The following is a 67,964-nucleotide window of genomic DNA, read 5'->3' on the forward strand; positions in this document are numbered from 1 at the left end:
CTCACGCTGCACCATGGACCATGAGCCCCTACCTGCGGTGGCCCTGCCCACCTCTTTTCTTTTCTCAGTTAGGCCTCTCTGGGGGTTCTTGCAATCTCAGTTCCTCTTCCTGGCCTGCTGTTGGCTTTGAAACAACATTGACAATTTCTTACTCTCGTCATTGCTCGCTAGATTGTAGATACTGGGAGGGTGGGGCTTGTGCCTGTCTTGGGTGGGGCTTGTGCCTGTCCTCTCTGTCCCCTCAGGATCTGGTACACAACAGATGCTCAATAAAGGTCTGTCCAGATCTGAGTGGAGCAAGGGTGTCCCTCCCTGCAGCTCAGCGGCTTTGTGGACAGGGCGATAGGCCCACAGGGGTTGTCCTGGTCCCGCCCCGGGCTCACCTGCTTAAGGAAACAGGAACTGCCTGGGGCCTCGCCCTGATGACGTGTGGACCCTGAACTGAAACTCAGGCACCTGCAGGCGGCACGGGCACAGCCAGAGCGAGGGCCTCGGCCACCCGGAGGTCTCCCAGGTATGTTCCCTGGGTGGGGACTCCTCAGTCAACCACATGCCCACCGATGCTGGGTGAGGCTGGGCCCCTGAGAGTCTCAGCCCCAACCCAGTCCTAGAAGACAGAGCAGGGGGACCAGGCTGGGCCAGGGGGGGTGATGGGGCTGGTGGGACCAGAGAAGGCTGAGCAATTTTCTGGAGGCACCAGCGGTGACCATTGGAAAATGGAGCTGGCGTCGGGAAAAGAGCATTTCTGGCAAAGAACAGCAACAGTGTGGAGGGGAAAGAAAACCCAGTTGGTTTGGTCCAGTGGATAGAGCGTCGGCCTGTGTTCTGAAGGGTCTTAGGTTGGATTCCAGTCAAGGGCACATGCCTGGGTTGGGGTTCGATCCTCAGCAGGGGGCGTGCAGGAGGCAGCCAATGATTCTCTCTCATCATTGCTCTCTCTCTCTCTCTCTCTCTCTCTCTCTCTCTCTCTCTCTCTCTCTCCTCTCTCTCTCTTCCTCTCTGAATCAATAAAAAATACATTTTTTAAAAAAATAGAGAGAATGTGATCACTTTGGAGTAGAACAGAGATGCTGCTAGGGGATGAGGAGGTGGGAGGCTCCAGAGCCAGGGCCGGGAATTTGAAACGCAGTGTGGCCTCACTCATCACTAAACCATCTATTCATCAGCGCACACCCTGCACCCTCCACTGTGCTGATGCTGAGGACCCAGAAAAATCCAAAAAGGGTCTAGCCTGGGCCTAGACCCTGGGCACCCCTCATATGGGAGAGACAGAACCAAACACACACACTCCAGCTCCCTTAGGCAAGGCTAGGCCAGAGGCAAGCATTGTGGGGAAGGTGGGGGACATAGAAGGTGCCAGGGTTTTATCTCAAGGAAAAGGCAGGAAAGCTGCATGGAGGAGGGGATATTTTTGCTGGGTCTTGAGGGGTCAGTAGGAGGTCTCCCAGATAGAAGAAAGACCGAGCCTGTAAACTAGGGGTGTCGAACTCAATCAGAGAAGGGGCCAAAATCTAAAATCCAGCCTAAATCGCGGGCCGAATGGTTTACTGAACAGTCATAAACTGTCATTGTGATGGAAACGCAGCGGAGTGCAGTGATGACACCTTGGTGCGGGCCACATTGCAAGGCCTGGTGGGACGGATTTGGCCCGAGGGCCTTGTGTTTGACACATGTGCTGTAAACATTACCCCGTGCTGGGTCGCTACTGGACTCATGGACATTTATTATACGTACAGGTGTCTTGTGCTGGTCTCTTCCAATCAATACTAATGTTGTGGTTGGATTAGCCCTCGAGGCCTGGGTTCAAGCCCCCGCTCCCCCACTCTGCGGCTGTGTGATCTTGGGCTTCTCTGTGCCTGTATTTTCAACTGCGATTTGGGGAGAATGATGACTTTTTAAAAAATATATATGGCTCTTACTGTGATTTCAAGATGCCCTTCAAGCAATAGTCATCAGGAAACTTAAATAAATAAATAAATAAATAAAAGGTTTATTTATTACTTAAGGACCTGGACATTTATACGGCACGCTTGGGGCCACGCAGCGAGATCGGAGGCAGAGCAAGCGTGCACATGGGCAAGTAGCCCACATGGTCAATTATTGAAAGCAACCAAGATGGCTAAAACCAAGGAGGCTCCCTGGCTCTTCCGGCGAGTGGCTGGCAATGTTTGCCGAGATCGCCATCACTGAAATGGATGCCTCCACAATCAAAGCTTCAGCCAGGCACTCGCGTTACAAAAAAAGAAAAAATAAATAAAAGAGAAACCCCACACACACTGTCAGGGCTTACACAGCACTAGGTAAATGTCATCACTCTCATGCCAAAACCGTTTTTGGCTCAGTGGATAGAGCACATGTGTCAAACACAAGGCCCGCGGGCCAAATCCGTCCCGCCAGGCCTTGCAATGTGGCCCGCACCGCACTGTCATCACTGCACTCCACTGCGTTTCCATCACAATGACAGTTTATGACTGTTCAGTAAACCATTCAGCCCGCGATTTAGGCTGGATTTTAGATTTTGGCCCCTTCTCTGATTGAGTTCGACACCCCTAGGATAGAGCATCAGCCTGCAGACCGAAAGGCCCTGGGTACAGTTCTGGTCAAGGGCATGTACCTTGGTTGCGGGCACATCCCCAGTACGGGGTGTGCAAGAGGCGGCTGATTGATGTTTCTAATTCTATCCCTCTCTCTTCCTCTCTGTAAAAATCAATTATATATTAATATATTTTATTGATTTTTTATAGAGAGGAAGGGAGAGAGTTAGAAACATCGATGAGAGAGACACATTGATCAGCTGCCTCCTGCACACCCCCACTGGGAATGTGCCCGCAACCAAGGTACATGCCCTTGCCCAAAATTGAACCTGGGACCCTTCAGTCTGCAGGCCGACGCTCTATCTACTGAGCCAAACCGGTTTTGGCTAAAATATATATTTTTTAAAAGTCATCATTCTCCCCAAATCGCAGTCGAAAATGCAAGCACCGAGAAGCCCAAGATCACACAGCCACGGAGTGGGGGAGCGGGGGCTTGAACCCAGGCCTTGATTGCAGGCTCTTCACCACTTTGTCACCTACCTTATTACCCGTGGCTTTCATAGAGCCCCTTTCCCTGGCCCCAGAATTCCTGTGGGTCGCTCCCCGAAGGGTGTGTTTGTGTGTTTCCATGGGTCTTCTGGCAGGAGGAAGTCAATATTGACTGGGCTGGTCAACAGGGCCCCTCGCTGTGGAAACGGCCTGGTAACAGTGACCTTCCACAGGGCTGAACAATTAGATCTGGTCAGGGTGGGGGTGGGGCCGGTGTGGGGTCAAAGTTAGGGCGGGTATGAGGGTCCACCCAGCAGGGCACAGCCTTTCTGCTGGCTTTCCACAAGCGTGAGACTGGGGAATTGGCACTGTTTTTCTCTCTGTTTCCCATCTCTGTGTCGTTAGCTCACCCAGTCCAGGGGTTCCTGAGCTTGCAGTGATTGAGAACGGGCGTAAATTAGCCGTGCACCGGACACATTCTAGGTGGGCCCTCTTTGACTGCCCCCACGCCTGGTGACACTGGTGGCAGAGGCAACTGTTTGGGTCACCCCTCTGTGGTGTTTAAGGCCATCATGGCACCCCGTTACGGCACCCACGGGGTGTCCGCTATTTCATGCGTTCGCTTGTCATTTGGACGTCTCCACATCCCACCAGGGACATTGGTCGTTACTTAGTATTTAAATAAATCCAGTTCTTGCCGAAACCGGTTTGGCTCAATGGATAGAGCATCGGCTTGGGGACTGAAAGGTCCCGGGTTCGATTCCGGTCAAGGGCATGTACCTTGGTTGCGGGCATATCCCCAGTAGGGGGTGTGCAAGAGGCAGCTGATCGATGATTCTCTCTCATCGATGTTTCTAATTCTCTATCTCTCTCCCTTCCTCTCTGTACAAAATCAATAAAATATATTTAAAAAAAAAATCCAGTTCTTAAACGTAAATGCATGTATCTATAAGGACAGTTTTCTAACACTTGCAGTAACGAAATAATAATATTCTTATTCGTCCCTTTTGTTCTCATGATTTCATTGTTTTTTTTACTCTGACCTCATTGTATTCTTATTATTTCCTTTTATTCTTTTTTGTTTAGTTAATTCTCACCTGTAGATATTTTTTTCCCATTGATTTTTAGAAAGAGAAGAAGGGAGGGGGGAAGAGGGAGAGAGATACATGGATGTGAGAGAGGCATGTCAATGGGTGGCCTCCTGCACGCACCTTGACCAGAGCTGGAATAGAACCTGCAACCCAGGTAGGTGCCCTTGACAGGGAATCCAACTGGAGACACCCTTGCGTGGGCCTACGCTCTATCCACTGAGCAACACTGGCCAGGGCTTTCCTTTTAATCTTTTATTCTTACTATCCTTGGAGGGTTTTTGGGAGAAAATCGATAAGTGAACATGCATAACATGCCAGCATGTAGTAGGTGCTCAAGAAACACAAGCCAGTTTCAAGCCTGTTGCTCTGTCCAGCCTGGAGGGCGTCTCCAAAGAGGAGGCACCACGAGCTGCAAGAATCAGGGACGTGGACCAGGCCTGACTCTCTCTCCTCCTTTCTGCCCCCAGGTGCCCCCTTCCCTCTCGGGAAGCCATGACAGAGGCCCGAAAGCTGCCCCCGCCGCTGCCCCCACGGCTGGCCTGGTTCGTGCAGACACAGGTGGGCCAGCTGGCCCCAGGAGGAGTCCCTTCGTGGTTCCACGGCGCCATCTCCAGAGAGTGAGGACCACCCCCACTTTCCACCCTGCCTCCCACCCTCTTTGTCTGCCCCCCACCTGGGCGGGCTTCCACTGTGGAATTCCGCGCTCAGCTCACCTACCTGTGTGTTAAGAAGATGAAAGGGCTTTGGAGTTTCGGGCTTGAACCTTGCCTCCTCCGGACTTGCTGTGTGCCCTTGGGCAAGTTATCTTCCCTCTCTGGACCTTGGCTTTCTCTATACAAGTGGCCACAAGACAGAACTCTCTCCTTACCCGCCGCCCCTAGACCCCTCACTAGGCCAGGAATCACCAATCAATGATGGCAGGACGCAGGGTCAGAATCCTTCTTGAGGCTGAACTCCTCTCAGTCTATCGGGTATATGGCTAACATGCACTTCCTTTTTTTTTTTTTTCTTTCAATATATTTTATTGATTTTTTACAGAGGAAGGGAGAGGGATAGAGAGCCAGAAACATCGATGAGAGAGAAACATCAACCCCCCCACCGGGGATGTGCCCACAACCAATGTACATGCCCTTGCCAGGAATCGAACCTAGGACCCTTCAGTTCGCAGGCCGACACTCTATCCACTGAGCCAAACTGGTTTTGGCTAACATGCACTTTCTACATTGAACTGAGCTCTGAGGAGATGAACAAACTCACCTACTTAGTCACCCCAGGGCCCGGCTCTACATAAATGGAGAAAGGAACATTTCTTGCCACCCTTGACACTTAGGAGATTGAGAGAACATTGCAAAAGCCAAGAGAGACAGGACTGGACATGGTTTCTGAGTTCTGGGGCATGCCAGGAAGATAACATGAGCCATACATTGCAATTTTAAAGATTCTAGTAGCTATATTAAGAGAAGCAGAAAGAAACAGTTAATATTAATCACATCTTTTGTTTAACCCAGCATATCCATTATATTATCATTTCAACAAGTACATATTCCTCTATTTGTACTGCTCTTTATTTTTTAAAATTTTTATAATTAAAAATGTTTAAATTGCAATTGACATACCATATTATATTAGTTTCAGGTGTACAACATAGGGATTAGACATTTATATAACTTAAGAAGTGATTACCCCAGTAAGTCCAGTAACCATCTGACACCAGATACTGCATAGTTATTACAATATTTTTTACTATATTTCCTATGCTGTGTACTGAGACTTTAAAATCTGGTGTGTGTTGTATGCTAAAAGCACATCTTGATTCAGACCAGCCGCATTTTGTTGTTGTGGTTAATCCTCACCCAAAGTTATTTTTTTCCCATTGATTTTAGAGAGAGTGGAAGGGAGGGGGAGAGACAGAAAGAGAAACATTGATGTGTCATGAGACACACCGGGACCGGGGATTGAGCCCCTCAGTCGGTGGGCTGATGCTCTAACCATTGAGCAACCTGGCTAGGGCAAGACCAGCCACATTTTAAACACTCAGTAGCCACCTGTGGGCAATGGTCCCGGTCCTGGACAACACGGGTCCAAAGGCTCCCCATAGCGGGCCACTCTCTGCGCGGCACCAGGAAACAGTAACAATGATAGTAATCCAGTTTAGAGGTGCCAACTCTGAGTCCTTTATATAACTTTTGACTCCTCAAAAATTTAACTACAGCCATTCCCCAGTATCCCTGGGGATTGGTTCCAGGACTCCCCATGGATACCAAAATCTACCAGATGCTCAAGTCCCCTCCATAAGAGGGTGTAGGTCAAGGCTCTCCACATCCATGGATTCCCAACCTCAGACCAAAAATACTATACAGAAGGCCAACTTGTATATTTATTGGGGGAAAATATCTGCTTGGACCTGGCAGGTCAGTTCAAGGGACAAGTGTGCTGACAGTGAACACCGTGAAAGCACGCACCACGCGGAAGTTCTCAGGGTGCACGCGTTTTGTCTGTCCTCACCTCGGCCCTGGGCGTGAGGGCGTTCTGTCCCCATGAGGAAGCTGAGGTCAGCAAGGGACTGACCTCACCAGGGGTCACACCGGGAGTGAACGGCAGAGCTGGGTTTGGATCTCAAACGCATCTGGAAACAGCTCCTGCTTTGTTACCTGTCATCCTCAGACCCACCCAGAGGTGCCTTCCTGAGTGGATTCCAGGCATTGGAAGGCAGGCAGGGGCTGTGGGCCCTGGGGCCAAGGTCCTCAGAGGCCTTCGCCACCTCTGGGGGCACACCTGAATATTCCAAAGTCTGAAACAACAACAAAAAAATATATTTTAGGTCTTTGCTCAGTCCTGGGAGGGTCAGGGCAGAACACTGGGCAGCCAGCCCTCAGCCTCTCCCACCTGTGTGTGCCTTCCCAGGGACGCCGAGAATCTGCTGGAGTCGCAGCCCCTGGGATCCTTTCTCATCAGGGTCAGTCACAGTCACGTGGGCTACACACTCTCCTACAAGTAAGGCCTGGGCTTGGGGACAGCGGGCTCTGGGCTTCCTTGGAGGGGTGCTGGGGGTGAGAGGCTTGGGGATCTTCGTGTCACAGGTTTCAAGAGCAACTGGTGTGACGTTCTGGTCTGACCTGGCTGAAGAGTGAGCAGCTGCAGGTCTGGCTGTATCCAGCAGAGACTGGGGTCTGTGGTAGTGAAGACCGTGTGTCTGAGAACAGGAGCTGCTAGAGGGCCTGAGCCTGGCTCCTGCCCTTTCCCTAACCATCCACCTCCCTCTGCCATCTGCTGGGCAGCACCCTGACTCCGCCAAGGAGAATGTGCTGGAAACTCAGGCAGTCCAGCTACGTGGGGCTTCAAAGCCTGATCTGACAATCCCAGTGAGAGGACTCAGCAGAACAAACTACTTTTTTTTTTTTTTAAATAAATTTATTGATTTTGTACAGAGAGGAAGGGAGAGAGATAGAGTTAGAAACTTCGATGAGAGAGAGTCATCGATCAGCTGCCTCTTGCACACCCCCTACTGGGGATATGCCTGCAACCAAAGTACATGCCCTTGACCGGAATCAAACCCGGGACCCTTCAGTCCCCAAGCCGACGCTCTATCCATTGAGCCAAACCGGTCTCAGCCAAACTACTTTCTGAAAGAATTCCAGGCCTAATGAATGAAAACACACACACACACACACACACACACACACACACACACACAAACCACCCAACGGTTCCATTACGGAATTACCCTCAGTGGGGAAACCTCAGCACCTGAGTCAAACAATACAAGGCTTGGTTCTGCCCCTTACACGCCGTGACCAGGGACACGTTACTCCACCTTCCTGCCCCTCCCTCAATGTCCTCCTCTCAGACACAGGATGCTAAAATGAATTGTCTTGACAGGAGGATTAAAACCTATAGGAAGCGCATCGCAGGCCATTCGTAAATGCACCCGTTCATTAATGGAGCAGAGGCCAGGCCCCGAGCCTCCGGCTGGAGCCTGATGACGTTTTCATGATCATTTCTATTGATCATTCACCCCTAGCTAGGCATGGAGCTAAGCTTTCCCTGAAGTTCCTTGGTTTCATCTTCATAAGGATTCCTGAGGTCAGTCTTCGTAGCCCCACATGACAGATGGGGAAACTGAGGCACCTACCAAATGTCACGTGGCTAACGAGTAGAGAAGCTTACGTAGGAACCTGTGAGGTCGGGCTGCAGCCCTGATGCTGCCAGTTCAAGGACTTGGGGGCGGGCGGGGGGGTGGGGGAGGCGGGGGGAGCAGGATGTCCCAGCCCCGGCCGTGTCTCCGCAGAGCCCGGAGCTGCTGCCGCCACTTTATGGTGAAGCTGCTGGACGATGGGAGCATGCTGATCCCCGGGGAGGACAAGGTCCACGCCTCGCTGGACGCCCTGGTCACCTTTCACCAGCGGTGGCCGCTGAGGCCGCACGGGGAGCTGCTGGGGCAGCCCTGTCCGCAGGTGAGGGCTGGGACCCGGGGGGGCGGTGGCTGTCTTCCCAGGGGCTGAGCCTCCACACTTATTGTAGTCCCCTTCCTTCTCCTGTGATTCTGTCCCCGGCCCCCCAAGGCCCCACTACCCCCGGGCCTCAGTTTCCCCTCAGGCTGATGTTTCACGTGGCCCGCAAACTCACGAGTCAACAGAGCCAAATGTCAGCAGGATGACAATGGAAATTTCTTTGGAGAGCCAAATTTTTTACACTTAAACTTCTTCTAACGCCACTTCTTCAAAATAGACTCGCCCAGGCCGTGGTATTTTGTGGAAGAGCCACACTCGAGGGGCCAGAGAGCCACAGTTTGCGGACCACGGCCCTAGCTGACCTATAGGACTAGCATAAGCCTCAGAGGGGCAGACCTCCTGATAAGGGTTTACGGGCAGGGCCTAGGCCCACAGTGCGCTCAGCGGAGCAGGCTTTGTTATAGGTTTGTGGGTGGAAGCAGCTTCTGAGCTCCAACTCCCAGGGTCTGGGGACCCCAGCCCCGCCCCCGTCCCCTCCATGGGGCTGAGCTGCAGGTCCCCTCTGTCCGCAGAAGGATCCAGAGAACGTGGACTACGAGGATCTCTTCCTTCACTACGAGGCACTGGCTGAGGAAGCTGCCAGCCCCGCCCCTGGTCCCCGGGAACATCAGAAACCTTCTTCCCGTCCAGTGGCTGCCCCCAAGGAGGTATGTGACAGGACGCTGGCACCTCCAGCCGGGGGCAGGGGAGGGGCCGGAGCAGAGGTGGCCAACAGCTGCCAGGGGCTTTTAGAAGGAAGATAAGACCCTGTAGCTCTGAGCTTAAAACCTTCCAGTGATTTCCCAAGGCACCAAGGTTAAAATCCTGACGGCAGGCCGAGTTCCTCCTTCTGCCCATCACCAGCCCAGCTTCAAGCATCGTCAGGGCCTTTGCACGTGCTGTGCTGTATGCTCTGCCCCAAATTTCCCAGCCTGGCTTCTCCCATCAATCAGTTCTTCAAGTGTCTCCCTCCCATCTCCAGACCTAAGGTCCTCCCCCCACCACCTTCTCCAGCACATCACCTTATTTATTTGCAACAGAGCACCTCTCGAAAATTTGAAGTCTTGTTTACTTACAGGTTTTCATGTTTCCTATCTGCCTACTCGCTCCTTTATCACCACTTAGGGGTGAGGGAACTGGGGTATTTATCCTCCAGATTCCCCCAGTCATTGGTCAAATACTATTCCTGGGAGATTTGATTCTCTGGCCCTTCTGCTCTGCCATGTGGACGCAGTGGGCACTGGTGGCCAGAGAAGGCCCCCAGGCAGAGTCCCTGCCGTTGGCATTTGGGAGTGGAGCTGGGAGCAAAGAGGATATGGTGGGGCCTGGCCAGTTTGGCCCAGTGGGTAGGACATCGGCCTACCGACTGAAGGGTCTCAGGTTCAATTCCAATCAAGGGTACGTACCTTGGTTGCAGGCTCCATCCCCAGTACTGTTTAGGGCCTGTACAGAAGGCAACTAATCGATGTGCCTCTCTCACATCAATGGTTCTCTCTCTCTCTGTTTCTCTCTCTTTCTTCCACTCTCTTAGAAAAAAAAAAAAAAATCAATGGCAAAATATCCTCAGGTGAGCATTAACAACAACAACAACAACAAAAAGCAAACAAATAAAGGACAGGGCCCGGCTGGCGTGACTCAGTGGCTGAGCATCAACCTATGAACCAGGAGGTCATGGTTCGATTCCCAGTCAGGGCTCATGCCTGGGTTGCAGGCTCGATTCCCAGTGTGGGGCACGCAGGAAGCAGCTGATCCATGATTCTCTCTCATCATTGGTGTTTCTATCTCTCTCTCTCCCCCCTCTCTCTTCCTCTCTGAAATCAATAAGAAACATATTAAAAGAATAAAAAGAGGATATGGGTGGGCCATGAACAGCACCTGCCACCCATGCCCATGGCCTGCACTTGGCCTGAACGGGGGAGCCCAGAGGTCAGCTCTACCGCCTGAGGGCCGCCTGCCGGCCTCTGTGTGGCCTTCGAGGCCCAGGCCGTCAGAAGCTGCGATGGGAGGGACAGTTCTGTCCTCGAATGGATGAGGCAGTTACTAGTTCACGACTCGTGAAAATCAGATGAAACTCAGATTTCCGAGTCCAAAAGTTTTATTGGAACCGGGCCCACTCCCATGACAACAGCAGAGCTGAGCAGTGAGAGCCGGGAGGGCCTGCAGAGCGGAAGCTGTTCGCTCCCTGGTCCTTCACAGAGAAGATTAGCTGCCTCCAGGGGAGGGAGTGAAGCCGGTTTCAGAAATGGAAAGGGTGGGGCCTGAGATCAGGTTTGGGGGTTCACCCGGGGACGTTTCTCGGCCCCAGGGCATCTGGGTGGAGCCCCGGAGGGTCCCAGGGTCCGGGCAGAGTCGGGGTGCTGGGGGATGCTGGCCCAGGTCTCACCGGCTCTTGGTTTCAGGCCTCCACAAAGCCAGCCGTGCTGCCCTGGCAGAAGGAAAGGACGCCGTCCGCAGCCATGGACAGAGCGCCCGCCGAGGCAGCTGCTTCCTCCTGCCCCCCCAAGGCCCCTCTGGAGGAGGCCTGCCAGAAGCTCTGGAGGAACCTCAAGACCCTCCCTCAGACGGGCAAGAAGGTCCAGCAGCAGCTGAAGTCCCACCTGGCCACCGCGAGCTCGCCGTCACTCCGGGACGCCGGGCGATCGCAGGCGACTCGCGGCTCAGCGCCCGGAGCGGCCGATGCGGCCTGGGACACTAACGTCTACACGGACCCCTTTGTGGCCGCGTCCCCCGCGGGCCCCTCACGGCCTCAGGCTCGGAGAGACAGAGGGAACGCCTCCGGGAAGGCCTCAAGGTCCGTCAGCTGGAGCGAGGTGACCCCGAAGAGCAGGGGCTGGCACCAAGCAATAGTGAGGGCCCTGTCCTCGCAGGCGTCCCGATCGGAGCCGAGGGGCTTGGCCGAACCCCCGGAGGACTGGGTCCCCGAGGAGTACCGCCCACCGCCACCCTTCGCCCCTGGGTACTGCTAGCGAAGAGGTTCGCCCTGGCTCTGGTGCCAGGGGCTGCTCACACCCGGACCCCTTGCCTTCTGCCCACCAGCATGCTGGGGCCTGAGAAATGTCATAATGACGATGCTTAGGTCTGGTTCTGCACTTGCCAGGGGGGGCCTGGTTATGTGAAGAAGAAGAAGGAGGAGGAGGAGGAGGAGGAGGAGAGAGGAGGAGGAGGAGGAGGAGGAGGAGGAGGAGGAGGAGGCGGCCAAAACCGGTTTGGCTCAGTGGATAGAGCGTCGGCCTGTGGACTGAAAGGTCTTGGGTTAGATTCCGGTCAAGGGCATGTGCCTTGGTTGCGGGCACATCCCCAGTGGGGGGTGTGCAAGAGGCAGCTGATCGATGTTTCTCTCTCATTGATGTTTCTAACTCTCTATCCCTCTCTCTTCCTCTCTGTAAAAAATCAATAAAACATTTTTTTAAAAAAAAGGAGGAGGAGAAGAATTAGTTAATAAGTTACAGCAAGGATCTGTGACACCTACTGTGTGCCAGTCCCACCCCGAGACACTCTGTGATTTTTTTTACTCTGTTGTGTCCAGATTTCGTGATCCCCAAAGCCCACCAGGGAGCTGAGTCCGATGCAATAGCAGAAAACCTGTATTTCGGACTAGTTCGAGCTCTGTCCCACTTACACCAACAATGGCGTGGTGGGAGAGAGGAAGAATTTCAACAGATCAATGGGTTTTATAGGGGTGGTGATGTCACTGCTTTGGCTGACCCCGATTGGTTGGGTGAGGGCTACGTTCCAGTTACAAAATGGAGGATCAGGAGTTAGCCCGCCCTCTCATTCCTGCCTCTGAGCAGACCCATCGGGTAGGCACCTCCTGCACATTTCAAAGGAGAGCCAGCTTCTGAGAGGAGGAGAGGCACGGCAAGGTCACCATGGTCACAGTCTGCTGGGTGTCAGCGCCAGGGTTGGAGGTCATGTCATTTGGAGTCCTTTCGCCCCCAGCCCCTGCACCCGGGCTCAGCTCTCCCTTCTGGACATGCCTCCCTCCCAGGTTCTCATGCAAACGAAGGAGGTGAGACTTGTGGAGGGCGTGGTGCACACCAACGTCAGCTTTAGGAGAAGCGAATGTGTCCTTTGCTTTAGAAAAGGGAGAGGCAGCTCTATCCAGCTCAGTGGATAGAGCGTCGGCCTGCGGACTGAAGGGTCCCAGGTTCGATCCAGGTCAAGGGCATGTACCTTGGTTTCGGGCACATCTCCAGTGTGGGGTGTGCAGGAGGCAGCTGGTCGATGTTTCTCTCTCATCGATGTTTCTAACTCTCTCTCCCTCTCCCTTCCTCTCTGTCAAAAATCAATAAAATACATTTAAAAAATAAATAAAAATGGAGAGGCAGCCTGGGACTGTGGTTGAGGCGGACTCTGCAGGGGGAATCCTGGGTTGCACGGCTGTGTGACCTTTGATGAGTCACTAGGTCTCTCTGGGCCTATTTCCTCAGCTGGAAAATGTGGAGAAGAGTAGGACTCTCCCCTTGTTCAGGAAAAGCCGTAGGATGTATGTAAATCCTAGGGCTTTGGTACACAGTACTAGGTGCTTTTGGTGCACAGGAGAAGTTTAGGGTGGGAGTGGGTTCTCTAGAAATGCTACCTGGGTTCGGTGGGGGCGGGGGTCTGGAAGGTCCCGGGGGCTGCTCTCAGTTGCCCCACTCAAAATGACCACTGTGTAGACTGAGTGGGGCCATAGATGGGGCCCCTGGGGTGGCCGCTGGCAGAGTGGGTGTGGGGCTTCCCAAATCCACAGGGTGTAGAGCTCTGGGATCTGGAGTGAGCTGAGCCAGGAGTCAAGTCCTCCTCCACAGAGACTTGAGGTGTGGTCTTGGGCAAGTCATTCTGTTCCCTCTGAATGAAGTGTGACTGGCTCTCGGCCAGCCCTCCCGGGATCCAATGAGATGGCCGAGGGGCGGGTGCTTCATAAACGTTAAAGTGCTGTGCCTGTCTCAGTGAGTGGCATGCCTGGCACCCCCGCAGAGGCCTCCCCTGGCAGCTTGAATAAATAAGCGAGAGTTGCCAGGCCGGTGTGGCTCAGTGGTTGAGCATCAATCTATGAACCGGGAGGTCATGGTTCAATTCCCAGTCAGGACACATGCCCAGGTTGTGGGCTCCATCCTCAATGTGGGGTGTGCAGGAGACAGCCAATCAATGATTCTCTCTCATATTGATGTCTCTCTCTCTCCCTTCCTCTCTGAAATCAATAAAAAAAATTAATATATAACTAACTAAATAAATAAGCAAGTAGTTAAACCTTCAGTCCCTTTGAAGAATTCAGGGATTGAGGAAAAAGGGGACTAGGGTTTGTCCTTGGGGGGCCCTGGGGTGGGACAGCATGCCTCATCTGCACACCTCATTTCTGCTCACCAAACGCACAGCCAAGCACCCCAGCCTTCACAGTGGGGGAAAGATCTGGAAGTTAGATTCTTCCTTTCTCAATCAGGGAGTCAGTAGCCCAGAGAGGGTGCAGCCACACCCAGGCTCACACGGGGAGAGCAGAGGTGGGCTCCCAGGTCTCCTCCCCGCCATCCACCAGGCTTAAGGCAGGGATGTGTTTATTCCCAGAGTCCAGATTCCACGGTGGGATGAGGGGTCGCCCTGCCCTTCTCCGGCCCGGCTCCTCCTCCATGTTCTCAGATGCGGATGTGGAAGGTGCTGTGTGCAGAGAGGAAAGGATCAGTGTCATCAGGCAGAGGCCGCCCTCCTGCACCTTCTCCCAGCACTCCGGCGGGGAGTCCCCCCCATACCCCTCCCCCGCCAGACGTCACATGGGAAGATGGGCCTCCTCCTCCAGAAGCCCTAGGCTGTGGCTCTCCTGACCCCGTCCCCCGGGGGTTGGGAGCAGATCTCTGAGTCAGTTCACATTCACACTGGCCGTAGGACTCTGAGTGAGTGACTGCCCCTGCCTGGGCCTCAGTCTGCTCCCCTGTGAAGTGGGGATAATAGCTGTCTCCCCCTCATAGGGCTGTATTGAGGGCTGAGAGTGGGACACCCAGAAAGTGTCATTATTCGTGTCTCCATCTGCCAGGGGACCAGGGCAGAGAAAGGAAGCCCTTGGTGCCTATAAAGACACCACCAATAAGAAGAGCCACGCCAGCAACCACAGCACAGTTATTGAGCACCTACTGTGTGCCAGGCACTGCTCTACATTTGTTCTGTGGACTAACTCAGGGGTCAGCCAGCTTTTTTTTTCTGGAAAGGGCCAAATAGTTGGAATGCTCAATGACTAAGCTCTGCCTTATAACTTGAAAGCAGCCATAGACAATGTACACAACAGGGCATGGCTGTGTGCCAGTAAAACGATCGCGTGACCTGGACATTTCAATTCCATGTCACTTTCATGTGTCAGGGCGTCTTATTATTCTTTGATTCCTGCCACCACCACCACCCCAACCATTTAAAAATACAATTTAAAAATGATCCTTGCCAAAACCTGTTTAGCTCAGTAGATAGAGCGTCGGCCTGCGTACTGAAAGGTCCCAGGTTCGATTCCGGTCAAGGGCATGTACCTTGGTTTTGGGCACATCCTCGATTGAGGATGTGCAGGAGGCAGCTGGTCGATGTTTCTCTCATCGATAATTCTAACTCTCTATCCCTCTCCCTTCCTCTCTGTAAAAAATCAATAATAAAATATACATTTTTAAAAACTATTCTTAGCTCTTGGGAGATACAAAAAACTGGGTCCACCTCCTGCACTAACTCATGCAACCCTTGCTATCCACTCTACAGTGGGAGCTCTGACTCTCCCCAGGGCTGCCAAATACCGCTGTGCAGACTGTTCACTGCGAGGTGTTCAGGCAAGTAGGGCTGACCACCCACAGGAGGTGCCCTGGGGTTCCTAATTATCCCTGGCTCACAGGGGCAGGGACTGAGGCCAGGGAGGCTGGGAAAGCTCACAAATGAAGGAAGGAAGGAACTTTCACAAACGGAGTCTATGAACTAGTTCCATAAGATCTGACACACGTGGAAATGGACTGTGGGGGGTGGCAGGAAGGTCACCTGAGGAAGTCAGGCGCCCGCAGGATCATGTTTTGGAAGTCTTCCAGGGACAGCCGCCCGTCGTGGTCCCCGTCGGCCTCATCCAGCACCTTCTCGCACACCAGGCTCACCTCCTCGGCGCTCAGCTCCCCCCGCGTCAGCTTGGTCACCGTCTGCTCCAGGTCCCACATGCAGATGTAGTCGTCGTTGTTAAAGTCTACACGGCAGAACGGATGGAGATGTGGGGCAGGCAGACCGCGGGCGGCAGGCAGGCTATGCCAGCAGGGGCATATCTCGTCTCCGTATTACGGAGGAGGAAACTGAGGCACTGGAGGGAACCCCGGGCCCTCAGAGGTAAACTGGGTCTTGCTTTGAATTGGGCAGGGACAAGTTCATTCATTTGTACATTCAACAAGTACTTGTTGAGCACGTATGATGCGCCAGGTAATCTGATACCTTTTTTTTCATTCATTCATCACTCATCAGTTATTGAGCACCTATTTTGTGGCAGGCACTATGCTAAATTTTCATTCATTCATTCAAGTTATTTATTGAGCACTTCTGTACCAGGCACCATGATACCTGCTTTTCATTCATTCACTCACTTAGCAAGTATTTACGTAATGCCTACTATGTCCCAGGCACAGGAAACGGATGGTGAACTAAACAGACACTGTTGCCGCCCTGGGTCTCCTCAGAGAGAAAGTCAATAAGAAGTGGACAGATCGATGAACAAGAAATTAAGCAGCATTATCCCATCTTCCTAGCAGAGAAATAAAATGGGGTTGGAGAACAACTGGGGGTGGGATCTACTTTTGACCAAGACTTCAAGATAAGAAGGAGCCAGGAGAAAGGTGTTCTGGGCAGAGGACAGAGCAGAGGCAAAGGCTGGAGGCAGACAGAGTGGGGCATGTTGAAGAAGGAGCGAGGCTGGTGTGGCTGGAATTGAGGCAGCAAGGAGGTGAAGGCGGGAGGTATGGGGTGGGTGGAAGACAGGACCACGTTGGGCTTTGGAGTCCTTGGGGAGACACTGTGATGGCCGGGCAGCCTCTGGCCCTGGGCTTGGTCTTGTGTCCACTCCCCACCGTGCAGCTTTTACCGCCGCCCTGCACACACCATAGATTTTGAAAGCATAGTAGGCTTTGAGGTCACGGGGAGCCATTTCACTCATCACAGAAAACATGTCCAGGAAGTTGTCCAAGGTCATGTGGCCATCCCCATCCTCGGAGAAGACCTGGGCAATCCTCTGGCGGAACGGGTTGTCCTGGGAACAGGAAGCGGGGAAGCCATCACTGATGAGGCTCTCAGGCTCCATGTGGTCTCCCTCTCAGTACCCATCTTCTTGGGAACCTCCAAGTACCCCCACCAAGACTCCCTCCCTCTTAGGGTCCCTGGAAAGGACTTCAGGCACTTCCACTCTCTGCCCCTGTGGTCTGGGTGGTGCTGTTCCTACTCCCAGCTACAGAGACAGCCACATGACCCTGCTAAGGACTATCAGAGATTTCCATTCACCTGGTCACCGGGATTGACTCTGGGAGAGGCATGTGACTTAAACTGGCCAATTAGAAGCTGCCCTGAGATTTTTTTTTTAAATTGGGATGAAAGGACCTGCTTTCTGCTGGTTGCAGAGCTGACAGGAGGAAATCTGGATACTAGACATTCCCTTTACCACCTCAAGAGGAAGGGCTGATTAGAACAGAAGCCTCTCCCTGGGGGAGCTGAGAGATGGAAGAAGATTCCTAAGCCTATCCTAAGAGACCCTGGTTCCAGCTGTATGGATGGACTTTTTGTAAATGTGATCAAACCCATTCTGTCCCTCTTGAATGAGGTTTTTGTTCCTTAAGATACAATAATATCTATGCACAGCCACTCACTCCACAAGTCCCTTTTAGAGATACAAACCATGTGTTGAATATACAGCTGAGCAGAACTTGCATGTAGCTGTTCCTACCATGAACAGAACTAATGTTCCCTGAGTACTAGCCATGCAACAGGCCTCGTACTAAGCCCTTTACCTGCATTATCCTGTCTCATCCTCCCAGCAACCCAGGGTTCGAATCCTATCTACGTCACATCCTGGCTGTGTGGCCCTGAACAAATGTCTTAAACTCTCTGAACCTCGGATTTCTCATCCATCAAATGGGAATAATTGCAGCACCCACCACCTCCCAAAAATGCAGCAAAGGGCATCGCTACTGTTTATCCCTGCCCCCCCTCCCCCATTGCCTCAGCATACCTTCAGCTCGGGCATGGTGCCGATGAGCTCGTACGGCACCTTCACGTCGGGGCAGCTGGTATAGTCCAGAGGGACCAGCTGGGGGGCCAGGTCCTGGTAGCGGTAGAAGAGCCTGGTGCAGGGATGGAAACACCGGGCTGGGTTGGGAGGTGATGGGAGGAAGAGGACTTGACCGTCCTCTCTCACTTGCAGCTGCTCACTCCAGGCTGAAAGATGTTGGGTTCCTAAGAGCCATCAGCCCTGGACCTGGCCTTCAGGCTCACAGCCACCTCTACCTCCCAGGGATCACAGCCAAGGTAGAAAGAGGGCCCTAGGGGGTGGAGGGAAAGGTGGGTGGGTGGGAAGTAATCAACCAAGAACCTTGCATGCATATATACAAGGCCTATGGCAGCAGACAATGGGATGGTGAGGGCCTGGGGGAGGGGGGAGGGGTGGGCTGGAGGTGGTCAATGGGGGAAAATAGGAGACATACGTAATACTTTCAACAATAAAGAATTGTTTAACCATCTCCCCCAACACACACCAAGAAGTAAGAGGGCTCTAAAGCTCAGGGAGACCTGACTGGGGAAAGCAAGCCAGGGAGGAGGAGAAAGGAGGAGGAGAAAGGACTTCCTGCAGGAGGAGGCATTGGTGCTGGGCTTTGAAGCATGAATAGGAGCTCACCACGTCTATTGGGTGGGCATAAGGGAAAGTGCTTAAGGTCATTCCACAACCAGCATCTGGAGGATCTGAGCCAACCTATGAAACTCTGGACATTATCACATTATTGGCAAGTTCATGCCTCCAAAGTCCCCCATCCTCACACTTTGCTTCTCTCCCTCCATAATGAGGAGCAGAGTTCCCTCAATGGGGCAAAGCAAAGACAGAGGCTAAAATCCAGGCTTTGAAAGGGTGACTGACGTGCACTTCAGAAAACACCAAGTGACATGCACACAGCCTAGCCTGGGAGGCCAGCTCCCCACACTGATGGCCTCACCTGGTGATGCCATACGGTCACTAGAGGAGCATGCTGAGCAGCAGCCTGGTAGAGACCATCTTTGATGAGTGAGGGGTCCCCAAGCTTCTAGGGAATGTCTCAGAAGGGGACAGGAGTCCCTGGGTCAAAGGAAGACTAGGCACGCAAGGAGGGAGCATCTGGAATTCAGTCACGACCACCCAGTCCCTTCTTCAGGTTTCCTCAGGGAACAGCCTGAGTTCGGGTCTCTGTATGGACTTGAGCAAGTCCCCCTAATCCTCTGAGCTTCCATTAGTCTGTCTAACACATGAGAAGCTTGGGACAGACGACATGCCAGCCCTCAAGCTCCTTGGGAGTTGGCCCATCGGCAAAGCCAGGGTCAGCGGCCCCTGTCCCAGCCTCAGTTTCCCATCGGTAATTCGATAACGATGGCCAGGGTGACCCTGCCAACTGCCCTCGCCCAGACAATGGGGCTCACTCATGAAAGGTGTGCCCATCAATAATGGATGCCCTGTGCCCACATAATTGGACCCTTGGCCTCCATCGCTCTGCAGCCAAACCCTGGGAAGCTTGGGTTTCACAGTTCCAAGTCCTGGGTCAGAGCCTCTGGGCGATGGCACCATGGGCCAAGCAGTGATGTAGGGTATCCATCCACACCTGTCTCCCTCACGCCAGGAGCTGGCAGCAGCCTCAGGGTGCCTCCCACACCCTCCCCTGGATGCCAACCTCAAAGCCCAGAGCTGGCTGTGGACTCTGCCTCTGGGCTCCCAACCTCTTTGCCTTGACCTCCAGGGGGCCTTTTAACATGCTGATGTGTCTCTCCCCTGCTCACGCCCTCTCCATGGCTCCCTGCCACCCTTGGGAGAAAGCCTAAGCTTGTCAGCCTAGAGGCGTGACAATGACAAGAGGTGACCTCTCAGCCTCCCTATCTCTGCCTCCATCTACCGAACATTAATTATCACTCTGCTGCGAAGCTTCGGGTCTTGTCAAATTGCAAACATCCTCCGGCAGGCCACGTATAGAAAATTGTTTCAGGGTCTTCCTCCCTTCATCCCCAGACTGACCTCATGATCTCCTTCCTGGTGAAGAAGGTGCAGTCCTGTGGAGAGAGATGTGGGCTTGGCCCAGGCCCTACCCAGGGGGCCTCCTTCCTCCTCCACCACCCCGTTCTCATTTCTGCCCGTGCCGCCCACAGGAGCCCTTGTGCCTGCACACCCAGGACCAAGGGATGCGGTCCCCCCTCCTCAGGCCAGGAATCCAAGGCTGACAAACCCACGGAGGGCCCCGCTCACCACTCCTACCTGATACTCTTCCAACTGCTCATGAGTGAAGACGGTTTGCTTGTTGCCCATGGTGAAGGCCACTGCCAAGAACAGGCCCCAGAAGCCCCCAGTCTCCTCAGTGTCACCCAGTTGCCAGGCTGCCTCACACCAGTGCCTGAGAAAAATCTCCCTGCCCTGGCTGTCACCCGCCCACCCGCCCCATCACCCCCAGCCTGGGGGAGACTCAAGTTACAGCCCAGCTCTTTGGACAACAGCCTGAGTATGTCCATGGCCACCAGGGCAAGGAGAAGGGCCATGGGAGGTCACAGAACCTCAGACCACATCTGCTACCCCCGGGTGAGCCTGCCAGCAGGGGATGCCTCCCAGAGACAGGTAGTGTGGTGAGGGAGAAGGGGGGTTGCAAGCAGACCCCAACTCAAATACCAGTTCCCCAACCACTAGCTGTGCAGCCTCAGGCCAGTCACCTGACCTCTCTGAGCCTTATGTTATAAGGTGGAAATTACTCTAATACCTACACCATAGAATTCTGAAGATCTAGTGGTCATTAATGCAACCAAAACAGCCAAGCAAGGTGAGCAAGCTCTATGATCTGCTGCACAGCATTGCACCTGTAGTCAACATTCATGTACTGCACACCTAAAAATGTCTTAAGCCCGGCCGGTGTGGCTCAGTGGTTGAGCATTGTCCCATGTGCCAAGAGGTCGCTGGTTGGGTTCCAGTCAAGTCACATGCCTAGGTTTCAGGCTTGTTCCCCAGTAGGGGGCATGCAGGAGGCAGCTGATTGATGTTTCTCTCTCATTGATGTTTCTCCCTCTCTCTCCCTTCTCCCTCTCCCTTTCCAAAAAATCAATGAAAGAAAAAAACATATGAAAAAAATTTCTTAAGAGGATAAATCTCTTATGTTCTTACCACAAAAAAAAAATAAAATGAAATGAAAACATATAACTATCATGTGATCCAACACTTGCACTCTTGGGCAGGCCCAGATAAATGACAATGTATGTTCACACAAAAACCTGTAACAGCCCAAATGGGAAACACCCATATGTCCTTTTCACTTAAAATTTAAATTATTGCCCTGGCTGACAGTAGTTAGAGTATAGCAGGCTGGATTCCCAGTCAAGGGCACATACCTCAATTACAAGTTCAATCCCTGGCCCTATTTGGAAGGCAACCAATTGATGTCTCTCTCTCTCTCTCTCTCTCTCTCTCTCTCTCTCTCTCTCCCTCCCTCCCTCCCCCCTCCCTTCCACACTCTCTAAAAAATCAATGGAAAAAATATCCTATTCCTTGGGTGAGGATTTAAAAAATCCTCAATGGGGGCAATATTAGCCCCAAATGGACAAAAGGTGGTTTGGGGTGGGACCAAAAAGTCTTGGTCTCGCCCCAAAGGTATTCAATAGTTTGTGGCTCTCCAAAGCTTTACCTTCCCTGACAAAATCTTATTATCAGTATTTAACTTCTCTCATTAAAGTTGTTTTTGTTTTTTTTAAGGGGATGAAAATGAGAAAAAAAGGTTGGGAAATATTGTCTTAAAGGTATTTACATCCACTTACAACAGGTAGTGACAAAAGCAAGGATGGAACACTCAGCACAAGTTGGATTACAGTTGTGCCTCAGTTTCCCTACCTACAAAACGAGTATGGTTTATGTAATAAGGTGACTGGGGAAGGAAACGAGATGATTCATATAAAGTATTAGTTGTTGCTATAATCATTGCCATTTAATGAGGAAAGGGCAGGTCAGAGACATGAAGACGCTTGCTCTAGGGTACAAAAGCCTTGGGAGCGCCAAGGAACCAGCTCCTCAGCTGCTGGGTTGGCTGGGGGAGAACACATTTCTCCTGGTGCGTCTTCCCTGTCCCTCTGCGAGGAGTCGGTTCTGTCACGCATGGTCCCAAGTGGAAACTGGCACAGGCTGGCAGACTGCATCCTTCGCTTTGGCACTCATCCAATTCTGGACTGCCCAAGGGTGAGCCTCGGCTAGAGAATTGGGCGATCGTTTGCTGCCTCCTGCAGGTAGAACTGGGAAATCCAAGCACCGAGACTGTCCCAAGTCGTCTATATTTGGGAATGCTTCCTACAACACCGCCCCCGCCCCCCCCCCCCTAGCCCCAACCCCTGCCCATCCCACCACCCCCAGCCTCAACAATTTGGGCAACATAAATAAATAAAATAAAATAAAAATAAAAAATTGGGCAACAGCAGTACAAACTAAAATTCACATTACCCATTGAACCCTCAAAACATGGCAATAAAAAAAACGAATCCAAATGCACGCAGAACACTCAACAGGACGATAGATTTTAAGAAGCGGAATTTGTCAAACTGGCTTCACTGGGAGGGAGGGGTGACAAGAGCAAAGAAACCGGAAGTGTGTGCCAAAGCCGGAAGTGTGTTGGAGGAGGCGGCGGAGCCTGACTCTCCGCCCCGCCCACAAACACAGAAGTGTTCCAAACGCGCATGAGCACTGCCCACCTCGGCCAATGAAGACGAAGCGAGGCGGGATTTCGGCCGGATATGAAGCTCCTAAACAGGAAATGTGGCAGTTTCATCCTGATCTGCGAGCCGGCGCCATGGCGGCCTACGAGCAGGTCCAAAAGGGGCCCTTGAAGCTGAAAGGCGTCGCAGAGCTCGGCGTGACCAAGCGGTGAGTCCCAAGAGCCTGCGGGGAACCCCGTCTTCCGCCCGTAGCCACGTCCCGACACACTGGCCTCTTGCTCCCTGACCCCATCTTACCCCACATTCCCCATCACCACTGCCCGGCTCCCCTTTCAGGAAGAAGAAGAAGAAGGACAAAGACAAGGCGAAACTCCTGGAAGCCATGGGCACAAGCAAAAAGAACGAGGAGGAGAAGCGGCGCGGCCTGGACAAGCGGACCCCGGCCCAGGCTGCCTTCGAGAAGATGCAGGAAAAGCGGGTGAGGCTCGTGGGGTGTTGGGGGAGGGGGAGCGGGCCTGGATGTCCCGCTCCATGGGCTCGGGTCTCCCGGAGTAGAGGCGTAGGACGGGCCGAGAGACTCGAAACCCGGACGCTTGAGGGATGGCGAGCAGTAAGGGAGGACTTTCATTCCGGGGAGAAGATGCTTTGTGAGAGGAAGAGCCCACTACGTAGACGGCGGAAGGTAGAGCTGCAGGTGGCGTTGAAAGGAGCTAGAGCTGGCGACCCGAGTTTGAATCCCAGTGCTATCTCTTCATTTGTCCCGTGACACTGGGCCTGTAACTCATCTTCTCCCTGGGCCTCGTTTTTCTAATCTGTAGGAGTCAGGATAGACTCCTTTTCTTAAGAAAGATGGGACCTTTGAAATGCAAGTATATTGCATTTGTCATTGGGTCTGGTATGAAGTCAATGTTCGGTTGATGTTAGCTGTTGATATTAAATGGTCCTGCCCCCTGTTGTCAGTCACCACAGTCTGTTTCCATGACAACATTGTTTGCAGATTCAAATGTCTGTTATTTATTTTACTATTAAACTCTTAATAAATGTGTGCAACGGGGGATAGGGGATCAGCCTTAAGTAGATAAGCTTGGCCCTTATGCTGGGAGGAGGGGAAAATAGGTCTAGGTCAGTGATTGTCAACTGAGGGCTATGTTGCCGCCCCCCCCCCCCCCCCCCCACACACACTACTTACATACCCAAGAAGTCAGTTGGCAATATTTGGAGACATTTTTGTTTGTTGTAACTCAGGCTGGGTGCTCCTGGAATCTAGTGAGGTGGAGGCCAGAAATGCTGCCGACATCTGACATCCTACAGTGCTTAAGACAGCGCCCCCTACAGGAAAAACTGATATGGCCCCAAACATCAGTAATGCCCAGGCTGAGAAACTACCCGTGGTCTGAGTGATTTGGTCCAGTGACCTTAGGGAAAAATTTACTGTTTGCTCTTAGGCCTAATTCAGTCATTAAAAAGAAAAAGAAAAAGTGAGATGCACTGGCTTTGGCAAGACAGACCTGGGTTCCACTCTGTCTCTACTGTTTGTTGGTGGTGTAACTGGACAATTTGGCCGATCCCCCACACCTCAGTTTTTTCATCTGTAAAGTGGGGTTGAAGTCCCTACCTCATTGGTTTGTGGTGTGGATTTAACAAGTGAATGCACTAAGTCCCCGCTTAAGGTTATAGTTAGAGGCAGGGCTGGGCTGTTACTCCATCAGCAGAGGTGGGGTAGGGAGACGCTAATGTAACCTACAAGGTCGGGCAATAACAGTGGAAGGTGTCGGGTTTGGGTTAGATTTTGAATGAAGAACAGGATCAACTGATGAATTGGATGTGGACTGGGAAAAGAGAATCAAGGATGATCAAGATTTTTGGCAGGAGAAGCAGGGTAAATGAAGGTACTGGTTACTGAAATAGGAAGGGCTGCAGGTAAAATAGGTTTTTGAAGAAAGGTATTAAGATCTTGGCTTTAGAAAAGTCAAATTCTTCAAGCATCCCTGGCCTCCACCTCATTAGATGACACCTGAATCTGCAGTTTGGGGAAGAGGTGGGCCCCGGATAGACACTGGAAATTGCTGTGGGTCTGGATGAACTCCTGAAGAGAGACAGTGCCTGAGAAGAGGTGTGAGGTCTTTCCTCTGGTGATTAGAGGGTGGCAGAGAAGAAATTGCAAAGGAGCATGGGAAGGAGGAATAACAGGAGAGAGTGTGTTTGAGAGCTGAGTGGAGAAAGTGATTTGACGAGAAGGAAGTGATCAGCTGTGTCTTATGCTGCCAAGAGGTCTTGTGGGGTGAGCACTGAGAGCCCTTAGTTGGCATGTAGAATGAGGAGGAAGAAAGACCAAGTAAACATTGTATGTCAACTATAATGAAAAATAAGTTTAAAAACAAAGGTGGATTAGAGTGGATCCAAGAGAAGGTGGGAAGGCAGAGGTGGAGACGAGGAATAGAAATGGCTCTTGGAGATTTACTGTTAAGGGGAACAGAAAAGTGGGCCTGTTGTTGGCATTTAAAACCAGAAGTACTGTTGTCAGTTTTGTTTGACCAAGGGGAGAGAGAGGTGAGGTGGATGAGGGAGGAAAGAGGTGTGGGCAAAGCTGGGCACGGTTGGGCAATGCAGATTCCCTTGTGTTTGGTGAAAGGTGTTTGATTGGGCACAGGGAGCGAGAAGGCTGGCCAACTCCTGGCTCCTGGGTGCAGGGCCCTTGGGATGGGCCCCTGCCTATTGGAAGGGGTCACGGCTTGATACCTTCAGGCCTATCACCCGCTGTACACTCTGTCCTTATTTCTCTGTATGAAATGGAGATGGTGACAGCTCCCGAGACACCCTGTGACCTTGGTGCATGGAGTTGGGAGAGAGAAGGCAGAGCCTGGCATTGGTGACAGCTGCTCAAGTCAGTTTGGCTTCTTGTGAGGACACATGGGTCTCACGTGGGCTCACAGCAGTAGGAAGAGAGGCAGGGATGGACCGGGCAGACAATTCGGAGGGAGGGTCATTCATTTGGGAGCTGACAAATGAGGGAGATGAAGCAGCAAATGACAACAGGAGGGACAGGGAGCAACAGTGAGGTGGCAGCTGACAGGATTACCTTCTGGGTCTGTGGATTGACTGGCTCATCTAGGTGGTTCTGCTGACTATGCTTAGAGTTTGGTGCAGTCAGACGGCAGGTGGGGCTGGAGGCCCAGCGGGGCTGGAACATCCAAGAGGGCTTTGCCGTCACATGTCCAGTGCCTCATGCTCCTTCCGTGGCCTCCCTCCCCACATGTCATTTCATCTGCCAGGTCCTTTCTTTCCAGGGAGGTCATCAGACTTCCTGCAGGATTGCTGGCTCCCAGGGGCACAAAGCAAATGTTGTTGGATCTTCTATGGCTTCTGGCTAGTCCTGTCACTACGTTCTGTTATTAAGTAAGCTGAGTCTTGGGGCCAGTCCAGAGTCAGTGCAGTCAGACAACTGCACAAGACCAGGAATACCAGGCAGCAGTTTCTGGATGTATGAGGAGGTGTGGGCCACCAGTGTGGGTTGGCCACAGTCACCTAGCTGGTAAGTGTAGTGTAGGGTGCAGCCCCGGGTCTCTCTGGCTCTGCATCCCACACTCTTACCAGGTACCATTGGGTATTGGGAATGAATGCTGAGCCAGGCCATGGTTGTGCTGGATACATAAGCTAGAATCACTCATGAAGGTGATCCTCCTGGCACTGTGAACATTAGATGGATACTGTCACTCAAGCCTACTGTGTGTCAGGCTCTTTGCTCATTTCTCATCTTTCCTCAAACCCCATTGGGGACTTTCCTTTTCTGAAAAATGGGAATTCTGCCAGTTGCCCAAGAAAGCACTTGTACAGCTCCCAATAGTAGTTGTGCTAGTACATTTCCTGCCACTCAGACCAAAGGGCAGCTGACCTGAGTTTCTAGTGGGATGTGTGGTAGCCAGGTGTCCCTGTCAGACCAGCCTGAGTGGATTTGAGGGACCTGAGGGCTCCAGCTGTTCTATAATAGTTCTGAGAGCCAGGCCTGCTGGGGCTCCGATCTTCCATCCTGTGCTAGCCTGGGCTGTGTCTCACCTGCATTCTCTCCTTCTGCAGCAAATGGAAAGGATCCTGAAGAAAGCCTCCAAAACCCACAAGCAAAGAGTGGAGGTAAGGCATGTGTCCATACGGGGAGGCTGAACCATGTAGGTCCCACTGGCCCAGAGACTTGGAGCCAGGCAGAGGAGTCACGGGAGTGTCAGTGGGGAGTGGGTTTACCCAACCTCCCTGGGGTCATTGAAGGGAGCAGCCAGGGTTCGGGCAGCTGGAAGGCCTGGCAGGGTGGCTTTAAGAGAAGGGGCTCACTGAGGGGAGACAAGATAAAGTGGGGATGGGTGGTGCCATGTGTCTCTAGTAACGCTGCTTGGTGCTGTGATGACATGGGCTTTTTCCTTCGCTTCCCCAGGACTTCAACAGACACCTGGATACGCTCACAGAGCACTATGACATTCCCAAAGTCAGCTGGACGAAGTAGCCTCCCACCGGAGCATGGGTTGGCACCGAGGGGAAACAGAAGGCCAGCTTGGGGTTATGCTTGGTGCCTTTGGTATTTTCTAGAACACTCTTACATACACCCTGCGTCTTCTGCTGAGACAGTGCTTTTCAAAGCAGTGTGCCCTCATTCTGGAACTTGATTAAAGTAAGACTTTTACTCTATTTTAGTTTCTCAGTAGCACATTGAAGATGAAGCTTTTTAGTTTGGACTGGAAATTATTGAGAGTTTTCCCAGAGATTAAGGTGGTTTTTGCGGAAGTATTTTTACACCCAAGTTGCATCTAACTCATGTTGACAGTCCACCAGCTGTCTCTGCCTGGAGGAAACTGTCCCCAGAGGAGAAGCAACGGACCCTCATGGGGCCCTGCCTGTGCTGCCCTTCCAAGTTCCCTCTAGCTTGGGGCTTATGCTCTTCCATCCAGGGCCTGGGGAAGCCATTTGCAGCTATGGCCTTCCGACTGCCTCCTCAGCCCCGCTGGCCAGGGAGGATAACTGCCCAAGGCAAGGATGGGATGAACGCCTTGCCCCTTTCTGAGCTGAGCTAGTGGCTGGCATGCAGCCTGTTCCCATTCCAGACATGTCAGGTGAGGTGTTGCCATGGCAGATATTGCTAGTCAAGTGCCACGTTCTTTGTAATGGAACCCAGACACTGCTTCCTGCCTCACTACCTTCACCGCTGAGCTCCAGACAGCCCCCAGTGTGTGCTCAGAGTTGGCACATCCATGAAACCTGTTTGGCATTCCCAGTCTTAAGGACGCCTCAGGGTAATGGACCCCGGACAGTGACCCACACAGACAGACAAGGGTGCAGTCCCAGGGGAGGACCAGGTTCCAGTGCTGCAGAGCCAGAGTCTTTGAGGGCCTGCATGTCCCCCCACTGCATGAGGATCGGACTGCATATGCTACTGGAAGAAATGGTCTCTGTTGATATACATCTGAAACAACAAATTCAGAAGAAAAAAATCTAAGTGTTGGGCTTGGGGCTGTCATATGTGAACTGCAGAATAAAGCAAAACCAGTTATTTAATATAAGTCTGAGTGTTTTAATTTTAAGTTGTTTATCACTACAAACTCTGTCTTGGATTTATTGCACACACAGGATGTTTGCTGCCAAACAACAATTTGCCCTCAATTTGGATAGAATTAGATGATGTGTCTTCACCTGTGGCTCATAACCCACCAAAGAGGTGACGTTCTGTCATGACCACTGTCATGACCATTAGGCAGCCTCCCATATTACCTGATGGAAAGGCACTTGCAGATATTTTTTTTAAAATATATTGATTTCTGAGAGGAAAGAAGAGGGAGAGAGAAACATCAATCATGAGATAGAATCATCGATCGGCTGCCTCCTGCACGCCCCCCACTGGGGATGTGCCTGCAACTCTGGCATGTGCCCTTGACCAGACTCAAATTTGGGACCTCTCAGTCCACCGGCCCACGCTCTAGCCACCAAGCCAAACTGGCAAGAGCACTTACAGATATTTTTTTTATCCACAAGCCAGTGGTTGGAGCCAGCATGTTGTGCTGTGAAAAGTCAGTATGTGGAAGATAAACATTCTAATTCTCCCTCCCTAACAAACTGCTCCAAAAATGAGTGGCTTAAAACCACAGGATTTCTCCCGATTCTGTTGATTTGTTGAGCTCAACTGGGTGGTTCTTCTGCTCCATGTGGTGTATAACTGTTGACTTGGCCTGGAATCAGAAAGTCAAAGGTGGCATCTTATCCTCGAGATTTCTCTTCATGTAGGCTATTTCATTGGACAACAAAATTTATGCCACCCAGTTTTTAACAGTGGCTCTCAAATTCTGCTGAATGTTAGACATTAAAAACCACTGATATTGGGGGGAGGAACTCTGTCAGATTTTCTATAGCTCCCCAAGTGACCCTAATATACAGCAAATTTTGAGAAACCTAGATTTACCACAATATTACTTAAAAATATATTTTTATTGATTTCAGAGAGGAAGGGAGAGGAAGAGAAACATCAATGATGGGAATAATTGATTGGCTGCCTCCTGCTGGGGATTGAGTCCACAACCCAGGCATGTGCCCTTGACTGGAATTGAACCCAGGACCTTTCAGTCTGCAGGCCAATGCCCTATCCATGGAGCCAAACCAGCTAGGGCCCACAATATTTCTTTTCCCCTGTGATGTTGCAGAGGTGAAATCTGGCTTATATATTTAAATATAAATGCCAAAGATGGAAGATGAGTCAAATTCCTCCACATAAGGAGGAAAAGTTACAAGTAATTTATGTGAAAAGTGTTTCTTCTAAGAAAACTAGAGGCCAAAAATGCACAAAATTTGTGCACTTGTCGGGGGGGTGGGGGGGGCTGTCCCTCAGCCCGGCCTGTGCCCTAACCCAGTCTGAGAGCCCTTGGGGGATGTCCAACTGACATCTTGGGCCCACTCCCCATGGGCATCCTTAGCACCGCCACTGAGGCGAGAGAGGCTCCCCTCACCGCTGCTGCACTCACCAGCCATGAGCCCAGCTTCTGGCCCACTGACCACCAGGAGGCAGCTCCTGTGTTGAGTGCCCTCTGGTGGTCAGTGCCCTTTATAGTGACGGGTTGTTTTGTGGTTCAATTTGCATATTAGCCTTTCATTATATAGGATGGGCTGCATTGTCCAATAATGCTTCCCAACCAGGATTTACTTAGCAGTGCTCAAATATTCGAGTGTTCTCTGGATTTTCCTGCCTTTACATCTCTATCCTAAACAGAGGATATATTGCAAAAGCCAACTTTCAAGATCCAGATGGAGATGGGAAGGGGGGATCAAAAGTGAGAAGCAGGCTACCCTGGTCAGATGTTCCGTTGGTTGGATTGTCAACCTTTAACCAAAAGGTGGTGGTTTTGATTACCTGCTAGGGCACATCCCTAGGTCAGGGCTCGGGGGAGGGGGGGGGGAGGGGTGGTGTGTAGCAACCGATAAATATTTCTCACTTCAATGTGTCTCTCTCCCTTCTCTAAAAATTCAGTAAAAACATAGCCTCAGGTAAAGGATTAAAAAATCGAGAGGCAGGCAGTGCAAGTAAATGGTTCTAATACTGCAGGATTGGGATCCCCAAGGCACTATGATGGTCTGTTTGGCACAGAATGCAAGTCTTTTTCAAAGCCCAAATGTTCATAAAAGCAAATGAGATACAATTCAATTGACTAATCAGTGGCCACTAAATACAGAAATAAAAACTGTGCTTTTTGACCAGATGCAACGGGGTGTGGTTTTTCAGATCATTCCAGGCAATAAACAGACATTCTTGTTCACTGACTAATGCTGACACTAACAGGTGTCAGGTAGTGACTGTTAGGCTTGATTGCTATTCAGGATTTGTTTGCCCTCTTTCCAAGTACCACCACCTCCCCATTAATGTGTATCTAGTTGGTGACTGCATATACAGTATATTTGTTTCTAGACTCCCCCATCAGAATAGGTGTTCCATAGGGCTGGGCCCCAGGTGGCTCGATCCATCAGGGGGATCTCTCACCTAACAGCCCACAGGATGCAGTTTCCAGTGGCCAAGTCTTCCACAGCAGTTCGAGTGTGCCAGTATCAGTTGGCTCCGCCCGGCCCCGCCCTTCTAGGTGTTACTTCCGGGACGCTTTAGGTGGGAGCGTGAAATAAGGTCTCATCTAGCGTACTGCGCCTGCGCACCCTGCGCCTTGCGCCTGTGCGTTCCTGGCAGCTCCTCCCCCTACCGGACATAACGGTCCGCGCGCGGCTCCCAGGACCGGAAGTGGAGTCGAACCGTCTCAGGGTGTGCCTGGCCCTACTCAACGCCCGGCAGTTCTAGCCGTCGCCGCCGCCCTCGGCCACTGCCGAGGCTTCACGCAACCGCCATGTCCGCCAGTGCCGTCTACGTGTTGGACTTGAAGGGCAAGGTACGGAGGGCTCCCCACCCTCCCTGTTGCCAAGCAACCGGAGAGTTCCTCGCCCCTGGGGACCCACCCTGTTAACTGGGTAATCAGCCAGGGGGACCCACCCTGGCCCTAAGCAAAGAAACCAGTAGGTCTCACCCAGTTATATAACCAATATAATAGCCAATCTGCCCGACCCTGCTTCCCCTGTGGGCGGGGGCTCAGGCTTCGGCTGGGGCCGCGGGGAGCGTGAACCGCCGCCGGCTGTGGAGCCAGGAGCCCAGCAGCTGCGCGACCCGGGGCCGGAGGTGGGGAGGCGTGTCGCGGCCGGTGTGCCCTCGGGCCAGTCCCGCCCTCTAGGCGTGCGGCAGCTTGTCTTATCCGGCTGTTTCTCTGTGGGAGTCCCTGTGTGAACTTTTTAACGTTCGTGGTGACTTTCAGTTACCAGGGTTGGGTGAAGTGGGTGGGTGGCGGGAGACCCCTTTCACAGAAGGAAAAAACTGAGGCACGGAGATGTTCCGCGAACCAACCGAGGTCACGCTGGTCACAAAGGAGTGGCAGGTGTAGGAGTTGAACCCAGAACCATCTGTTCATTCAGCTGATAATTGGAGGAGCACCTCCCTAGGTGCCAGGCAGCGTGCTAAGCCTTGGGCTGCCCTGAGTGAGCAAAATCAGAATCAGGGGCCGCCCTTCTGGAGCTCACAGCCTGGGGGAGAGCGACACAGATCTCTAAAAGCACAAATAAATATAAATGGCAGTAGTGCTGCGGTGAGGATGTAATAGGGAGACTCAGCCGGGGCTGGGGTAAGGGAGGGCTTCCTGGAGGGAATGACAGATCCGGCGGAAAGGTGGAGGAGTTGGACATAACTAGGACCCAGGTGCCTTGCCCAGGGGTATCTGCAAAAGCTGCTTAAAGGAGGAGCACCAAGAACAGGTCCAGCAACATTAAACTTGACGTCCCACACTGATCAGTGAGACAACTGTGAGTGTCCAGCCTAGGTGGGGCAGGCAGAAGTTAGCTTAGAAGCAGGGGGGAGGGACGCTGAAGTGGCTGCTGCTTCCTGCCCCACTCCTCACCCCAGCTCTTTCCCAGAGTTCCTTGAGTGGGTTGTCTGCCTTGGATGCTACCCAGAGTCAACAGCCAGTGATTCCCAGCGTGGGACTTCCTTCCCAGGCCTTCTTAGAGGCAAGGAAAGACACAAGGCTCGCCAAGGCTAGGCAGGTGCCAGGTGGGTTCCTAAGTCCCTGGCAGCAACAGTTCTTGCTTCTTCCACCTTGGCCCGGTGTCCCCAGAGATCGCACAGGCTGCCTGTCACAGCTCACTTGTTCCCTCAGCAAACATTTCAGCAGAACCTAACATACACCAGGCCCTGTGCTAGCCATCTCACCGTGACTGTGCAGTTAGGGCTCTGGTCAAAACTCTGCTGCTCTGGGATGTGACCTTGGGCAAGTGCCTTCACCACTCTGGGCCCACAGTCCATACCAGCCAACATGGGCCTGAGGTCTGGCAGGGAAACACACGGATCCACATGGTCACAGCCAGGTAGCCATCAGGGCCTGGCCAAGGCCCTAGGTAATGCAGTTAACCAACCTCAAGTTTGGCTGGAGAGAGTTATGGTGCTTCCAGGAGGAGCTAGAGAGGTGACCAGCGTACAGTCAGGTGGACAAGAAGGCATTGCAGCGGGTTTCAGTGGTGAGGAGCAGCCGAAATTTTTAATGCTAGTGGGTGGAGTTTGGCACGAGGAGGGCTCTGAGTGTTGATGATGTCCAGACAGAAAAGAGGGCCAGAGGGGACCGTTTTGATCTCATGAGGGAGGAGCCACAGTGAGGGGATTATAACTCAGGAAAGCGTGGTCAGTCCTGCCTTGTAGAAGCTCTCAAGGCAGCCATGGGCTTCCCTCCCATCCTTAGCAGCCATCTGTCATTTATTTTTCCACATTCCACCAACTGCAAGTTTTGAAAGTTTGCCTCCTGCATACACTGCATTTAATCCAAAATAAGGTCATGGCATATCAAGAAGTTCACAACCACACATCCGTCTGCCAGCCAGAGCCTCTGATCCTGAAGGAAGCCAGCATGGCCATACGTAGCTAACAGAGAGCGCTCCACAGCTCTTCTCAGCCTTTATCTTTCTTGCTTCTCTGCAGCTCTGACACCACTGCCATTCACTTGTCAGCAGGCTTCCGCTGGCCTCCAGGTTGCTGTACTCTCTGTTTCCCTCCTGTTTCTCTCACTGGCTGCCGGCCCTTCCTCTCCTGCCCTTCCCTTGGATTCAGCCCCTCTGGCTTGAAATGATAAAGACAATGATTTATGACATTGTGCCAATGCCTCTCAAATTTGTACTGTCCTCCAGAGCACTTATCTGGAGACGCACTGGCCTGCGGGACACCATGGAGGTCCCACAGCAAGTGCAAACTCGGCATTTCCCAAAATGACCTGCTCTCTCTCCATCTCAGTGAGTGACGCTGCCCTCCATGGGCCTGTCCACATCAGAGATCTGGGCACTATCCTGGCCTCCTTTTTCTCACCTCCACATTCACTGCACAGACACGTACTGAGCAGCTACGTGGGCCAGGCTCTGATCTGGATGGAGGGACACGGCCATGGACGAGTTGGAAGTGGTCGCTGTTCTCTGGGAGTGTTGGACTTTGGTAGAGCGACAGGCAATAAATGAGGCACAAATAAATGCAGCTGAGATGTGGGCAGTGAAGGTAAACTCAGCCTGGGGGTAAAGAGGGATGGGATATGATTTTTCAACCAGAGCAAGCAGGATGGATTTCTTGGAGAAGGTGCCATCTGCTTGAGAAAGGAGAAGAGCCAGGCCAGGGCATTCTGGGCAGAGGGAACTGCATGTGCAAAGGCCCTGAGGCAGGAGCAGGTGTGGATTGCTCAGAGACCAAGTCTGACTTCTTGGAGGGTGTGTAAAAGTTTCAGCAGAGGAAAGACCAAGTCTGACTTCTGTTTAAGAAGACCCATGGACCATTTGAGATCTTTTAGTCATGTTATCAGTTTGGCTCAAATAAACTCATAAAAATCCCCCCCCCCCCTTTCCAAAAAAAAGAAGACCCTTCTCGCTCTTTAAGGGGAAGGAATTAGGGGTTAAGAGCAACAGCCAGGGTAGGAGATTGTCACCTCAGTGGTGCCTTCTCCTCCCTTTGTCCTCTTATTTGGCATCCAGCTTAGAGGTTATCCTTACTCCACCTAACCAGTGCTCCCAAGTCCCCCCATGGGCTGTGTCCTCTACACCATGGCCTCAGCCACACTGGTTCCTCTGCTTATATCCTGCCCGTTCCCTCAGACCTCAGTTTGAAGGTCAGATCCTCAGGAATGCCCTCAGTTGCCCCAAGCAAGTATCCCAGTGTAGGGACTGTTTGTCTTGGTCATGTGTGTGTCCCTAGGCCAGCACACTGCCACCTAGAAGGACACATGGTATGTGCTTGTTGATTGAGCAGACCTCTGTTCATCCCTGATGAGGGTGAGCAAATAAGTTGCCCCTCCTCTCTCTGAGCACTCTGGGGGCCATGGCTCCATGCTAGATCCCACAATTTGGTTGTCTGGGGAGGAAAGTAGCCTTGGGAAGCTCAGAAAAACAATGTGTTTAGCAAGCAGAAGTGGGCCTGCAGGGACTGAGAAATGGGGCTAGAATCCTGACTCAGCTTTGCTTGTTGTGTGACCTCAGGCAGGTAGCACCACCTCTCCTGCATAGACTGCACCTAATCCAAGATAAGGTCATGGCACAGCAATCTCTGAAAAAATAACAGTTCTCCCTCACGGCGGGGCAGTGTAGGAGGCAGTATACACTCTTGGCAAGGAGTATCTGCGGGAGTACACTGGAGTCCCTTAGCGTGGTCCGGGTGCCCACAATCTCACCCACTGGTTGCTGGGTCCCTAAGAGGCCTGAGACTTGCCCACAGGCCAGGAAAGAGAAACTGGGAAAGGAAGGTTTTCTCCCTCACCCCTCCGGCTTGAAACGATAAAGACAATGATGTATGTTATGTAACCTCAGGGTCTGAGGCAGGCAGTTCCCAGGTTGGTCAGCTCAGTGATGATCTCAGCACATTTCTGAATTTTGCAGTTGGCTGTCCTCGTGAGCCCTCGAGAGTGGCAGCGGCTCTAGGTGGACTCTCCAAAGCCTCACACCTCCTTTTAATTCCTTCAGGGAGGTGTAACTTACATGTAACAAACTGGCTTATTTAAAGCCCAGAAGTTGAAGAGTCAGGCATTGTATATACCCTTGGAGCCATAAACACACATTCTGTCGCCCCCAAAGATTCCTCATACCCCTCTAGTCCAGCCTATTTCCCAGGATTTTATAAAAGGGGAATCGTGCAGGATATGCCATGTATTTGCTGGTTTCCACTTTTTTTTTTTTTTTTGTACATATAAATTTTTTACTTTTTATTTTAAAAAAATCTTTATTATTGAGAGTATTATAGATGTCCCCTTTTTCCCCCCTCATTGTCCTCCTCCACCTGGTTCCTGCCCCAGGCCTTCACTACCCTATTGTCTGTGTCCATAAGTAATGTATGTATGCATATGAGATCTTTGTTTAATCTCTTCCCACCCCACCCTCACCCTACTTCCCTCTGAGATTCGTTAGTCTGTTCCATGTTTCCATGCCTCTGATTCTATTTTATTCATCAGTTTATTTTATTCATTAGATTTCTCCTTTGTTTATTTTGATTTTTAGATTCAATTGTTGATAGATATGTATGTATTGCCATTTTATTGTTCATCTTTTTTACCTGTCTCCTCTTCCTCCTCCTCTTCCTCTTCCTCTTCTTCTTCTTCCTCCTCCTCCTCCTCCCATCTTCTCTTTCTCTTCTTTCACCAAAACCGGTTTGGCTCAGTGGATAGAGCGTTGGCCTTCGGACCGAAAGGTCCCGGGTTCGATTCCGGTCAAGGGCATGTACCTTGGTTGCAGGCACATCCTCAGTAGGGGGTGTGCAAGAGGCAGCTGATTGATGCTTCTCTCTCATCGATGTTTCTAACTCTCTATCCCTCTCTCTTCCTCTCTGTAAAAATTCAATAAAATATATTTTAAAAAAAGAATATCTTTCAACATTTCATGTAATACTGGTTTGGTGGCGATGAACTCCTGTAGCTTTTTCTTGTCTGGGAAGCTCTTTATCTGAATGATAAAGATTGTGACCACAGGCAGGTAGCACCACCTGCAATTCTAAATGATAGCTTTGCTGGCTAGAGTAATCGTGGTTGTAGGTCCTTGCTGTTCATCATTTTGAATATTTCTTGCCACTCCCTTCTGGCCTGCAAAGTTTCTGTTGAGAAATCAGCTGACAGTCATATGGATGCTCCTTTGTAGGTAACTAACTGCTTTTCTCTTGCTGCTTTCAGGCAGTTCTGAATGATGGTTTTTCTGTATTTTAGTTATAATTTTGATGTGGTTGTAGGAAGCGATGAGTATAGGTGTTTACCTATTTTTTTTCGTGTACAAATAAGTATTTTCCATTTGCTGGTTTCTTTCACACGGCCCAGTCATCCTGAGGTTCCTTCATGCTGTTGCATGTGTCATTTCACTCCTTTCCATGGCTGGGGAGTGTCCCATGGTGTGGATGGATATGGTTTGTGTCCCTGTTCACATGTTGAACGACATTAACATTATCTCTAGCCTGGTTTCATTTGAAATAAAGTTGCGTGAACATTCGCTTCTGAATCTTCACATGGACAGTATGGTTTAATTTCTCTTGTGTAAAAACATAAGAGAGGAATAGCTGGGTCACAAGCTGGTTTAGCTTTGTGAGAACCTGCCAAGCTTTATTGAAATGGTGGTTCTATTCTTTGTTCCCATCAGTGGTGGGTGAGGACATATCTAAACCCACAGGCTATGAAAGAGAGATGCCAGGAGAAGGGCTTCTCCTTTTCAGGCTAAGGAATGGGGGGGGAGGGTGGTTGGGTTCCAGTAGATGTGAGCGCTCAGCAGTGTCCCCCAAACAGGTACCCTGACCCAGGCAGAAGAGCAGGGTGAATTCGCACAAGAAAGGCTCTGAGAAGGTCTGCAGTGAGAGTCTATGGAATATTGTTGAACCTGGTGTCACCCAAGCAATTCAGTCCTGGGCCCTTGCCCCCACATCGCCTTCCACCCTCCCCTGCAGACACCGTGCTGGTCCCTGTAGAAGTTCACTTGGGAAACACTCTCCTGGAGGAATTCCCTGGGGTATGGCGATCAGATGGCCGCCAGCCTGTGCTCTTTGATGGATGGGGCGTGATGGGGGCCCCCCGAGGGAGGGAAGCTGGCATTTCTCACCCTGCCCCAGGCACTGGAATTGAGCGTCTTCTCTCCCTCCGCCCCGCCAGGTGCTCATCTGCCGGAACTATCGCGGTGATGTGGACATGTCGGAAGTGGAGCACTTCATGCCCATCCTGATGGAGAAGGAGGAGGAGGGGATGCTGTCGCCCATCCTGGCCCATGGGGGCGTCCGCTTCATGTGGATCAAGCACAACAACCTGTACTGTACCCCTCTGCAGGAGCTCCTGGGGGATCCTTTGTGGGCATGTGTGTATGCGCCTGTGTGCTCACGCATACAGCAGAGCTGCCAGCGCCTGCCCTGGCACGGCCCAGAGTGCCCAGGCAGCCTTCCTGCAGCTCCCTGCTGCCTGAGGAGATGGGCAGAGAACACACAATGACAAGGGTGATGGCTGTTAGAAGAGGGGGTGTGATGGGACCTCACCTGATCTGGGGATCCAGGAAGACTTCCCTGAGGAGGTGGCATTCTGGAGGAGACCTGCAGGCAGGCTAGGCACCTGCCAGCCAGAGGAGTAGTCAGACTCGAGGAGCACTAGGCCTGAGCGAAGGCTCTGCAAGGAGGCAGGGCTCATTCCAGAAGCTGCGGGGCGGGGGGGGGGGGGGGGGGGGGGGGGGGCGGCACTCGGGTGGTTGGATGATGGGGAAGGGATGTGTGGGAGGAGTCAGCAGGGTGCATACTTCAGGGTCTCACAGGACCTCACCTTAAATGTGAGGAGAAGTGAACAGCTAGGGCACGGCTCAGGGAGGCTCCAAGCCCAGGATCTGTGAGGTGACAGCTTAGGCTTGTGAATGCTCCTTAACCACAGCTGCCATGCAGTGGTCGCCACTTCCAAGAAGAATGCGTGCGTGTCACTGGTGTTCTCTTTCCTCTATAAGGTGGTGCAGGTGAGTCAAGCCACAGGGACCACAGAGGGCTGTGGGTCACCCTGATCCACCCCATACCAGCCATTCAAGAGCGATAGAGCAGCTCCAGCTGCCCCATGAATGGGATTCGTCGCCTTAGTTATCCCCACTCTCCCCCCCCCCCCCGGTGAGGAAAGTGAACAGAAGGTGAGGCTCAGGGCAGGGGTGCCCCCTAGCCCGGAGGAACGAGTATGCCCCCAGCTGGCTGTGGAACGGTAGAGGCTAGCCGGCTGAGAGTTAGGGGTTGGAGAGGTGAGGTAATTGGGAGAAGGGCAGAGCCAAGCTCTGCTCAGAATCCCTTCAGGGCTCTCGCAGCAGAGGCCCGCCATGGAGAGAGCTGACACGCCAGGCCCAGGGTGCCAGCGAGATGGGGAGGCAGAGAGTGGCACGTGCAAATGCCCTGGGGCAGGTGTGCACGTGGTGCGGACAGGGAGCATCAGGCAAGCCAGCGTGCCCAGGACATAGGGAATGAGGGACAAAGTCGAGCTGAGGTCAGCAAAGTTGTTAGGGCTAGACCATAGTGGGGTGTGGAGAGCATACAGGCCTGGTGAGTTTAGATTTCATTCCAAGTGTGATGAGAGATGCTGGGAGGGCTTTAAGCAAAGACTGTTCAGACTGATCTAAGTTAAGATGATCAATCTCTGGCCGAAACTGGTTTGGCTTAGTGGATAGAGCGTCAGCCTGCGGACTGAAAGGTCCCGAGTTCGATTCCGGAAAGGGCATGTACCTTGGTTGCAGGCACATCCCCAATAGGGGGTGTGCAAGAGGCAGCTGATTGATGATTCTTTCTCATCGATGTTTCTAACTCTCTATCCCTCTCCTTTCCGCTCTGTAAAAAAATCAATAAAATACATTAAAAAAAAAAGATGATCAATCTCTGGCTGCAGTAGAGAAAGAATGTGAGGGCAGCAGGGGGGCCAGTGAGGAGGTCACTGCAGCTTGTAGAGGAGAAATGGAGGGGCCAGGCTGAAGCTGGGGTTTGGGGTGAGAAAGTGGAGCGGGGGACCCAGGAAACCTGGGGTGGGCCAGGAAAGCGTTCATACCTCCAGTGGTACCAGGTGCAGCTAGCTCAGGAGCCACTTGTGCTAAGCCTTCAGGCGCAGTGCCAGTCTGACAGTGAGGGCACGCAGTGTGTGAGGGGAGAGCAAGGAGTGGGCTTTCATTCCTGAGTGGTGGTGCTGTGCAAGCAAGGCCTGGGAACGGGGAAGTGGGAAGGAGGAAGTTCTACTACCTGGAGGGTCTGGCAGTTCTCTCTGCTTTGGTGTTAGTGCTAATGAAACATTTCTCCTGGGCATTCCTTCCTTGAGCCTTATAACTTCCTGCTGAAACGGAGAGGATGTATCTGCCTGCACAGCTATACAGACTGGAAACTCAGGGAGGCCGGAAGATCCAGAAGCATCTCTTGTTCTGTCCCCAGTGGCTCTTGCCTCTCACTTGAGTCACCTCTGACTCAGAGGCCAAGGATGACAGTTACAGTGAGGACTAAAGAGAAGCTGGGGAGGGGCCGCAGGGATGCAGATGTGGGGCTTCTGACCAGGCCTCTGAGGATGCCTGCATCCCCTAGCCTGGCTCCCGCCTCTCAGGTAGCCACAGTGCTGCCCTCATTCCCCGAGTCAAAGGTCTAGTCTGTAGTATCTTGCCAAGCCTAGAAAGTGGTCAAGTGCAGGCGTGGGCACAAAAGGGTTGTTATCTGTGGGTCTCGGTGTGAAAGGCAAATATATTTCTCGTCCTTCCCTCACCCATTTGCCTGTCCCCACTGCCTACATCGTAGGTGTTCTCAGAGTACTTCAAGGAGCTGGAGGAGGAGAGCATCCGCGACAACTTTGTCATCATCTATGAGCTGCTGGATGAGCTCATGGACTTTGGCTACCCCCAGACCACGGACAGCAAGATTCTGCAGGAGTGAGTAGGCAGAGTGGGGGTCTGGGGGTCACGGCAGGGGGCAGTTTGGGATCCTCTCCTGTGCAGCAGCCCTGCATAGGATGTGCATTTTCCTGTTGCTGGGTCTTTATATTCCACCCACAAAGGTGCACTAACTGCTTGGTTGTTAGGTGTCAGTCACCTGCCTTTGTTTTTTCTTGTCACAAAGGAGGCTATGATGAAATATCTCCTTTTCCGGAATCCTGCTCTTCAAATAATGGCCACTGTGGATTAAGCACTTCTTGTGAACTGTGCCCTGTGTGAGCACTTAGCATCCACTCCATTCACAGTCAGAGGCACTGTCTCCCATTGTACCAGGGAGCAGAAGGACTCTCAGAGAAGCCATGTAACTTGCCCACGTCTCGTACCTGTTGGTCCCCAGGTTACTTGACCAGGGGGTTAATGCCCCTCTGCACCCAGTAGTGGTTTTCCTCACCACCACTGTTTCCTTCAAACCGCCCCCCCCCCCCCCAAATGAATGTTCAGTGCTCATGGTAATGAGTTTTTTGGGCTTTTTGAAATTTAAGATATTCCTGAATTAAACAGCCCACAGATGAAACCAGAGCCTGCCTTTTCTGGAGCCTGCTACAGTGAGGGGCTGTTCTTAAGAATGTGGGTGCTTGACTGCCTAACACTGAGCGCGGTCTCACAGGTACATCACTCAGGAAGGCCACAAGCTGGAGACGGGCGCCCCGCGGCCCCCCGCCACCGTCACCAACGCCGTGTCCTGGCGGTCCGAGGGCATCAGGTACCGGAAGAACGAGGTGTTCTTGGACGTCATTGAATCTGTCAACCTCTTGGTAGGCTGCTTTGTTTTTTAAAATGTTGTCTTCTCCATGATTGCTGTAAAAGCTACTAGACTTTTAAAATTAGCAAAGTCCTGAGAAATAGTTAGGTTCTGTATGATCAGCAGGATTCAGCAACATGAGCTTGTTTTATCTTCGTGAGCTTTTGTTCTTACTTAGAATAAAGATATGGACGTTGTTTTAGAAAAGAAGAATAAAGTTACAATAGAAAGTGAAGGCTCCATAATCAGAAAGCCCCTCACTTAAGAATTTGTTGACATCCTTTGTGACTTTATTCTACAGATATATCTGCCTGCTACTTTCTAGCAGCCTGGGGCTTCCCTTTTTTATTCTGGGCTCTAGAGCCCCGAACTGTCACCCTGTCTGCGCCTGAGCCTGAATCCTGGGCTTGCCCCACCTCTTGGAATAGCAGCTACATTGCATTGCCTGGGGCCTGGGACGTGAGAGAGCAGAAGTGGGGGAAGTGAGTGGTAGGAAATTCCCTTGAGGCAAAGCTAGAGGTTTCTGAGATCTCCGTCTGCATCTGGTGGTGCTCACTTCTACTTCCAGGCTCCTCCCACTTCCACATGGGGGAGGGGCGCTGCTCCTCCTTGGCTGCCCCTGGTTCTCCTGCTGAACTTCCCAGTCTTCCCGCGTAGTTGCCAGTGCCTCGTGCCCAGGTTTTGTAGTTGAATTTGGTGACAGAGAAAGAATGCAAACCAACTCCTCCTCACATGCACGCTGCCGTCTCCTCACTGGAGATTGTCCCGCCTCTCCTGTTTGGGTGTCCGTGATGACTGGGCCAGGCCGTCATTGGCTTACTCAGGTACACCCATTCTGGTTATGACAGACAGTGGAGAAATGAGCGTGCTCCGCATCCTCAGACGTGCATTTTGGACATCTCCCTGACCTGGGCATGATTTCTGAAGGTTGAGTTCCCAGATGTGGCATTGTTGAGAGAGCTTCCCAAAGAGATGCTCCCAGCAGACTTAATATGACTGTTTGATTTCAGAGAGGAAAGGAGAAGGAGAGAGAGAAAGAAACATCAGTGATGAGAGAGAATCATCGATCTACTGGGGATTGAGCCCACAGCCTGGGCATGTGCTCTGACCAGAAATCCAACCACGACCTCCTGGCTCAACCTCTGAGCCACCCCAGCCAGGCTGCCTTCTTTCTTTTTAAGCCAAGGGGCAAGATGGTAGCCTTGCTAATAACTGTGTTCCCTCCTGCCTGAGACCTTGGTCTGACATTTTATTGAAAACAAAACATCTGGTTCTGGGAGGAAAAGCAAATCCCCAGAGCACTTTGTAACGATCTCCGTGGGAAAGCCTGAGCCTTCAGAGGGTCTGGGGGTACGTTTGGGGGCTGTGCCTGAAGAACCCTGCTCCTCCGTGCACAGAGGCAGGTGTGGGCATCTAGGCACGTTAGAATGCCTTGTTCCTAAGTGTGTTTGCAGATCTGGCAGCTGAGTCAACATTGGCCTCCAGATGCCGGAAATCTGGATGGAGTGGAGCACTCAGCAGCTGATCCCTCAGCAAACATCTCTGTCCACCTGGGGAAGGACTGGCTTTGGGCCACCTGTCACACCTCAGCTGGAAAGGGCAATTTGTCGTGATTGCCGCCCATAGGGCCAAGATTAGCCTCTGGCTTTGTGGCTTTTTGTCTCCACTTCCTGGCCCGCCCTCCCAGCAATCATGACTTCCTCTGGTTAGTTACAGAAGGCTCTGCAGTCTCACCTCCCCAAGGAGGAAACAGCCCCCCAGAGAAGGGGACCTAGGGGCAGGCACAGTCTTGGGGAGCACGGGGGGCCATGGATTGAGGCAGGTGGGAGTAGCTCCCAGCCAGCCTGCAAAGAGGACCCACATCTGCCGCGCTTGCTGAGAGCCTCCTGTCCTCGGGCGCAGTCTCCCTGCTGACCCGGCAGGGAGCAGCTCGGCGTAGCCCCTCACCGGAGAGGGGATGAGACAGGCGGACAGGCTGGCGAGAGGCCGGGGAGGTGGCAGCTGCTGGCCCTGTGAGGTCAGGGAGCTGCCTGCTGGGATGAGGACAAGGAGAGGCAGAGTGGCCAGATATAGCAAGTGATAGAGGTGATGGAGCTAGAACCTGTAGGGCCTTCTGTCCTGCTTGGTGCCTTTCTCACGGTCTTCAGCCACTCGGCACCTCATGTCTCTGTTCCCGTTAGAGGCAAAGGCTTTCGTGTGGGCATGTGGTGCTGTTGGCGCACTCATTAGGCAGGACAGAATTTCCTCTCCTCTGCAGAGACAGGCAGCTCGGGCCCTCCACCGTGTGAGTGTGGCTGGCGCCTGGAGGAGTGGCCCCGGTGCCTCAGACTCGCTGTTGGTATCCGTGTGGCCTTGTGCAGAGGGACACTCTGGGGTGGTGGTTAGGGCTGTGGCTGTTCTGTTCTGTTCCTTTGGTACATGACTGCCCCCTCTTTGTCTCAGTGTCCTTTTCTCTAACGCGGACTCAAGGAGATTAGCTCCAGACCCGCTTGGTTGCTCAGTGGTTAGAGCATCAGCCCACACACCACAGGGTTGCAAGTTCAATTACCAGTCAAGGGTATGTACCTGGGTTGTAGGTTTAATCCCCGGCTCAGGTCTGGGTATGCAGGAGGCAACCAATCAATGTGGAAGGCAACCAACTGATGTATCTCTCTCACATTGATGTTTCTCTCTCCCCCTCCCTCCCTTCCACTCTAGATAGATAGATTGATAGATAGATAGATAGATAGATAGATAGATAGATGAAGAAGGGAGATACCTCCCGGTTGGCATATGAGTTATAGGGTTGCTCATGCACACTGTTGATGGGTACAGGAGGGTGCCTGGTGCAGACACTGTTCGATCCGTGTGAACCCCGATTCCCTCTGTTATTTTGGACCCGTGGTTGTCAGACTTCAGGGCAGCCCGGGGAGCAGGGAGGGCCCAGGGCTTAGGAAGCTCCATCTTTAACGAGCCCTCAGGGATGTGAGCCTGGTGGCCTCCCACATGGAGGAGCTGCCAGATTTACCCCGAGGCACTGGGGCTCCTGAGAGGGCCCGGTGCATGCGAGAGCCTGAGACAGCATGCCAGGCCCGGTCACCAGGCTTGTCCATGAGGGAGGGGCTCCTGTGGTCCAAGGCCTCGAGGGTAAGACCCAGAGTGTCTGCCTCACTGACCCTGGCACGAGGGCCGGATGGGACGGATGAGGCTCCCAGCTCAGGAGACAGGAGAAGGGCATCGAGAACGGCGGTGGCAGGAGAGTCCTGCACATGGTGGGGGACAGCAGCCGGCGAGCTGGGACCTCCCCTCACACACCCCTACCCCTCCCACAGGTCAGTGCCAACGGCAACGTCCTGCGCAGCGAGATCGTGGGCTCCATCAAGATGCGGGTCTTCCTCTCGGGCATGCCCGAGCTGCGCCTGGGCCTCAACGACAAGGTCCTCTTCGACAACACAGGCCGTGAGTACCGGCCCCGGGGCTGCGCTCAGAGCTGAGGGAAGGTCACCGAGTGAAGGGACACGAGATCCCAAGCACCTGGAAATGCTTTCACACCGTTTACACGACAGCTATGAAAATTAATCTAAAAAATTAATGATAACCTAAAATTAATGCGTAATAAATTAATAGGAGGGACCTGGCCTAGAAGTAGAACTTCCTGTGTGGGGCAGGGCCAGAGCAGCCTCAGGGGTCCAGACTGTTGGCGCTTTGTGTTTGCCAACTGGATCACCCACCTCCCGGTTGCCACAGGCCCAGCAGCGGGAGCAGTGCCCGCCTGGTCAGTCACATTCATGGGGCCTCTCAGGCATTCGAATGCCCATCAGGGCAGCTCCTCTGGGGCTGGATTTGACCCACACAGCTCTCTGGGGTGGGAAACCAAGGCAGGACTCCAGAACCCACGGGGTCAATGGGGCCAGAGCCTTCGGAGCCCCGAGCTATCATCATCATCACACACACACACACACACACACACACAGCTGGGTTTGTTAGTCATTCAACAAACATATCCCAAGCAGCCATCTTCCCTGGTGACGTGGTGTGAACCAGGCCAGCCAGCCCTGCCCTCAGCATGAGCCCAGGGTCGGGATGTGAAGGGGGGCCTCCATGTGGGCGAGGAGGGATGGGGGTGGGGTGGAGGGTTGTCTCAGAACCAGGTCCCTTTTGGTGTTCGTGGCCCAATATGCTCTCGCAGATTTGGGGCAGCTCTGCTCTGCCAGGGTGGGCCCGGGCCGTGGGAGCATTGCTGAGTGCCCAGAGTCCTTTTCCCTCCCCCCTTTAGGCGGCAAAAGCAAGTCCGTGGAGCTGGAGGACGTGAAGTTCCACCAGTGCGTGCGGCTCTCCCGCTTTGAGAATGACCGCACCATCTCCTTCATCCCGCCCGACGGCGAGTTCGAGCTCATGTCCTACCGTCTCAATACCCACGTGCGTGCGCAGGCTCCTCTCCCCAGAGCTGGCTCCATGGGGGGGGGGGGGGGCGGGTCCTGTCTCCTTCCTGTGGGTGGAGCAGTCCCTGTCCAGGGCGAGGCTCGGGTCCATGAGGTGACACTCAGGGTGGGCACGGGGACCCTGTGTTTGAAGACCCAAACTTTGGGAGGGGCCAGGCTGCTATCACTGCTCCTTCTGGAACCCCCACCAGTGAGGGTCTCTGCATTTTCACAGAGGCCCTGGCTTCTCCAGACCTGGGTCTCTGTCCTGGCTTACCTGGTGCAGCCGGACTCCTCCTAGGGCCCCGGGCAGCATGTGTCGCGCTCACACCTGGTGGACGATCCTTGCCCTAGGCCGCCTCCCCTCAGGGAACGGGGTTTCCTCAAACAGCCAGTGAGTGCCCTCTCCACTCTCCCCACAGGTCAAGCCCTTGATATGGATCGAGTCAGTGATTGAGAAGCATTCCCACAGCCGCATCGAGTACATGATCAAGGTGGGTGTTTGTCGTGTGGACAGTCAGCCTGGGGACGGGACAGTCCTTCCTGGTGAGGGTGTTTCTGTGTCTCTGGCCTGTCCAGGGCCTTTGGCACAGTTCTAACACGAGGCTGGGGCTGCTGTGGGCTCAGTGACTCCATCCCAGGGAGTGAGGCCTGTGGCTGTCATCCTTGCTGCCTCACTGTGAGCTCAGATTCAGGAGTGGGCCGGGGCACAGGGGAGACACACTGCCCAGGTACTGGGCATGGCCATCATGTCAGTGGCCACATGTCGGGCATCCAGGAAGGCTACTGCCTGCCAGACGAGCTCTCCTGCTACTTAGTGGCCAGCCCTGGCCAGCTGCGGGTCACAGACCTGGTCCCGGCAGGCCAGGGCTGGGACAGAGGGAGGGATGGGGAGCCCTGAAGGCCAATAGAATAAGAAGGTAGAAATTGAATTTTCAAAATCAAGCATAGGGGGACTCTTAGGGGGTTGGGGTCAGCTTGGTGGAGCGTCCCATAGACCAGGCCAAGGGCTGCAGGGTGGGTGGAGGCTGGGCCGTCCCCCTTTCACCTTTTACAACCTTGACCATGTGGGCCTCTTCTTTAGGCCAAGAGCCAATTCAAGCGGCGGTCAACAGCCAACAACGTGGAGATCCACATCCCTGTGCCCAATGACGCCGACTCGCCCAAGTTCAAGACAACGGTGGGGAGCGTCAAGTGGGTCCCTGAAAACAGCGAGATCGTGTGGTCCATCAAGTCCTTCCCAGTAAGCTCTGTTCTCAGCGGGGTGCCCCCTCCAGACTTCCACCCACATTCCACATGCTCCCTGTGGCCTGCAGCTGTGGGACACCCCCAAACCTTGGGACAGGGCACAGGCTAGGATCCCCACCTGGAGCTTCTGGAGGGTCCGGAGGGGGCGAGGAGCTGAGGAGCTGGCTGGACAAGGAGGGAAAATGAGCCTCTGGGAAAGCAGCGGCTGGCTCTCAGAGGCTGGCTCAGCCTTGTGGGCCCCTCACCACCTTCCTCTTCAGCATCAGTAAAGAGCCCTCTCTTCCCTCCCTCCCTCTTTCCCTTCTTCCCTCCCTCCCTCCCTTCATCCTTTCCCTTCCTCCCTCCCTCCCTCCCTTCCTCCTTCTTTCCCTTCCTCCCTCCCTCCCTCCCTTTCCTCCTTCTCTCGGACACTGTGGTGGGAACAGGCTGCCTTGAGGCCAGAGCTGCATGGTCTCGGGAATCCCGCTCCAGGAACATGCAGCACTTCATGCCCTGTGCCCGCTCTGCTGTTGATGCCGGCGCGGCTGGCTGGCATGTGAACAGTATTTTGAGCACTGGAGTCTGGGTGTGCAGGGATAGCGCCCAGAGAGCATGGAAGGCAGGAGTGTGCTCCTGCTGGTCACGGCTTTCCCACGCTCTCCTCTACTGAACCTCGGTGGGCTTGAGGACAATCCCAGCTGAGTTAAAGAACCTGGGCATACAGTCATTCTAGTGCCTTGAATTTTTTTATGATCACAATTTTCCTCAAATCTGTAATTTAACTAGTGGCCTTTCAATTTAACATTGAAAGGGAATTAATTAGAGGAAATATTTTAATATTGCTGTTTGCTCTCTCTCTATAATAGAAGTGTCAGAGATGATAGAAAATTAGTAAAATGTATATGAAAATCTCCCTCCTGTCAGAGTCTGGGGCACGCCACAGGACCCAGAGTCAAGTCCCCACCCACCCGAGTGTGCCTCAAAATCACGTGAGACCCAGACTCAACAGCCCCACCCCCATCAAGCCCCGCTGGGTGAGGGGCGCAACCTCAGGTCCCCTGGCCCCGCACCGGGACCCCCAGCCCGGCACCAGGTGGGGTCATGGCCTCAGGTCCCCCGGCCCTCATGCAAGGGTGTGATGACCATCTGCATATTAGCTCTATTATATAGGATTACGTTAAAGAAAATAGAAGGAAAGGAGGAAAAAGACTGTAAATTTATATTAAAAAAAAAAAACAAACACACAATGGGAGGAGAAATCAGAAGATAAATCACATGGTTAGCTCTAGGGGAGGCAGAGGACATGGCTAAGGGCTAGATGCCAATCATTGTGGACTGAACCTTATTTTGTAGGCTATGGTTTGTTTCAATCTAATCTTTGAAATTTTCACTTGACTTTGAAACCATTAAAGTGTTTTTCATTAGTATAAAACAAAAATTAAATCAAAAAATGGAAAAAGATAAAAGGTAATTCCTAAAAATCAAAAGCCATATGATCTTACCAGCGTATCAAGTTGCGAAAACCACACAGATGCATTACTTCAATTGGAAAATAACTGCAAAAAAATTTTTAATATATACATGTTTATGTATCCTTCCCCTGTCTTATATTCCTCCACGTCACCAATTCAATGTACAGTTTGATTCAGGGTTGGCTTTTTTATTTTTTAAAAATACCTTTTTAATGATTTTTAGAGAAAGAGGAAGGGATAGAGAAAGAGAGAAACACAGATGAGAGAGGAACATCATGCTCGGCTGCCTTCTACATGCTTCCCCTAAGAATTGAGCCCACAACCCGGGCATGTGCCCCAACTGGGAATCAAACCAGTAACCCATTGGTTCCTGGCTCAACCATTGAACCACACAAGCCAGATGAGGGTTTACTTTTTAAATTCAGTTTTTTATTTTTTATTTTATTTATTTATTTATTTATTTATTTATTTATTTTAATTCAGTTTTTTAAATGTGTAAAATCTTCAGGTGGTTAGAAAGTCAAAACTTTTTTTTTTTTAAAGGAAAGGGAGAGAAGAAAGGTGCAGAATTCTCATTTCCATCCCTTTTCCCTAAATCTCTCTTCCCATTATGGAAAAGCATTTAACCTTCTGAAGTGTCTTTTGGTACAAAGAAACAAATATAAATGGGTATGTTACTGTTTCTCCTCCTTTCTTTCCTGCTTTTCCCCCTAACCATTTAGGAGAAATGGTTATAGAAGCAGGTCCTCCTTGTTCTTTTCTGAGCTGCATAGTGTTCCACTGAGTGGTGTTTATTCTGTCTATTCTCACCCCGCCCCTCCCCACTGAAGGGCATTAGGCTGTTGGCAGTCGTTGGCTTTCGGGGGACTCTCTGAGGCTTGACCTTGGGCTTATGTCTTTTGTTTATTGGTTTAGCTTCAGCGTTGGTGCCAGAAATGAAATTGCTGGCTCAACAGGCACACAGGTCTGAGATTTTATTGGGCCGTTCCCACCCCCCTAGTGCTGTTGACATCCCATCAGCACCCACTCCCAGGCTCCATCAGCAGTAGCCGGGGAGCTTTCAGACACCTGCCACCTGGAGCAGACACGGTCTCTCTGCCCCGTTTCTCACATAAACAGGATGAAAGAGGAGTTCACTCACTTGCTTCTAGGGCCTCTCCAGTGGCATCTTTCACCTTAGATTTGAGGTCCTTTCAGGGCAAGGTCTGGTAAGCGGGACGAGGCACAGTTTTACCTTTTCCAAATGGCTCCAGCATTTACTAAAAGTCCATCGTTTTCGCAGTGGTTTGAAACACCATGTTGATCACAAATCAGATTTTCAGGCAGCAGTAGGTCTCCTGAGTCCTCCTGCACGGGGGCCACATTTTGACGTGGGGCTGTATTCTGTATTAACCTGGGAGGGCCAGCCCCCACCCACCTACACCCCACGCCATTGATTGTCTGATTCCCAGCAATGGTTTCATTTGCCTTTTAAATTTTGGAACCTGCTTGTTTGTACTAAGTTTCTAAGTTAAATGGGAATAATTAACAGCTTTATGAGGCTGTGTTGTCCTTTCCAGTAGCTCTGTCCCACTGGCCCCTTTGTGCCTTTTAGGATGTTTTAGCATTTGCTTTGTGTACCTCCTGTGGGCTTTCTCATTGTTATAAAGTCCTTTTATTGAAGTATAACTTGCGGAAAGGCACACAAATGAACTGAACCACTCCACGAGTTTGCTCAGAGGGAATATATCTGTGTCTGGAGCCAGGTAAAAGCCACAGGACACTCCACACCCTCCGAGTCTCTGGGACTCACCAACAGTTTTGCTCATTTCTCATTAAGATGACATTTTAAAATATGTTTTTATTGAAAAAAAATTTTTTTAAGAGAGAGGGAGGGAGAGAGAAAGAGGAGAAACGTTGATTGGCTCCTTCCTGCATGCACTCTGATCAGGAATTGAACTTGCGACCTTTTGGTGCATGAGATGACGTCGCTCAGCCAACTGAGCCACACTGGCCGGGCTCATTAGGATGATTTCTAAGCCAATGTTTTGGTAAATGGGTCTTCCATTCTGTCTTTAACAGGTCACTAATATTTGTATGACTATTCTATTTCCTGGGACCTTACTGGATTTTGGTTTGTAGTAGCTTTTCTTGTGATTCTCATGGGTTTTCAGATCTCCTTTCATATCTTTTGCACCTAGATGCAGTTTTTCTCCTTTCTCTCCTATTCTTTTCCATCTGATGGCTCTGGCATCTCATTGCTTCTGTCTCCAGGGCCCTTAAGGGGTGGTGGGGACAGGGCCTCTGCCCTCTACTGGAGACACTTGGTTTCTCCTACAAGTTCAATGCAGCTGGGACTGCAGACTCACCCCAGTCCTGGTTCTGTGGTTTTAGCACAAGTGGGCATCGCATTTAGCCAGCTGCCTTGTCAGTGTCCACTTCAGTTCCGATCTGCTAATGGGTGGATCTTGAATGACATATTTGTACATCCTGATAAGCTCCAACTGATCGTGGTATCTTTTCTTTTTAATATGCCATTGAATTCTGTTGGTTAATGATGTAGTTAGGATTTTTGCATTGGTATTCATATCTGAGATTGATTTTTGTTTATGGTGCAGTCTCTATCAGGTGTCAGAGTTATACCCATTTTATAAATTTCCTATCTCCCTTCTCTATGCTGCAAACTTGGCTAGCCTTGAGATTGGTTTGAGACAGTGGGCAGGATTCAGCTGTGTGTCTATCTGGATGTCTGCCACTTTTCTCTTGGGATGGAATTTGGGCCTTTTAGAGTTCTGTTGGAGTCTGTTCGGGTAAATTACATTTTTCTACAAAATTAACCAACTTTTCAGATTTGTCTATACAAAGTTATAGAAAGTGGTTCTTTTTCCCCCTTCTCTTATAACAGTTACATTTCTTATTTTGTATATTTGTGTCGTCTTTTTCCCTTGATAAGGTTACCTAGTGGTTTATTTTTTTCAGATTTGCTTTTTAATTTATTTATTTTAATATTTTCCCATTTTGTAAGTCATTTTAATTTCTTAGTCTTTTTTCTTCTAACTCTAATTTTCTGAGTTAGATATTTTAACTCAATTATTTTGTTTTTAAATTTGTATTGATGTATTTAGCCACAGATATTCCTCTTTAGCTATATAACTGACTTGTTATATTTCATATCGTTGTTATCCAGACATTCTGTCATCAGGTAGAGCTGAGTTGTGGTTTTTGTTTACTTGTTTGGTTGGTTGGCTTTTAATTGCCTGATGGAAGGACCTTTTGTTTTCCATTTTCTCCATTTCCATTTGGTACATTGAGGTCAGATAGTTATTTGTATTGTTTATACTTCTAGAATTTGTTGAAGTGTTTGTTGTGGGCCAGTATGAGCTCAGAATTTATGAATGTCCCACGTGCACTTGAGAGGAGGTCAGGCCTGTTACGAGGGTAGAGTCTCATTGTGCTGTGACGGCAGCACTGGAAGCTCTGCTTCCCATCGCATTTCCTGCAGCATCTGCTTTACAGAAGCCGTCCTGCCGCTGGGCTCACAGATACTCATAGTTACTATGTCTTCCCTGTGGTCCAGAGGGCTGCAGCTTCTAGGATTGTGGTCTGAAATTCTTGCCCTGAACATCCCAGAGTTTTGCTCTGATTATTGTTTGGTACACAGGCTGATGGAGCTGATTTTGTTATTGATTTTCTGCCTGCTGTGTCTATTGCCATGCCCACATGATTCTCCCCTCATTGTCCCAGAGTCGTAGCACACGTCACCGAGGCAGGCGGAGTACCGCCCTGCTCTCAAGCTGGCCCTGGCGGCCGTGAGTGGAGAGTGACCACTCCATCCAGGGAGGGAGGCGGAGTGAGGCCTGGGAGCCCTGGCTCTGGGGCGGAAGGACAGCCCCTCCGCTGGGGCAGAAGCCCCCTGGTTGGCAGCCGCTCCTGCTGCCAGAGCCCTGGGCTCAAGGTCGTGTCCCACTGAGACAAGCCCCGTGCTCCTCCCTGCTCCCCACCGCTCCGGCTGAGAGGCACGGGAGCCAGCACTCCCTGCCAAGACCCCTTGCTCCTCTCGCCAGGACTCGCTCGGGTCCCAGTCATTCCTGGCCCTGCTCCGAGCCCTGTCCCTGGTGTCACTGCTCAGCTCTGAGGCCGGAGCCGCCACCGTGGGGAGCAGCTCCTCAGGCAGCCCCAGCCACGGCCTTTCACTTCTGTTACCTCCCCCGTCTGTTCCTCACCCTCACAGTGCCCTCTTGCTCTCCGTGTCCTCCTGACGCGGGCGGGGTGTTCACTCGGACTCCCATCCCCAGCAGCCTGCACCTGCGCCCTTCCCTCTTCCTCCCCAGGCCTGTTGGTCTCATTTGCCTCGAAGCGATTAGTCTCTCCTGGGAGCCTGTGAAACTTCTCCTGATCCTTGGAATTCAGCCATCGTGCCCATCATGGCCTCCAGTCTGCCCAGTGGGCGGTGGGGCAGTCCTGGAGGACAGGGTACATGTGTTGGAAGAGCTGGGGTGCCAGGTGTCTGCTGGCCCCACGGGGAGGGCTCGGTGGTCAGGCTGGCAGCCTGTGGAGGAGCTCAGACAGCCAGTGCCGGGGCTGCGGCCTGACCATCCCACCCTTGTCTGCTTCCCCAGGGCGGCAAGGAGTACCTGATGCGGGCCCACTTTGGCCTGCCCAGCGTGGAGGCTGAGGACAAGGAGGGCAAGCCCCCGATCAGTGTCAAGTTCGAGATCCCCTACTTCACTACCTCCGGCATCCAGGTACGTGCCCGGGGCCGCCGGGCCCGGAGCAGACGGGGCAACAGAGACCAGAGCGCGCTCAGGCCCAGAGGAGTGTGGGACACACATCTCAGCAGCTTAGGAAAGGGTTCCCGCCAGGTTGCCATGGCTCTGCCTCCTGCACGGGCAGCCCGGCCCCAACAGAGAGGCCCGTGTGTCTGCTCGGCCCTGCCCTGTGCTCTGCCCAAGCCCAGGGTGCATTCGGCCCCAGAACTGGAGTTTGAGCCTCTAGTGTCCACACACTTGTCCCTGTGGGCCCCACTTCCTGGCACCTCCGTGGGAAAGCTTTGCGGGGAAGAGAACCCTGGACCCTCTCCGGGAATCTCCGGAGCCGCACTTCCTGGCTCTTTGCCGCATCTTCTAGAAGCTCAGCCTCCGTGCGCTGCAGACAGACCAGTGCCCTTCACCCTTCCTCCACCTCTGTCCGCTCACTCCTCACAACCTCCCCGCGCAGCCCAGGGGGTGGTAAGGGGTCACCAGCAGAGGGCGGCATGGCACGCTCAGGGCCTGGTCCCTGTGCCCCAGGTGCGCTACCTGAAGATCATTGAGAAGAGCGGGTACCAGGCCTTGCCGTGGGTCCGTTACATCACTCAGAACGGAGGTACGTGCAGCCCCTGTGCGGCAGGGTGGGGGTGCCGGCCGAGAGGGTCCCTAGTGGCCGAGCAGCTGCCCCCGGGGTGGCTGCCCCTGGGGTGGCATCATGGACACCTCCCTCCCATCGCCTAGATTACCAGCTCCGGACCCAGTGAGGGTCAGTGCCAGCCTGGTGCAGGGGCTCCTGGGGAAGCACTGGAAACCTGCCAAGCCCGTCGGAAGGACACCACGACACTGGCCACCATCCCGGCTCTGCCGGGAGACCCCTCCTCCTCCGGACGTACCTGCTCTGCCGTCTCACACTTGTCTCCGAAGCCCCTTCCCCCGGAAGAGGCTTGTCTTCCAGATGCCCCGTCTCCTCGCCCGGGGCCGCCTGGGGAGGGAGCAGTCTTCCCCAGAGGCCACGGCAGCCTCGGCTGCGCCGTCCCAGGCACAGGAACCTGGGAACTCCCAGCTGCTCGGGGCACGTTCTGGCCGCCTGCCGTTCTGTCGGCTGTGTTTCCTGAGTGTCTCTGGGGTTTTGTCTTCGTCCTCGTTGCTGTTTACGTGAACCGTGCTCTCTGCTCCTCCTGCTCCTCGTCCCGAAGCTCTCAGCAGCACTTAGTGGGGACAGGAGCCCCTCCCCGGCCTCCTTCCACACTGCGCATCCTCCACCGGGGCCAGAGCCCAGCACTTCGGCCCCTGGGGCTCCTGGCCTGGACCGCAGGCTTCGGTGAGGTGCCTCCCCAGGGCCGCCTGTGCCACACAGGCTGTCGCTCCACCACATCAGTGTTTGTCCGCGGGGAGGGGGTGCAGGGAGCCCCTGGCCTCAGAGGACACAGGTCATCCACACCTGTGCTCGGCCACCCCTCCCCATCTGTGTTTGTGTCATAATGAGATTAAATTTCATTAATTAAACCCTGTGTCTGCCTTCCCTCAAATGCACTGTGGTGCAGATGCCCGGGTCACCAGGGGGCAGGGCAGGGTTCGTGTCAGCCTGTGTGTGACCTTGCGTGTGTCACCAGCTCCCAGCGCCTCTGGCCCGCCCCCAGGAAGGAGGGACTGGGCAGAGCCATTGGCCTGGACCACCTGATAGCGCACAGGCAAATTCTTTCCCTCTCATCCAGGGCGATTGTTGTGACCCCCAGCCCTCAGACTGCCGACGGTCTGCCCCCTCCCCTCGGCCTGATGCCCCCTCCCCTCGGCCTGATGCCCTCAGTGTGGGCCTCATCCCGCCAGCGTCAGTGTCTCCTGGGAGCGCACTAGAAATGCAGATTCCTGGCTCCACCCTGACCTGCTGAGGTAGTCTGGGACAGGGCCCGGGAGACCCGTGAACAGAGTGCAGGTGGTTTGTGTTTGCTCTGGAGCTTGAGAACTAAAGCCTGGTCCACAGAGGACTGGCTGCCTGGTCCTCGGAGGGAAATGTGGCAGATGCCTGGGCAGCAAGTGCCTTGTCCTCGCGCCACAGGCGCCTGCCCCCATGCCCGCTGCTGCTCTAGCACTGATGGCCTCCCCCGCTCCCACCCCCACCAGTTTCAAGGGCTGTGCTCCTTCCTCCTGCCGTACCACCCCACTCCCCTTCAGGTCTCCTGGACATCGCCCGGGTGCTTTCTTAGCATTCCGCCCACTTGGAGTAAGGAACACTGGCCCAGCACTGAGCCACCGCTCTGCCCGCCCCTACTGCCCACACCCACATCACAGCAAGCCCGAGGCCCTGGTCTGATTCCACTTCCCATTCTCACTGCCTCTCCTGGAGGCCAAGCGCAGCCTCGGGCGCTCCCAGGGCTCCACATGCAGAGCAGACCCTCTGCTCCCAGCGATGTTTGAGACAATGTTGCTGGCACACCCACTATAAACATAGAAATGCATAAACTAATGTGAATGCACAGCAAGGGAATATCTGCACGAGCCTAAACCCGGAACCAAGCGCCAAAGAAATAGCCAGAGCCGGTTCTCTCGGGAGCCTAGGAATTAGAGTTGAAGGGCCAGGCAGTGGGTGGGACGCTGGGCCTGTGGAGGTCAGTGAAATGCCAGGGGGGTTCCTATAGTGACAGGAGGAAGATGGGCTCACCAGAAAAGCTGCCTGTCGTCTGGCCCTGGGAGACAGGAAGCCCTCTCCACTCTCTCGGCTGGAGAGCTGGTGGAGAAAAGTCTCCCCGGAAGTTTTGCAAGGACCAGTTTAGAGCTAAAATGTGCAACGCCCAGATGGTCTGGGAACACCCAAGCCAAGGCTTTATAAAACAAACTCTCACCCTAGCTGGCTTGGCTCAGTGGATAGAGCGTCGGCCTGCAAACTGAAGGGCCCCGGGTTCAGTTCCAGTCAAGGCACATGCCCGGGCTGCAGGCTCCATCCCCAGTGGCAGGCTGACCAGTAGGAGGCATGCAGGAGGCAGCCGATCAATGATTCATCATTGATGTTTCTATTTCCCCCCCTCGCTTTCTCTCTGACATCAATAAAAATATATATTTTAAAATATATTTTATTGATTTTTTTACAGAGAAGAAAGGAAAGGGGTAGAGAGAGAAACATCGATGAGAGAGAGAGACATGGATCAGCTGCCTCCTGGACTCCTCCCACTGGGGATGTGCCCGCAACCATGGTACATGCTCTTGACCACAATTGAACCTGGGACCTTTCAGTCCGCAGGTCGACGCTCTATACTAGGGGTGTCGAACTCAATCAGAGAAGGGGCCAAAATCTAAAATCCAGCCTAAATCGCGGGCCGAATGGTTTACTGAACAGTCATAAACTGTCATTGTGATGGAAACGCAGCGGAGTGCAGTGATGACAGCGCGGTGTGGGCCACATTGCAAGGCCTGGCGGGACGGATTTGGCCCGCGGGCCTTGTGTTTGACACATGTGCTCTATACACTGAGCCAAACCGGTCTCGGCCAATAAAAATATTTTTAATAAATAAAAAAGTCTCTCCAGCCCAGCTGGTGTGGCTCAGTGGTTGAGCATTGGACTCTGAACCAGGAGGTCATGGTTTTTTTTTTTGTTTGTTTGTTTGTTTGTTTTTTAAATATATTTTATTGATTTTGTACAGAGAAGAAGGGAGAGAGATAGAGAGTTAGAAACATCGATGAGAGAGAGTCATCGATCAGCTGCCTCTTGCACACCCCCTACTGGGGATATGCCCGCAACCAAGGTACATGCCCTTGACCGGAATCGAACCCGGGACCCTTCAGTCCCCAAGCCGACGCTCTATCCATTGAACCAAACCGGTCTCGGCTGGGAGGTCATGGTTTGATTCCGGTCGGAGCACATGTCCAAGTTGTGGGCTTGATCCCCAGTGGAAGGTGTACAGGAGTCAGCTGATCAATGATTTTCTCTCATCATTTATGTTTCCATCTCTTTTCTTTCCTCTCTAAAATATATATATATTTTAAACCACACACAAAAACAAAACAAAACAAAAACAGACTCTCCAGAGGGGAGTGACTCCAAGATACTCACTCATAGAGCCACCCTACATGAGTGCACAGCCAGAAAATTATAAAACGTGGGTGAGTGCGCACCGAGTAAGCAGCAGGATCAGATCCTCAAGACCTTGGTGTAAGGATTATCAGACATATAATATGCAGCACATATGCCCTGAGAGAGTACAGGCAAACAGAAGCAAATGTAGAAAAGAACAAAATGCTGTTCAGACAGGACCGTTGCGACATCTAACTGGGCAAGTAGTCTGTATACAAGTTATATGGCAACTTCTAGAAATCAGAACAGGAAAGAATCCAAGAGAAAAATGGGCAAAATATGTGAGCAAACAATTCTGAGAAGATGAAATGCAAATAGCAAGTGAACATGAAAAAATGTCTAACCTTGTCATAATTGAGGAAAGACCACGATTAGATGCTATTTCACACTCATCAGCTTGAGGGGGTAACTAAACCAACAAAACCAGAGACCAGTGAACAAGTGGAGCTTGAGGACATGTTTGTCCTGCTAGCAGTTCTGGGAATTGATATGATCACTTTTTTAAATCGGCAAGACGACAGGGTTCGAGTGCTGCTCAGGTTCTTGTGCACACAGCGGGTAACACGCAGTGAGCCCCGCACCAAAGACTCACACCCTTTACATGTGTGTATCATACCTCAGCGTTTAAAGCTTAAAAATAAAAATGCTAACAGCTAAAAAAATAGAAACCACGTTAATGAAATGAGCAAATTGCAGGAGGATGTTGTCCTGTTATTTATACAACGTTTAAAATCATGTAGCCCAGGCAGCATGGCTCAACGGTTGAGCGTCAACCTACGAACCGGAGGTCATGGTTCAATTCCGGTCAGGGCTTATGCCAGGGTTGTGGGCTCGATCCCCAGTGTTGGGTGTGCAGGAGGCAGCTGGTCAATGATTCTCATCAGTGTTATTTCTATCTCTCCTCCTTTCTTCTCTAAATCGATAAAAGTATTTTTTAAAAACAAAATTATGTAAAACAATACTTCATGCTGTTTATGGCCACATAATAAGATATAGAGGCATGTAGGTGAAAGACTAACTCCAGACTCTAGATAGTTGTACCCTCTGGGGTGGGAGAGAAATGGGCCTCCCCTGGGAACCAGGGGCAAGCTTTATCCCTGGTCTGTGGACATTTGTTCCATAATCACCAATGTTGCTGGGATGGTGTAAGACTGCTCTTCACATGGAGATTCCGATCATGTCCCCGTCCCACCCTGGCTCCCAGTGCCCTCAGAGTAAAACTCTCACTCCCTGCCCTGCGACCTGGCTTCCTCTGCCCCCCTCCCCTCTGTTCCAGCTACTCCCCGCCTCGGACACTTTCCAGATGCAGGCCACCTGCCTAGTGCACCTTCTCCTGGCTGCCTCCTCTTGGACACCCACAGCTCAACTCAAAACTCACCTCCTTGGCCACTCCAGCTTGGGGCGACATGCAGTTGTCCTTTGTATCACATTTTCCCCGAACCCCGTCTCCTGGGAGCCCCCCAAGGGCAGGCAGGGTCCCCTGTGAGGTTAGTCACTGCTGTGTTCACAGGGCCCGGGGCAGTGCAGTGTGGACTCTTTAGACAGGGGGACCTGGGGATAATCCTCCCAAGCTCTGCCAGTTTTGGCCACCAGGGGGTGACCATGGGTCAGAAATCAATGTTTGGGGACAAACTCAGTCTGAACTAAGGACACAGGGAAAGACGGTCCAGACGGACCTGGGGAGTGAAGGACTGGGAGCACCTGACCACCCAGGGGTGCCCTCCTCGGGCAGCTGCAGATGGAGGGTGGGCAGGGCACTGGGGACCCGGGTCTTAGAGTGGAACCTGTGATCCCCACCACGTCGGGGCCAGGGAGGGGTCAGGCTGTCCCTCCCAAACTCCGGAATCTCAGCTCGTGGCAGATTGCTCAGCCCCTGCCTGAGCCCACCGCCCCCACACTGTACACAGGGGGAAACTGAGGTCCAAAGACAGGCTGGAGCAGCCTTCAGGGTACCAGGACCAGGCAGGGCCCCCTCGCCTCGTGCTGCCCGCCCAATCCCTCCAGTGGCCCTCTGAGGGAAGCTGTGGGCCTCGTGCGGGGGAGAGAAGACAAGGTACCTGTCACCCACATCCTTCCAGCTTCCTAGTCAACAGACGGGGAGCTGGGCTGCCCCCACCCCGGCCTCACCCAGGAGCTCCTGTAAAAGCTGGGCCCCACAGGGTGGCTCCCCTTGCTGGTGGCCTCCTCAGACGCCTGGCTCTCTCTGGGCCTATTTCTGTGACCTCGTGCGGCTTCCGTACGCCCTTCTGTTAGAAGCAAGAGCCAAAACCGGTTTGGCTCAGTGGATAGAGCGTCGGTCTGTGGACTGAAAGGTCCCAGGTTCGATTCCGGTCAAGGGCATGTACCTTGGTTTCGGGCACATCCCCAGTAGGGGGCCTGCAGGAGGCAGTTGATCGATGTCTCTCTCTCATCGATGTTTCTAACTCTCTATCTCTCTCTCTTCCTCTCTGTAAAAAATCAATTAATATATTTTAAAAAGAGCCTCTCGAAGAAGGAAGTTCTGGTTGCTGTCCACCAGCTGCCTTCTCCGGGGGCCAAGGCCCTTTTGGAAGATGCAAAGGCCCCGGTGTTGCCAATCCACCGCTGGCTTTTTTTTTTTAATGAAGCGACATTCACACAGCCTGCAGCTAACCTTTCAAAGTGAGCCAACCCGTGGCATTTAGGGCATCCACCAAATTGTGCAAGCACCGCTTCCTTCTGCCCGATTCCAGAGGGTTTCGTCACTCGGTGCGGAAACCCAGGCCCATGAGAAGCGGCTCCCCGCCCCGGTCCCCGGCAGCCACCCATCCGCTCTCTGTGTCTGTGGACTCGCTTCTCCTGGGCATCTCACGTCGACGGGACCACACGGCATGTGGTTCCGTGTGTTCGGCCTCTCGGCAGTTTTTGAAGTCCATGCATGCTGTAGCGTGTCGGTGCCTCGCTCCTTTTTATAGCCACGTAACATTTCATTCCACCATCCACTGCTTACCCGTCGCTGGTCGGTAGACATCTGGGCCGTTTGCACATTGGGCTGCTGTGAGCAGGGCTGCTTTGCCCACACAATGGTCGACTACAGCGGTGGCTGGGTGTTTTACTGTTGTTGTTTTGTTTTGTTTTTGATGTATTTCTTTATTGATTTCAGAGAGGAAGGGAGTGAGAGAGAGAGAAACATCAATGATGAGAGAGAATCACCGATCAGCCGCCTCCTGCACGCATGTGCCCCTGACCGGAATCCAACCCGGGACCCTTCAGCCCACAGGCCGACACTCTATCCAGTGAGCCAAAGCGGCTAGGGCTCCAATTATTATTATTATTTTTTAATTTTGTTTTATTGACTGTACAGATTCACTGTACAGAGATATAATGGCAACAAAATGTGCCAAATACTCAGATCTGACGTGTGTGGCCTGATGCATTCCCCCCTGTGTATGCTCAGGTGACACTCACACCCCGGCAGGCTCCCTGCTGGCTGACAGTGTTGCTTCATTTCCCCTGTCCTTGGGCTTCAGGTCATCAGAGCCACCGTTGGTTCTGTGTAAGATCTGGCTGCTTTTGCTCAGCATCGTTTCTGTCAGATTCACCCACAGGCTCCATCCATTTTCCTTGCTGCATACTATTCCACGGTGTGCCTTCAATGAGATCCGTTTGCCCAGTTCTCTTTTTTATTAAGTGCATTTGCATTTTTATCATTTCCAGAGGGGTTAGGGAGGAGGCTGCTCTGAGCACGTGTGCCAGTCTCATGCCCGCTGCATGTTTGCATTTCTTGGGCCCATGCCCAGGGGTGGTGTCTGGGCGATGGGGAGAGGGAGGGCTGTGTTCCGCTTCCATAGACACTGCTGAGCAGTTTTCCAAGGTGACAGCACCATTTTAGCTGCACTAGCCCTGCTGCTGGTGCTGTGGTTCGCACATGTGCCAGCCCCACTGCAACCTGGACCCATGCCCACCTCCGAGCTCCCGGCCAGGGTCCCAAACGAGACCACACCCACCTTCTTTTTAAAAAATATATATATTTTATTGATATTTTTTAACAGAGAGCAAGGGAGAGGGAGAGTTAGAAACATCCATCAGCTGCCTCCTGCACACCCCCTACTGGAGATGTACCTGCAACCAAGGTACATGGCTGTGCCTTTGACTGGAATCAAACCTGGGACCCTTTAGTCCGAAGGCCGATGCTCCATCCACTGAGTCAAACCGGCTAGGGCCACACCCACCTCCCTAAGCCTCTGCCTTCTGTCCTTGGCTCTGGCCACCATCCCCGTGTTTTCCTCCCACCTGCGCCACCTCCATCCCCTCGGCCGAAGCCCCGCTCAGCTCGGTCTGGAATGAAGGACGCCTCCAGGTCCTCCTGCCGCCCAGGAGATGACCACAGCAGGGGTCGGCAAACCTCTGCTCGCAAGCCACAGGCAGCTCTTCGGCCCCTTGAGCTTTTAGCAAAGGCCAGCTTAGGAGGACCCTAATTAAGTCAATAACAATGCACCTACCTAGATAGTTTTTAAAAGTTGGCTCTCAAAAGAAATGCCAATCGTTGTGCTGTTGATATTGGGCTCTGTTGGCCAATGAGATTGCCGACCACTGGACCGCGGAGTCGGAGGTCCCAGCAGAGCCGGACTCTGATTCTCCAAAGTGAGGGGACGCTCCTGCCTTGGTGAGTGCGGCCCCTGAGGCCCCAGCACCAAAGGGAAACCGAGGCTTCCCCGCCTTCACACTGACCAGGGATGCTCCTGCCCCTCCCCCTTCGTGCCCCCCCCCGCCCCCACCTAACCCAAGCCCTGTCGCCCACTGCGTTGGACAGGCCTGTGCCCCTTCGTCCAACTCTCCCCCCGGCGATGCTCCCGGGACCGTCACAGCTACAGCCTGGGTGACTTCCCAGCCTTTGTTCCCCACCAGGCCAGCGCGTCCCTGCCGGTCCGGCTCCTCTGACCGCTAAGCCCCTCCCTGGGGAGATGGGGTGGGTGACAGGTGATCTCTGTGCTCATGGCGTGTGGGGTGCCGGGTGGGGGCCGGGAGGGGCAGCCCTCAGCCCAGGGTGGCCGGGAGGATTTGGGATTCCACAGCTTCCCCTGGGGCGGGGGTGCGGGGGAGCCAGGCAGGAGGGCGGGAGGAGTGCGGGAAGGGGACGGAGAGAAGAGGTCAGATTGGGGGCATCAAGAGCGAGTGGAGAGGGCTTGAGGGCAGCAGGGCCATGGTGGGAGGTCATGGGGGTGAGCACAGCATGGAGGGGCCTCCCACACACTCTGGGCAACAAACACACCCGATCAGGCGATTCAGTTCCTCAAAAATGCCACGTCCACGGGTGCACACACGTGTGAGCAGCATGCACACAGACACAGAGACGCACGCACAACGCCCAGCCTCACGCTCGCCCCCAGCCCTGGCCTCGGAGGGGACGATCTTCTCTGCTCCTCCCCCTCCCCCCCAGGACCCTCCTCCCTCCTGGGGCCGGGTCACGTTCAGTGTCACCGAGCCAGAGCCCGATGGCCCTTCCTGCCCCGAGCCCCTGCCCTGTCCTGACCATGCACAGTGCGTGTCCTGCTCCCTTCCCCATCCGGGGTTCCTCGGGGCCCATGGCGGGCGTGGGCGGAGTGAGCCATGCCTATTGAGCACAAGGGTCCTGGTCCCCTGCGGCTGCCCCCACTCCCCCACCCTCAGAGCCCCTCCCACTCCCTGCCCCTCGCCCCACTCAGCCTCACCCTGCGGTGGAGCCGGGCACAGACACCCCAGCTCGGAGGGCCCAGCGGGAGCCAGAGGAAGGGCGGTGGGGCCGATGGCAGAGCTAGGCTCTCTCCCAGGAATCAGGGAGGGCTGCCTGGAGGAGGGGCGTGGGAGCTGGGTTTTGCAGGATGGGCTGGAGCTTGCCAGGCACCTAGGGAGGGCGTCCTCCAGTGAGAGGGGCACACCCGGTGAGTCCCTCTGCACAGCCAGAGCCCAGAGCAAGCGGTTCCGTGGGAGGGTCGGTGGGTCGTTTGCTTTGTTGTTGTTGTTGTTAATCCTCATCCAGGCTATTTTACTATGGATTTTTATTATTTATTTAAAAATATATTTTATTGATTTTTTACCGAGAGGAAGGGAGAGGGACAGAGAGTCAGAAACATCCATGAGAGAGAAACATCGATCAGCTGCCTCTTGCACACCAGCTACTGGGGATGTGCCCTTGACATGCCTTTGACCGGAATCAAACCTGGGACCTTTGAGTCCACAGAGAGAGAGAGAGAGGAACATTGATGTGAGAGAGCCACATCAATTGGTTGCCTCCTGCACACACACACCGACTGGGGCCGGGCATCGAACCTGCAACCCAGGTCTGTGCCCTTGACCGAGAATCAAACCCAGGACCCTTCTGTGCATGGGCCAATGCTCTAACCACTGAACAGCACCGGCCAGGGCTGCTGTTTTTTAAAACTGTGGTAACATATGCATAACAAGGTTTACTTTCCCTTTCGACCATGTTAAGGGTCCAGGTCCGTGACATTAGGCACCACCCACCTCCAGAACCTTTTCCTCTTCCCGGACAGAAACCCCGTCCCCGTGACCACACACTCCCTCTCCTTCCCGCCCCGGCAGCCACTGTCCGCGTTCAGTCCGTGCATCTGACTCCCCGGGAACCGTGGGTTCAGGCGGGGATCATACAGGGTTTGTCCTGGGTCGGGCTTATTTCCTTTAGCGAAGGGTCCTCACGTTCATCCCTGTCCCAGCGGTGTGAGAAGGCCCTTCCCTTCCGAGGCGGAACGCGGTTCCACTGTCTGGAGGGCCCACGTGTGTCTCTTCATCCACCGTCGTGACTCTGTTTTCAGTTCTCTGAGGAGCTGCCGGGCTGCGGGCTGCTTGCTTTTAACCCCGGGCCGCCTCCCCGTCCCCATTGCCGTTGGACAGGTGGGGTTCCTCCCCCCTCAGCGGAGCCCCTCGGTTGTTTCATCCCTCAGATCTGCTCTGAGCGGCAGGGATTGTGCTAAAGCCCATTTCGCAGATGAACACTGAGCTTGGAAAGCAGAAGCGACCTGCCCACGGTCACCCAGCAGGGCCTGCCCTGTCCCAGCTCCCGAGACACGGCGGGCTGGAGCCCTCCCCCGGCCCCTCCCGCCCAGAATGTTCCCGGCCCCTCGGCGGTTCCTGCGCGGGCAGCCCATCCCCTGCCGCCCGCCCGCCCGCCCGCCCGCCCGCCGGAGAGAGCGTTTCCCTCCGGGTCCCGGCACCGAGCCTTCCAAGGGAAACAGGGTGCACCTGGCAGTGCTTCCCAAAAGGCCACGGGCGGCAGGAGCCCGGCCACGTGAGGGGGCGTGTGGGGCCTGAGGTCACATGGCAGCTCCCACCGAGCCACGGCGGGGGAGGGCGGCCCGGGGTCCAGGCCCACGGAGAGGCTGGGCGCTCCCAGCGCACAGAGCGCCCTGCCTGCCTGACGGCTGGGAGGCCGAGGCGGCCGAGCCTCAGTCCATCCTCCAGGACATGGGCTCACCGGGACCCCTGCCCCTCAGGGGGGGTCGGGGGAGCCTGGGCGGGGGGAGGGGGGGCGTGCAGGGCGGGGTCGGGTGCACAGCCGCCAGCACAGCAGGGCGGCCCTCCAGCCGCAGCCACAGGTCTCCCCACTCAGCGCCCACGGCACCGTGGGGGGAGCCGATCCCCCCGCAGCCAGGAAAGTCAGAAAACAGATTTAAAAACCACAAGAAACCGCCACACGTCTTAACACTCAAGCCTTTTAAATCCACGTATCATACAATGAAGAGGAAACATCTGAGAACGAGCCATCCGAGGGCGTTCTGTGCGCTCCCAGGGCTGTGCAGCCGCTGCCAATACCTAATTCCAGGACATTTCGTCGCCCTGAAGGGAGACCCGTCCCCGGGAGCAGTCACTCCCCCCGCCCCCACCCCGGCTGCCCCCCGCCCCCCGCCCCAGCCTCTGCCAGCCACCGATCTGCCCTCTGTTTCTGGGCTTGCCTGTTTGGGACGTTTCATGTAGATGGGATCATGTCACGTGTGGCCTTGGTGTCTGGCTTCTCTCAGCCCGTGTTGAAGCGTGTCCGTGCTCCGTGCCTTTTGATGGCTGAGTACTATTCCACCGTGTGGGTGGAGCAGGTGTTTCTACTCTTTGGCTAAATCAGTGGTCGGCAAGCTCATCAGTCAACAGAGCCAAATATCAACAGTGCAACCATTGAACTTCCTTTTCTTTTCTTTTTTTTTAAAAAATTTATATTTTATTGATTTTTTTACAGAGAGAAAGGGAGAGGGATAGTTAGAAACACTGAGGAGTTGCCTCCTGCACACACACCCCCCACCCCAACTGGGATGTGCCCGCAACCAAGGTACATGCCCTTGACCGGAATCGAACCTGGGACCTTTCAGTCCGCAGGCTGACGCTCTATCCACGGAGCCAAACCAGTTTTGGCGAAATTCCTTTTGAGAGCCAAATTTCTTAAACTTCTAATGCCACTTCTTCAAAACACCCGCCCAGGTCGTGGTATTTTGTGGAAGAGCCTCACTCAAGGGGCCAAAGAGCCGCGGTTTGCCGACCCCGGGGCCACGTGAATGGTGCTGCTGTGAGTGCTGACGTGTGTCCGCGTGTCCCTCTCCGCACACACCGTGTCCTCCGACCAGGGGAGTCCCAGGCTCAGGCCCGGTGGAGACGGCACTGATTTACCGGACCACGTTCTACCTGTTTCTCGCATCAGAGGTCATCTGTCCCCCCCAGACTTGGGGCTCCTTGGGGGCTGGGCTGGGGGGCCTGAGGGGGAGTTATTGAAGGAAAATGGGGACACACTATCCCCACCTGATGAATGAGGGTGACTTTGAGAGGGACCCACTCCCCAGGATCACACATAGCCGTGGAACCCACAGCCACCGCTCACTGGACTCCAAGCACAGGGCTCCCTCCACAGAATGGAATGACCGCCCCTCCGGCTGCTCACCCTGCCCCCCCGCTGGGCCCCTGCAGCCCCTGCCCAGGCCAGAACAGCCTGTCCCCTGTGGGGGGGCTGTCCCCCCCGGGGCCCTGGGGTCACAGATACGGCCACCGGGCCTGGCTATCAGCAGGAAACAGCTTGGCAGGACAGGAAGCCTCCGCGCTGGCCAGCCGCGCCCTCCCCGGCTTCGGCCAATCGGCGGCCAGATATTTTGGGAGCCACTATATAAACCCCAGCGCGGCTCCCAGCGGCTCCCGTTCCCCCGCCGCCCGCTGGCCCGTGGCTGCTGGGACAGGGCACGTGGGAGCTCAGCGCGGGGAGGGGTGAGGGGCAGCGCCAGCTCAGAGCTCGGCTCACGCCGACCCCATTCCGTCCCTGTGCAGCCGCTTTGCTTGCTGAGCGACATGGGGCAGCGTCCACCTCTCTTAGCCTCAGTGCTCCCCTCCCCACGGCCCACCCCGGCCCCAGTCCTGTCCCCGAAAACACAGGCTTCCCCCCAAACACGCTCCCGGGTCCCAGAGCCTCCCCTGGCGTTTCTGAGCCTGGTGTGGCACCTGCCGGCACCCCAGGGCCCTCACCCGACCCGGGGCAGGGCTCGGGAGCCTGCGTTTTCAACCCTCCTCATGGCGAGGCCATTACACACGCTCACGCTTCTCAAACTCAAGGACATACAACGGGTCCAGGTGTCTGCAGGTCTCCTCCCCTCCCCCAGGCCAGCCAAGTCCCCCGGACCAGCCCCCAGCCAGCCCTGCACAAGTGCCAGGTCAGAGAGGCAAAAGCCCAGGCCGAGGAGGAGCCTGCCGCCCGGGTCTATGCCCTAGAGCGGAATCGAACCCAGGACCCTTTGGCCCAGAGACTACATTAGGGGTGTCGAACTCAATCAGAGAAGGGGCCAAAATCTAAAATCCAGCCTAAATCGCGGGCCGAATGGTTTACTGAACAGTCATAAACTGTCATTGTGATGGAAACGCAGCGGAGTGCAGTGATGACAGCGCGGTGCGGGCCACATTGCAAGGCCTGGCGGGACGGATTTGGCCCGCGGGCCTTGTGTTTGACACATGTGGACTACATGGTCAGCTGGTAGCGGGTCTGGGATTCAGACCAGGCCCGCCCGCGCCCCGGCCCCCGCCCCGGTCAGCACAGAATGCAGCACCCAGGCCCTAAGGACGGTCACGGGGGACGGGCTCACGGGCACATTTTCACTCGGGGCGAGTAAAAGTGAAACGCAGAAGTGAAATAAAAATACTCCGCGCTCATGAGGCCCAGAGTCAGCTCCCGCTCTCAGCCCTGGCCTTTTCCTGGGGAGAGGCGAGGGGGCCGGGGCAGGCCGGCGGAGGAGGCCAAGCGTGGCTATGTAAATGGCGGGCCCAGCACCTGCGGGCCCCTTGCCAGGGCGGGTGCTGGAGCGTGCCCTGCCGTCCCCACCCGGGCAGCTGCAGCCGGCGAGAGGGAACGGCCGAGCCAGATATAACCCGCCCGGCTCCACCCTCCGCTGGAGCGCCGCGCCAGGCCTGTGCCTGGAAAGCCGGCTTGGCCGAATGACCTTGGACAGGCCCCTGCCCGGCTCTGGGCTCCCATCGTCCCCCCGAGAACGGTCTCAGCAGAGCCACGTGCTCCCCGCCGTCCTCCTCAGGCCGCGTGGGGGTGAGGAACAAGGCGACACTGTCGCCCCGGCCTGCGGGTCAAAGGCTCCCGGGTTCGATTCTGGTCGTAGACCTTGGTGGCAGGCCCCTCCTTGGCCCAGGCCCTGGTCAGGCAACCGATGGATGTGTTTGTTTCTCTCACGTCAATGCTTCTCTCTGTCTTCCCCTCTCTCTTCTGTTCTCTCTAAAATCAATGGATGAGGATTGACAGAAACAAACAACCAAAAATAAATAAATAAAGGTGACTCAATAGGAAGAAGGAGGAGGAGGAGGAGAGGAGGAGGAGGATGAAGAAGAGGAGGAGGAGGAGGAGAGGAGAAGGAGGAGGAAGAAGAAGAGGAGGAGGAGGAGGAGAAGGAGGAGGAGAAGGAGGAGGAGGAGGAGGAGGAGGAGGAAGAGGAGGAGGAGGAGGAGGAGGAGAAGAAGAAGAGGAGGAGGAGGAGGAGAAGGAGGAGGAGAAGGAGGAGGAGGAGGAGGAGGAGGAGAGGAGGAGGAGGAGGAGGAAGAGGAGGGGGAGGAGGAGGAGGAGGAGAAGAAGAGGAGGAAGAGGAGGAGGAGGAGGAGGAGGAGAAGGAGGAGGAGGAGGAGGAGGAGAAGGAGGAGGAGAAGGAGGAGGAGGAGGAGGAGGAGGAGAGGAGAGGGAGGAGGAGGAGGAAGAGGAGGGGGAGGAGGAGGAGGAGGAGAAGAAGAGGAGGAAGAGGAGGAGGAGGAGGAGGAGGAGAAGGAGGAGGAGGAGGAGGAGAAGGAGGAGGAGAAGGAGGAGGAGGAGGAGGAGGAAGAGGAGGAGGAGGAGGAGGAGAAGAAGGAGAAGAAGAAGAAGGAGGAGGAGGAGGAGGA

At 53.6% G+C, this 67,964-nt stretch overlaps 4 protein-coding genes across 6 annotated transcripts; 3 read left to right on the top strand and 1 right to left on the bottom strand.

The window, feature by feature from the left end:
• The first annotated feature begins 374 nt into the window (after positions 1-374).
• On the top strand, positions 375-14,646 carry HSH2D (hematopoietic SH2 domain containing). 2 transcript variants are annotated; one of them, XM_036415994.2, is made up of 8 exons: positions 375-514; positions 4,582-4,731; positions 7,019-7,108; positions 8,403-8,568; positions 9,138-9,272; positions 11,004-11,593; positions 14,027-14,029; positions 14,635-14,646. In XM_036415994.2, the coding sequence occupies exons 2-6, from the start codon at positions 4,607-4,609 to the stop codon at positions 11,568-11,570; spliced, it is 1,083 nt and encodes a 360-aa protein (XP_036271887.1). In that variant the 5' UTR covers positions 375-514; positions 4,582-4,606; the 3' UTR covers positions 11,571-11,593; positions 14,027-14,029; positions 14,635-14,646. The 2 variants fall into 2 exon arrangements, with proteins under 2 accessions (XP_036271887.1, XP_036271886.1); XM_036415993.2 differs by lacking the exons at positions 14,027-14,029; positions 14,635-14,646 and having other exon boundaries at positions 11,004-11,732.
• CIB3 (calcium and integrin binding family member 3) lies at positions 14,128-20,246 on the bottom strand. Its single transcript, XM_036416000.2, has 6 exons — positions 20,054-20,246; positions 19,817-19,851; positions 17,798-17,909; positions 16,678-16,825; positions 15,583-15,778; positions 14,128-14,238 (listed from the first exon to the last, which is right to left on the bottom strand). The coding sequence occupies exons 1-6, from the start codon at positions 20,102-20,104 to the stop codon at positions 14,217-14,219; spliced, it is 564 nt and encodes a 187-aa protein (XP_036271893.1). The 5' UTR covers positions 20,105-20,246; the 3' UTR covers positions 14,128-14,216.
• Positions 20,247-22,527: 2,281 nt separating this feature from the next.
• Positions 22,528-28,011, top strand: FAM32A (family with sequence similarity 32 member A). The gene is made up of 4 exons (XM_036416001.2): positions 22,528-22,684; positions 22,813-22,954; positions 26,551-26,604; positions 26,900-28,011. Exons 1-4 carry the CDS (start codon positions 22,575-22,577, stop codon positions 26,966-26,968), a joined length of 375 nt encoding a protein of 124 aa, XP_036271894.1. The 5' UTR covers positions 22,528-22,574; the 3' UTR covers positions 26,969-28,011.
• Positions 28,012-30,709: 2,698 nt separating this feature from the next.
• Positions 30,710-54,055, top strand: AP1M1 (adaptor related protein complex 1 subunit mu 1). Of its 2 annotated transcripts, XM_036415992.2 has the most exons (12): positions 30,710-30,872; positions 37,164-37,320; positions 37,931-37,998; positions 39,788-39,918; positions 40,589-40,736; positions 44,035-44,161; positions 44,979-45,121; positions 45,546-45,617; positions 46,208-46,366; positions 52,421-52,546; positions 53,090-53,165; positions 53,291-53,457. In XM_036415992.2, exons 1-12 carry the CDS (start codon positions 30,831-30,833, stop codon positions 53,311-53,313), a joined length of 1,272 nt encoding a protein of 423 aa, XP_036271885.1. In that variant the 5' UTR covers positions 30,710-30,830; the 3' UTR covers positions 53,314-53,457. The 2 variants fall into 2 exon arrangements, with proteins under 2 accessions (XP_036271885.1, XP_045429501.1); XM_045573545.1 differs by lacking the exons at positions 30,710-30,872; positions 52,421-52,546; positions 53,090-53,165 and adding an exon at positions 33,265-33,303 and having other exon boundaries at positions 53,291-54,055.
• The last annotated feature ends 13,909 nt before the right edge of the window (positions 54,056-67,964 follow it).

Source organism: Pipistrellus kuhlii, unplaced genomic scaffold, assembly GCF_014108245.1.
Source record: "Pipistrellus kuhlii isolate mPipKuh1 unplaced genomic scaffold, mPipKuh1.p scaffold_m20_p_52, whole genome shotgun sequence".
In the NCBI taxonomy this organism is placed as follows: Eukaryota; Metazoa; Chordata; class Mammalia; order Chiroptera; family Vespertilionidae; genus Pipistrellus; species Pipistrellus kuhlii.

What these genes read in the sequence shown, in the direction of transcription:
- HSH2D (XM_036415994.2), top strand. Translation starts at nt 4,607, where the DNA reads ATGACAGAGGCCCGAAAGCTGCCCCCGCCGCTGCCCCCACGGCTGGCC. An exon ending in GGCTACACACTCTCCTACAA is followed by an intron (nt 7,109 to 8,402) that starts GTAAGGCCTGGG and finishes GTGTCTCCGCAG; the next exon opens with AGCCCGGAGCTGCTGCCGCC. An exon ending in CAGTGGCTGCCCCCAAGGAG is followed by an intron (nt 9,273 to 11,003) that starts GTATGTGACAGG and finishes TCTTGGTTTCAG; the next exon opens with GCCTCCACAAAGCCAGCCGT.
- CIB3 (XM_036416000.2), bottom strand. Translation starts at nt 20,104, where the DNA reads ATGGGCAACAAGCAAACCGTCTTCACTCATGAGCAGTTGGAAGAGTAT. An exon ending in CTATGCTTTCAAAATCTATG is followed by an intron (nt 15,779 to 16,677) that starts GTGTGTGCAGGG and finishes TCTGCCGTGTAG; the next exon opens with ACTTTAACAACGACGACTAC. An exon ending in CGGGCGCCTGACTTCCTCAG is followed by an intron (nt 14,239 to 15,582) that starts GTGACCTTCCTG and finishes CTCTGCACACAG; the next exon opens with CACCTTCCACATCCGCATCT.
- FAM32A (XM_036416001.2), top strand. Translation starts at nt 22,575, where the DNA reads ATGTGGCAGTTTCATCCTGATCTGCGAGCCGGCGCCATGGCGGCCTAC. An exon ending in GAGCTCGGCGTGACCAAGCG is followed by an intron (nt 22,685 to 22,812) that starts GTGAGTCCCAAG and finishes CTCCCCTTTCAG; the next exon opens with GAAGAAGAAGAAGAAGGACA. An exon ending in AGAAGATGCAGGAAAAGCGG is followed by an intron (nt 22,955 to 26,550) that starts GTGAGGCTCGTG and finishes CTCCTTCTGCAG; the next exon opens with CAAATGGAAAGGATCCTGAA.
- AP1M1 (XM_045573545.1), top strand. Translation starts at nt 33,280, where the DNA reads ATGACCTGCTCTCTCTCCATCTCA. An exon ending in CCTGCTCTCTCTCCATCTCA is followed by an intron (nt 33,304 to 37,163) that starts GTGAGTGACGCT and finishes CCGCCCCGCCAG; the next exon opens with GTGCTCATCTGCCGGAACTA. An exon ending in GACAGCAAGATTCTGCAGGA is followed by an intron (nt 39,919 to 40,588) that starts GTGAGTAGGCAG and finishes GCGGTCTCACAG; the next exon opens with GTACATCACTCAGGAAGGCC.